At 39.7% G+C, this 60,948-nt stretch overlaps 4 protein-coding genes across 8 annotated transcripts in view; 1 reads left to right on the top strand and 3 right to left on the bottom strand.

The window, feature by feature from the left end:
* Positions 1 to 1,159: 1,159 nt before the first annotated feature.
* Positions 1,160 to 2,345, bottom strand: LOC105060015 (uncharacterized). Its single transcript, XM_010943567.4, has one exon. The coding sequence runs from the start codon at positions 2,026 to 2,028 to the stop codon at positions 1,333 to 1,335; it is 696 nt and encodes a 231-aa protein (XP_010941869.1). The 5' UTR covers positions 2,029 to 2,345; the 3' UTR covers positions 1,160 to 1,332.
* Positions 2,346 to 20,538: 18,193 nt separating this feature from the next.
* Positions 20,539 to 24,279, bottom strand: LOC105060016 (CCG-binding protein 1). Its single transcript, XM_010943568.4, has 3 exons — positions 23,978 to 24,279; positions 21,150 to 21,223; positions 20,539 to 21,058 (listed from the first exon to the last, which is right to left on the bottom strand). Exons 1-3 carry the CDS (start codon positions 24,207 to 24,209, stop codon positions 20,744 to 20,746), a joined length of 621 nt encoding a protein of 206 aa, XP_010941870.1. The 5' UTR covers positions 24,210 to 24,279; the 3' UTR covers positions 20,539 to 20,743.
* Positions 24,280 to 48,587: 24,308 nt separating this feature from the next.
* On the top strand, positions 48,588 to 52,961 carry LOC105060017 (uncharacterized). The gene has a single exon (XM_010943569.4). The coding sequence runs from the start codon at positions 49,471 to 49,473 to the stop codon at positions 52,303 to 52,305; it is 2,835 nt and encodes a 944-aa protein (XP_010941871.1). The 5' UTR covers positions 48,588 to 49,470; the 3' UTR covers positions 52,306 to 52,961.
* Positions 52,962 to 54,934: 1,973 nt separating this feature from the next.
* LOC105060018 (uncharacterized) overlaps positions 54,935 to 60,948 on the bottom strand; it is a 27,308-nt gene continuing 21,294 nt past the window's right edge. The window contains exons 7-10 of one of the 5 annotated variants that reach the window (XM_073259743.1): positions 59,767 to 60,179; positions 59,311 to 59,527; positions 57,223 to 57,343; positions 54,935 to 56,033 (exon numbers count right to left, since the gene is read on the bottom strand). In XM_073259743.1, coding sequence (XP_073115844.1) covers positions 57,242 to 57,343; positions 59,311 to 59,527; positions 59,767 to 60,179 — 732 coding nt within the window. In that variant the 3' untranslated portion in view covers positions 54,935 to 56,033; positions 57,223 to 57,241. Of the gene's footprint in view, positions 56,034 to 57,222; positions 57,414 to 57,477; positions 59,233 to 59,310; positions 59,528 to 59,766; positions 60,180 to 60,948 lie in introns of those variants that run through there. The other 4 variants (XM_010943570.4, XM_019855716.3, XM_029260449.2 and 1 more) reach the window with 4 other exon arrangements.

The following is a 60,948-nucleotide window of genomic DNA, read 5'->3' as shown; positions in this document are numbered from 1 at the left end:
AAGAGTGTCTCGTCGATCCTGTTGCAGTCGAATGTTGGGCTCTAATTTTTGCCATGGTGAATATTGTCTCTCTTCTCTCCCTTCTTGGCATGCCAATCTGTTGCGGCCAACTTTCCATCGCCTGTCGTCGGGAATGAACACCTGCAAGACAACGTCCGCACTGATCAGATTTGTGTCCGACGATGACCCTTCGATGTTTAAGTTAGAAAGGAAAGTTGGTGAACAGTAGCTGTCAATATTCAAAGTAGCAGAGTTCTCGCCAGCAGTGGCTTACCAGCCCTGTTTTCCTTATCCCTTTTATAGACGAGGTTCTTGTAACTGCCGGACGTGGTCCCATGTTTTATGGCGCTAAATTATCGGGCCATAATCACGTAGTGGGTTATTAATTTCTCAATTATGGCACCGTGATGTGCGGCCGGTAACCGTTCGTGACGGTTATGGCATATTGAGTAGATTAACCGACTGTATGTCGGTAGTAGGCACGACCGTCAGTTGATGATTCTGTTGTATCGTCAGTTACTGATAATAAGTCGGTAATATTTGTTCAATCGATTAATGAAGAGTCGGAGTCGTCAGTTCGGTCGATGCTCCGTCGAAATTGTGTGTTCGATCAATCGACTATATTCGGATCAGAGTCGATCAGTCGGAGTTATACATTCGATCAGTCGGCTATTGCCGAGTTGGAGTCGTGGAAATCAAAGTCGGGGTCGGTGGGTTTATCTCAATAACTATAATACAACATGAATACCAAATCATGCAGCTTTAGTCGTGATGATGGAGTTTGGATCATCCTTGATTAATATTCATCAACTGTTCCATATGATTCGAGATATAAGATCGATGCGAGAGACCCATTTTAAGAATTATTCAATGGTTTAACATAAGAAAAACTGAATAGGCTGCATGCAAGAAAACAAGCGAGCAAATATAAACAGTGCGTTGGTTAAATTCGGTGCTTTCGTTTTGTCTTTTTTATAGCTGGAGGCGGACCTTGAACTCCCCATGATAGATTCAGCTCCCACTTTAATTCTTGCTTCAGTTATTAGGTCTCACCAACTGCTTTATTACTGTGAACCAAATCATTCACCCTCTGTGGCTAAAACATTATTATTTCTCGCTTTCAAAGAAAAAGGCTAACTGTTAAAAAAAAAAAAAAAAGAAAGGCTTACTTAAAAGAATATGATTACGAAAAAGAACAGATAAGAGGAAGTGGGCTTCTATGTTGCAGTACACTGGAGGCACCGAGCAGACACAAACGTGGGCCATCCAAAAGCAAACACAGCAAAACTGGAAAGACCCCCCAATACCCGAAATATTCACGACGATGCCACTCTACCGCAGCTCCCCTCCGGCACCACCGCTCCCCTCGGCGGGTGCAATGGCGAGATCCGGCCACACCGCAGCAGGCGCCGGAGCAGCGAAGCAGTCCATTCCAGCGCTCCCCAACCGCCACGTGTCCCCGGCACCGACGACCCCCTCCTCGTCCAGCAGGGCGGTGGGCCACAGCAGCGTGGTCCCCAGCCCGAACCCCAGCTCCTCGATGGACGGCGATGCCGCCGGTCCGGAACCAAGCCCGAGACCGAGACCGAGCTCGAACCCGGTCCGGACCTCGAAGAACGGCTCGCCGAGCGCCAAGAACCCGGCCGAGACCGGGCTGGAAAGGAGCGAGCCGAAGGCGGATGGGGGCGAGGTGGAGGCCGGGAGGTCCAGCGAGGGGGTCGGTGGGGCCAGGGTAGGGATGGGGCGGAGGGGCCGGGCGGCGGCGGAGGTGGCGGCGGGGGAAGGGCGGAGGCGCTTGCGGGAGGAACCGCCGATGGGAACGTTGCGCAGGGAGCCGCCAAGTGTCCAGTAGCGGCGGCAGGAGCGGCAGAAGTGGCGGGGCTGGGAGGTGTTGTAGTTGTTGTAGTAGCAGAACTTGGTGTCCCGGGAGTCGCACCGGGGGCACCGCTCCCTCCCCCGTTCGGCCGCCGCCTCCTCCGCTGGTCGCTCCGCCTGCCGCCGGCGTCCGTCTCCCATTTCTGACGGCATTCTTTTTGATTCTTTTGAGGTGTTCTCTGGAAATGGTGCGAGGAGGAGAGGCTTGGGTTTGGGGTGTAAGGGGTTTGGATTTATATAGGGAGCGAGTCTCCTCTTGTTTTCCTCCGGGGGGATGGGGTGGGGGTAGAGAGATTCGACGTCGTTGTCGGGGATGTACGGAGGATGAAAAAGGCTGAGTTGATGCCGAGAGCTTTTCAGGGAATTCTTCCAGGGTTATCAGGTGATGCAGCGTTTCTTATGGCTTCAGAGTTATGGTTCTAATCAGGCACCTTCCATTCTTATTCTCTCTTTCGCGTGTGTTTAAATGTTGTTGAACTTGAGGATGAATAGGACACAACTATCACTGTATTCAAATTTTTGAATTTCACAAAGTGGATTGGGCTTGCCCTGTTTTTTTTTTCCCTCTAGAAGGATCATATGATCGGTGAAGTGTTTCATTTAGGTTAGTAGTGAGCATGGATCTCATACAGTGGGCAGTTTGTAGTGTAGAATGTTATATAGCATTTTCGATGACCATTATCAAAAAATAGATGGCTATTAAACAAGACAGCCTTCTACGCCATAATTACCGATCGATGATGATGGCTGCTCATCTTTTGATGGTGGCTATCAAGCATTGCATGGCACTCTACGTTGCTAACTATATATAGCGGAGGATTCTTTCATGTTAGTAATATTTAGGTTGAGTCAAATTAAAGACCAATCAGTTATATGTGGTTTATATTTTGATTAGATTTTAACTCTACCTGCAAAAGATATTCAATAAAACTCTTTTTTTTTTTTTCGTTGAATTGTACAATTGTAAATAATCAAATGCTACATCCATTACATGTTACTACAAATGCCATATTCATCGCACTATTATTCAAGACTTCCACCAATGCACCCTTTTATGCAATATTGCAATATGATATAACCATTTGGATTATATGTAAAGTAATTCATTCTTCCCTTAATGTTAGGTGTGATTTAACAATTTTATTGTCGAACAACTAAAATAATTTAGATAACTTTTCCTTAGAAATGAGCAAGATAAGCTCTGATATTGATTTTCTTTAGCTATGCTCCTTCCTTTGTGTAATATACTAGATTATGCTACGTACAATGTACATGATCATGGATATGTTTGTGAATTTTAAGAGTTTAAACTGCGAAATAACTCTGCAAAGAGCCAATAAACTTATGAAAGTTGGTTTTGAGAGTTTAAATTGCAAAGGAACCTTGTAGAGTTTTTCTAGTTCCCATAAATATATTTATGCTCAAATGATTTAATTTATCCAATTTATCAAATTTCTAAGCTAATTCGCATCATATATTAGAATTGAAGCTGGGTCATTAGCTGATCAAGTTATTGATTTTATTTACACATGAGAGAATCTATTCTAGCCATCATATTCTAAACAGAGAGTTTGCTTAAAAAATAGTCAGATGTTGCCCTTTTCATCTAGTGATGGACACCCTACCACTGTAATACCAACCTGATTAAGTGCTCGGGTCTTCGGTAAATCTAATCTCTGCACAAGAAGCTCTAGATATTTTGATGGTTGAGCAGGTAACGATGATTATATACCCAAGAAAAGGGCAGTGAAATTATTTCAAACACTTTGGCGCATGCAATTAAGAATCCAAAACACATTAATAAAACTAGCACGATGTTGTAAATGTTTAATGGTGTTCATTACAAATAGCTAACCTAATACGAGAGGCAGGCTGATACTATAAACTAAAATACAAACTGGAAATTTGAGTTCACACTTGATCAGAGGGCCCAAAAGTCAGATGTAGCATGATAAAACATGGAAGAGAGAGAATATATGGAAGATATATGTTTATTCTTTGTATCTTGCATTCATGTACATCAATTTACAACTTAATAACATAACTAATAAGAAAAATATATCTAGATTAATAAGAAAGTATCAATTGCATCTGAACTAGTACATGCAGCACTGTACAGCTGCAGGACTAGAAATCATCCTTGTTGGAGAGCTCGAATCAGCAGCCGAGGTGGGGCCTATGTCATGCGGGATCTAGCGGCCCAAACCTGTGTGGCTGTAGCTCGGCGACAGGACCCATGGACCCACCTCAGCTACAAATCGTTGACTGGGACGCAAGCATAGCTGAATGGTTGCTCCAAGATGGGGCTGCAGCCTCTGCCGCTCTTTTGGCTGCTAGCATCTGGAATTTTCTGACACCATAGATTGAGAGAAGCTCCGTATTAGATACGGGCATAGATGGTCGCATGCGGACGAAAGACATGGCTCTGCTCCGAGACAGCGTATCCAGCCTCATAGAGCTGGGCTACTCGAAGCGTACCAATACCGCATAGCCAAGACCGTTGATCAGAGGATCAGACGAAGGCTGGTGGGTCCGAGTAAGTTGTGTGGTCTCGGGCAGCAGCCAGTCTTGACTGCTGACGTGTCAGATATGGTCAGCAGACAGGATGCCTTCCCCAAGTCTTGTCAATCTCTGCTTCTGTCGGTCCATGTCCTGGTTTCTTTTTCTTGGTTGGCCATCACCTTTGCCAACCATGAACCAAGGAGCTTGAACTTGCCGTCTGTCTCTATGGTTCAAATTAACAACGGTAACTATAACGGTTTTGGAGAGTTGAATAAGTCTCTGATGATCTTTCTTAGGTGCGCATAAGAGAAAGGCTTCAACAATGATACATCTCTCAATAAAATTTGTCTTAGAACTTGTTATTCCTCGTTGCAAGGAGAAAAGAAAGCATCTATGCAATTCATATGGGTATTGGCGCGGGCTTATAGGCTAGTTGGGGGTTTGTAGGAGGACATATAATTAGTTGCAGACCTTCTGAATGGCCCACCTGGTTGTCCTGCATGGACAACCTCAGCAAGCAGTCTGACTTGTGGATATATTTGTAGCAAACTAATAGAAATACAAGATCAGAGTGTGCTATGACGAGTGGACAACCTCAGCAAGCAGTCTTACTTGTGGATATATTTGTAGCAAGATAATAGAAATACAAGACCAGAGTGTGCTATGACGAGTGTCACAGTGAAATGGAATTCTTATCTGTTTCTTAATTAGGTCAGTTGAGGCCAACTTAGCATGTCAAATGAGACAAGTAAACAGGAGAGAATATGCAGAAGTAACACAAATATCACAATTTCGGTTAACATATAACACTTGTATTGCATCTTTCACTGGCTGCCTGTACCATGTCAAGTGCTGCCAGTAATTAAGAGTGCCACTAGGCTTGCATGACATGATCTTGTAACATTGTAATGAATTTTTTATGTTACAATATTGGCAAACCAACCATCTACAATGCTACGCTTGGATGCTTGTAGGTTCGTTTTTACTTGCTTTATTATTCATGGTGTCTGGTGATGGGAACACCACAGCAATAATTGAGTTCGTTGGGGAATGCGGCGATGCCGACCGGCCGAGGGAATAGGATCCATTGCCCATAGGCTGGGTACGGCGCGGCGAGCAAGTGGCAGGGCCGCTGTTCCCTGATCACGGGTTTCTCGGTCCGGGCACCTCCGTACCAGACCCGGCTCGCTTTTCCCGAGGCTTCGTTTCTCTCACCGAAATCAGGGGCGGGATCGGATGCTTCCCCGCTGCGCCTGGCGCTGGCCGTCCGCAGCTAAACGCTTCTAAGGAGCTGGAATTATATCCTCAGCGGTATATCAAACTAATTATTTTTTATCATAAAAAAAAAAAAAAAGGAAGCTGGTGCTCCGTCTCCTCCTTTGGTGGAGAGAATTTAAAAAAAAAAAAAAATACAAAAGGGTACCAACAACTCTCTTCCTTAAGCTCGCTCTTTGAATGCAGACATGATCATGAATCGAGCCCTTCATCGATTGCAGGGTTCTAGAGAAATTTAGGTGAAAGATGAGGTTAGAATCGGTGGCAGGGCAGAAGCACTGGATGATCAGAGCCAGATTCAGTGAATGTATTTTTTGAAGATGATGGTGCAGAAAAAAGATAAAAACAGGGCATTTTAGTTTTTCTTTGTTTTTTTTTTCTAGATTTTTTTTTTTCTTCTTCTTCTGCCGTCGAGGACAGGCTGGGAGTCGTAGAGGCGCGGCTCAATTTTTCTCTCCATCAATGAGGAACGGTGGGGGCACAGAGGGGCGTAGGATGCTCAAGAGAGGGTCGAAGGATGCGGGTGGTGCTAGCTCTCCACTATTTACTTAGGAGAGGGGCGGCTTAGCAAGGACCCCATTCCCTCGACAGAGGGTGTAGGGCACTCATTTCCTCTCTTTTTTCTCTTACACACAGGTGTTCAAACGTTGGTCTGGTATACTGATTGTTGTGCTGGTACACTGGAGGTAGAGTATAATTTTTCCTTAGGAAGAGAAGTGGTAAGTTGTGGGGAATGGATACGTATCGGGTTTATAACATGCAATCTATTTGAGCCCCGGTCAAGAAAGGATATCGCGCCAATTATATAATGCCACGTGGACTTTTGGACACCTCAGGTGCACCCTCTGGCTCAGCCCTGCAATAGGAGTGTCTGAGCACCACCATCTCCACGATCATCTGATGCCCTTTGAGACGCCCCGGCTCCTTCACCCTACCGAACTCCAACGCCACCACCTCGCACTCTACCATGACCTCCCTCGCCCTCCACTATACCTCCCTCCCTCTCTGGAGCAAGGAGGAAGAACAGGAGGGCTCTCTGAGCTAGATTGTATTTGATGGATCTGCCCGTTAAGGATGGTGATGTTAGTAATGCAGCTCACCTTAGGCAGACAGGAGATCGCTGAGAATCTCGTGAAGGCTACCCATCCAGTTTTGGCCTTATCCTTGAAGAGCTAGTGGGATGCTAATCGGCATATCTGCGGCCCTTCTCTCATTGCTCCCTGTTGGGGGTATTTTGGCACTATTCGAATATGTGGGGTACCAGCCGAAGACGTGGAGAAAGACTTCGGAACCGTGCCAACTACTACTCATCAGCTCCTGCATCATTTGAATCTGACTGAGGCATTAATTATCTCTTTCTCTCTCTTATTTCATCTTCCTATGGGCATCACTACAGGACAAAAAAAACAGAGGACAGACAAAAAATGATGGGAAAGGGAGAGAGGGGGAGAGGATGCTCGAGCTCTCCCCCCGCATCTAGCTTCAACCTGTAAATTTCTGTGCTCTCCACACGCGACCAACCTCACCTCGGCTTCAGCTATACCGAAGTCAGATCTTGACGATCCAAAGTCAGATTGCCAAATCTCAAATGCTGACCCAAGGGATACCATGGCTCAGACTCCTCCTTCAAGGATCTTTAGCTAATCCTTACTCCTAATTATATGTCACCCTAGTAACTATGACAAAATATTTCAGAGAAAATTAATCCCCTTATGGTCCCACCAAACCATGGCACTGTATGGTGGGTCATGCCCCTCCGAAGTTGTCTGTAGACAAGCCCCAAGTTCTCTTTCGTGTACCCAGCTTCAGCCGGCACTGAGGCCATCTAGGCATAATTATCTATGCACCGAACCTGAATTGAACTTCCCCCTCCTTTCTCTTGTCCCATTTGTCAGTACATAATAAAAAGAGAGAGAGAGAGAAGGAGGGAGAAAAATGGGTAGCTCAAAAGAAGAGAAGTTGGCCCAAATAATCCACAACTTTATTGAATCAGATGTATCATCAATGCCCACTTCCATCCCATCCTTCCATTAGCATCAGAACAATACAGAAAGGAAGAGAGGAAAAGGTGAGGAGAGAGAAAAGGTGGCAGAGAGAAAAAAAGGAGAAAATGCACCCATGAATCCAGCCTCTGTTCGTGGATGACTGCCCCCCTATGCTCGTTTGATTCCCACCTCGGCCTATGGGCTTTGCGATGGCTTTGGCCTTCACACTGGCTATCGATTCCAACATCGACTTCTAACCTCTGGCCTAGATTGTTGGCCCCCAAGAGGCCTCATAATAGTCCTGTCACATCATCTCATTTAAAAAGGGCAATAGCCATTGATAAAGCTAAGTAAGCCCTATTCTCATCTCCTGATTGTCAACTCAAACAATTAACGAAGGTGGCTCCCACTTGCTATGAGATGACACCACTCTCTAGTCTTTGTATAATCAAAGGGTAAGACGTGATTTTCAAGAGCATCATGACGGATAAAAAGATCTTTTATGGCCTTTCATCTTTCCAAAGCTCTAGACACAGCTATAAAAAGATAAACAGAGAATCCCAAAAGGTACGCCTCATCTCCTCTTCAAAAATACTCGCTCTTTCTCTTTTGTTGCGAGAAATCTGATTTGAGCATCGAAAGGTCCCCACCGGAGATGGCTCCGATGGGGACTTTTTTTGCAGATCCGATCGCTATCGACTCGTCGGACTTCGTCATACTCCAGCACCTTCGATCCGGGATGAATTTCATCCGCAATACTCCCCCATCCAAGTCGCTCAGCCAATCCACCTTGATTCCTCTCAAAAACTTGGCCAATTAATTGCCAAAGATCAATTTAGAGAAGGAACAAGGGGAGGAGAGAGGGATTGGGAGTGAATCGAGAGAGAAAAGAGAGAAGAATTAAAGAGATGGAAAGATAGGAATTGATCGATTTTGAAGGGAATCAATTGAAATGCTCAAAGGGTGAGGTCAATGGGGAGGATTTGGCAATGATAGAGATGATCGGGGAGGGGGAGAGGAGGATAGAGACATGGCAGATAGTGAGGGATGTCATAACAAAGCAGAAGGTGGCGGTGTTGAAGTCCAGTAGGGTCAAAGAGAATCGTTGAGGGCACTAGATTAGTTAATTGGGATGGCGGTGCAGAAGTTGACGGTGTTGAAGTCCAGTAGGGTCAAGGAGAATCGTTGAGGGCGCTAGATTAGTTAATTGGGATGGCAGTGCTCGAACGCTTCAATTGCAAGGCTGAGTCTAAGCGTGACCTGAGGTGGCTAGAAGTTTGTGTGGCATCGTATGATTGGTCTCGTGTACTGCTGAGTTGGTATACTAGGTGTAGGATTTAATCTCTTAATCATGGCATGGTGATATGAATGCCATTTGTAACTAAGCTAAACTACTGTAGGGTTAGTGTGGACTATACGCACATAGTTATGAATGAATCTAGTAATTTTTATATTTTTATCTCATTGAGATATTAAATTATTTTTCTATTTTGATAAACACACGATATATTTGGCTATAGAATAAATGCAAAAGAGATGAGCAAATCTTAATATGATACAATTGAATAGAGATTTTATTTCATGACATAGGAATTTTTATATCTTTGCTTAGAAGGATAAGTGTATGAAATTATTTTTTATTTTTATCATTAAATTGTTCTTTCACTCTTTTTTATATGTTTAGAGATGTAGTAGAGCCAAAAACATGATTGGATAGGATAAGATCTCTGTTTCGTAAAATAAAAGCACTTGACATGCTAAATCATTATATCATATTTGCTTGAGACTTATCCCATTTGACTAAATAAGTTTATTTTATGGCTATTAAACTGTGTTTGGTAGGACATCCTCAAAATAATTTTGGAGGGTACCCCTCTTATTCTGCATAGCAAACATAACTTGAGGTACCAAATCATTAGTTGGTAAAAAAAAAAAAAGCTTGTCCCCAGTGTCCTTTGTTCTGGGCAAGATTTATGTGTATATTACATTCCATGATTTGCATTTGTTATGGAAAAGAATCTTGTGGTTATATTTAGTAATTTAAGTGAAATATTTATTTTTATTTATTTAGTTTCCTTTGAAAAAAGCAAGAAACGCAAGTTATAGATGATTCACTACTAGCAAATTATGTCATTTACCTTGCATAAGAAACAAAATTTTTCGTGCCATTTGCCAGTAATAAATCACAAAGCCTTTGCAAATCTAGAATCTGATACCATCTATAATGTTATGACCTTAGTGACTTAATGCATAGAAACTAAGAACGAGGAGCAAGATACCTACAAGATTACATGACTAAGAGAAATAAAAGCTAGAGATTTGACTGCAACTAAATGCATCAAAGATGAATATCTAAATATTTGATAGAAGATAAGCTCTAAAAGAGATTGAGAAGTTATTTGATAAGCTATTCAATAAAAATCATATTAACGATTTAGAATCCTTACTAGTTTCATTAATGATAGAAATATTAAGTATATACATAGGGTTAGACAATATGGGGTAAAAGAAGCCATGAAAAAAAGGAAAATAGAAAAGTCATGGGACATGATAAACTCCCTATGGAGGTTTGCAAGTGTCTAAATTACATCACAAGAACTCAGTTAACTTATTTATTTAGTAGGTTTTCTAAAACTAAGAAAATGCCTGCTTGATGGTGGAAAAGTATTATGGTACCGATTTAAAATAAAATGCAGTATTCAAAATTATTTTAACAAGTATGGTATTGAACTTATGGGCCATACTATAAAACTTTGAGAGAGAGTATAGAGCACAGATTGATGTTTGCCACAAAAATATTAGAGAATAAATTTGATTTTATACCAGAGGAAAATCGACTATGTGAGCTATTTTTAAAGCTTAATGGAGAATTATAGAGAAAAGAGAAAAGATTTGCATATAATTTTTTATTGATTTGTAGAAAGCATATGATAGAATTTCTAAATAAATTATATAGTGGGTATTAGAAAAGAGTTCCCTTTAGTTATATTAATATAATTGAGGACATATATAATGGAGTGGTTACTAATATGAGAAATACTGATAATAATACTAGAGAGTTTTCAATCATAATAGGTTTGCACAAGTCTTTAATTTTTTTGTACTAGTTTTAGATGAGCTTACTAGTAATATTCATGGCAATATTCTTTGATGCATACATTTTGCAGATATAGTCTTAGTGAATGAAACTAGGATTAGAGTTAATCATAAGTTGGAATTATAGATGAGTTCATTAGAATTTAAGAGTTTTAGGTTCGGTAAAACTAGGATGAAATATTTAAACTATATTTTTAAAAAAATTAGAAATAAAGATGAAAGTGCAGTGAAAATTGAGAATTATAAAATTCCTATAAGAGCGATCATTTTCAATATTTAAGGTCAATTATTCATAAGGAATAGGAGATTGAAGAAAATATTATCCATAGAATTAAAATAATATGGATAAAATATAGAAGTTCAACCAAAACTCTCTTACATTGGCAGGCCGAATTACTCTGGTAAATTCAATATTGAGAGCAATTCCGGTGTATTGGATGTCAGTTCTAAAAATTTTTAATTCTATCATCCACAATATCAACAAGATCTGCAAAGAATTTATCTGGAGAGATTGTCAAACTACTCAAGATCCTATAAGCAAACTAAAATACCTTGCTAGTTGGAATAGTATCAGCCAACCTAAAAAATATGATAGTCTTGTAATTATTGACATCAAAACAGTGAACGAAGTCCTCCTAACTAAATGGTGATGGAAGTTTTTCATAGAGTATGATAGACAATGGAGGAGCTTGATAAATCAAATTTACCAAGGAAGTCCCCTTTAGAACCAATGCAACATCTCCTTCAAGTTGCTTTCCCAGTATGGAAAGAAATACTAAAGGTCTTTAAATCTTCCAACAAAGCTCCTTCCCGATCATCGAGGATAGGAATCAGATTTTCTTTTGGTTCGATAACTAGATTGATGGAAACATCCCCTACAACCAGTTCCCTACATTATTCATGCTCAATACTAATAGAGACACAAGCTCAAGAGCTTTTCTCTCAAAGAACAATTTGTCAGCAAACTTCAGATCCCCAATGAATTCTTCGGCATTGGCAGAAATGCAATTATTATCCTCTCTCCTCAGCAAAATCACATTGATAGATAGCGTCGATTCAAGGGAATGGAGATGGACAGCAAGTGGAAAATTCTTTATTCGGAGTTTTTATCATCTTCTGAAGCATGATGGAATAGTCTCTCAAATTGGACTTATAGTCTGTAAGCTGCCTTTACCAAAAAAGATTAAAATCTTCATCTAATTGTGTTACCATAACAAGATCCTCACTACAAAAAACCTAAGGAAGAAAAGAGTTTAGGGACCAAAATCCTGTCCGCTGTGTAACAACCATTCAAAGTCAATTGATCACTTATTCACATCATGCATGTATTTGCTTAAACTTTGGGAGTCAATTTCTCATGGATGCAATCACGGTGACCTACCAGATAATTTCAAAGACCTCTAGGAGCCATGGAGATCAAATGGGATTAACAGAGATGAGAACCAAGCATGGGATTGCCTAACAACTATTTTCTGTTGGTGTATATAGAATTAATGCAACAAAAGAATTTTCGCATTCGAGGTTAAAGCTTTTTCAGAAGTCAGAAAAATAGTTATCTCTCTGCTAAAAGAATGGACAGCAGAAGTAAAAAATGAAAACATTAAGCAACTTTTCTGTAGACCTTACACAATATAAGGGCTTACAAACCTCTGTTCTAATGGGACTAGCTGGAGCACTCCTCTAAATCTATTTTCTGAGTGGGAAACAAATGCTGAAATACTATTCTTCATGACCAGATAGGGTTTCTCAATATGAAAAAGTACCATCATAGATTTTGATATGTTATCTGCCACTGTTTAATCCTGTAAATCGCCTTTCAGCCATAGCAGGTGGTAGCAGAAAACTCTTCTCCTACTTCTAAATCTTTATAATGAGCGAGGAATATCATCTAATGTCCTCCATTTGAACCTTTATATCGAGTGAGGATTATTGTCTAATGTTCCTTTTAGAGGTAAAAGAAGCAGGATTGGCCACCAGCGATCAGAGGCTCAACGCAAAGTATCGCATGAATGGTCGGAAGAAGTGCACAAGAGTTCCAACAGCTTTCATAGTATGATCTGTAAAGAACTCTTTGCAGGTCTGCAATAGGTCTGTACATATTCTTCGTAACAGGTCTGTAAATAATCCTTCTATCATAGGTCTTTCAAGTCATAATGGGGAGGGGTTTTTGTAATGGGCTTTGGTTCACAACACCATCTGATGAGACCACATTCTAGTGTGTGCGCCTCCATTCTTACAACTTACTATTACTATTTTAATTAATACATTAATTGCTGGTGGAAGCATCTTACTTCATTTTCTCAAATAAAAATATAGAAGTTCAACCAAAATGTTATATGATTACAAAATACTTGCCAAGTTGAATGAAAAATTTTATAAGATACTCACATGACCATCTATGCTTTATGGTATAAAATGTTGCATAGTTAGAAAATACATACATAAGATAAATGTGACCAAGATGAAAATATTGAGACAGATATATGGTGATACAAGAAAAGATAGAACAATAAATATAGTCGTTCATAAAATGATTGTAATAGCATTAATTGAGAATAAATTTTAAAAAAGATAACTTGAATGATTTGGCACAAGTTGGCTAAGGGATATGTCAATACAAAAGAGTAATTTGATACATATAAAAAGAAAGATGAGTAGATGTAAGCTGGAATCACATAAGATAAACTAAGAAGGGTGGATTTGATTTCGCTATATTTTTTATAAAGTATGACCTTAAGCAAAGCAGAATGGAGGAAAAAAATTGACCTCAACTAGTTCCAGATTAAGGTTTAGTTGGGATGAGTTAAGTTAACCCATTATATGAAATGGTTGGCTTTATTTAGCTCCAATATTACTAAATTAGGAAATTGTTGCATCGATTTATAATAAAATTATAGCCATTATATCTAGAGAATATTTAAATATTTTAAAAGTTGCTACAGCATGACACGCACAAAGGCTTATTAAAGCCACAAATGCTAATCTAGCAATTTAATAAACAACCAATTTTTCATTTATAGTAATAAATTTATGAGTTGCGCCAATCTCCTTGTGGTGCATATGATAGAACTTTTCATGTGTGTATGATAGGAGTTTTGCAGTCTTCCTCGAAACCTTTTGTACAGGTTTTATTTTTTTGGTTTTTTCATAGGCATGAAAGATTCATCGTCAGCTAGTTTCGAAGTCAAATAGCTGAATAACTATTATCATACTCATTTTTAATTGTTTAATAGAGTAATGTCATCTAGGCATTGGGTGGCATATATTTTGATAAGAAATTAAGATCTGATATTGGAATGGTCAAAAATTGGATAGTTTGCATAAGATGAAATATTGCATATATTTTCACTGCTTGAAGCAGAGGCTAAGAATTTTTAAATTACATGGATTTTCGACTATAAATAGTTTAGATATAGTAAATCATATATTTATCTTCAAATTTTGGTAAAAAAAATAGAACTCCACAAAAGTTGCACCAAATGTAACTTAAGTAATACTCCATTTGAACATTTTTTTTTCCAAGTTGACTTCTTATTGTTCTCTCCGATGCATGCACTGTCACGCCCTCCGAACTCAACACTTGAATCAGCCATATGATACGATCGCACGAACCTTAGAGCGATATCCTAAAAATCATATAAGACCTAAATAAATATAAATTTAAATAATTCTAAATAATCAAATAAATACCAAACATGTAAACAGAGTCGATCCTCCAAATCAAATAGTAAACTTATTCAATTACAATTATTCAAATATTCAATGATATCAGAAACTGAACTAGCTAAGATACTAAAAATTTTAATTCTCGAGCCTCTCACCCAACCCATCTGAACTAAGCATCCTGTGTCTTTGAAAAAAAATAAAAATAGAGATATGAACTTTTCCAGATCAGTAAGAATCACTATACATCTACACCAATAATCATAATATAAGTTAAAAATACCAATAATCAATAAAACATAATATCTCATACCAAATATCCAAAATAACTCAAATAATCATATCATTAAGTATCAAATATTTATCTAATCAAAAGAGATGTGTCATCATAAGTCAATAGATAAATCTTTTACTCATCATTAGTTTCATGTCTTGTTATCGTTTTTCTTATCATAATCACAGACTTATAAATCATTTTCTTTCCGACTTTGGACTAACCAAGATCATGCCTCAATCTCCATCTGATCCAAATGTCTTGCTTAAGTTATAAAGATTGTCCCAGACTTGAGCTCTTGACGGGCTGTCCTAGGATGAGCTCCTGACCGGCTATTCCACTTATGAAAGTTCGTGGAGACTGTCCCAAACATAAGCTCCTGACAAACTGTCTCAGACATGAGCTCTTGATCGACTGATCCACGTATAAACTCGTGATGGCGATCCCAGGCATAAGCTTTTGGCGGACTGCTCCATATGGCGAGACTAGTCCAAATCATATTTTTTCCATCCAACTTACATATTGATTTCATCATATCATTTCAAATTTATAACGTGGTTAGGATAAATATATCGTATCTATATAATCATATTCTCAATCATGATATGTTGGTGGATGTCTGGCTAGGACACCATTTTTCAGGATCTTTTCGATACCGCACAATGCAACAAGAAGAAAGAAGAAATAAAACAGAAACAATCAAATATGTGGATCAGCCAAAAAAGGGCTCACCTCCACGGGACATGCAAACTTTATTATGAGAAAAGAAAAAAATTATAAGAGGAGATCACACCCTCAACCCTCGTACACTCAATCTCTCCTTAACGAAAAACTCTCCCTCACAAAAGCTCTCTCCCTAGGAAGACCCCCTTGAACCCCTAAAGCGACCGTTGTCCGCTATCTAGAAGCCCTGCTCCTACTCCTCTCGAGCTGTATCACCTCTGTTCTCGGGTTTTCTGCCGAATAATGGGTTCTTCACCGATCAAAGCTGCACACAACCACTTTTGTTCATGGAACAGAGCCTTTTAAAGGCTTAAATCCATGAAACAATAGGAATAGGGACTCCTACGGCACCCAAAAAACTCTCAGAACTGTCGAATCGTGACCGATAGCTCCTTAAGCCACCAGATCGCGCACCGATCCACGGAATAATCCATGGACTATGGGAAATACTAAGAAACGGTGTCTGATCTACGATGGACCGTGAGAAACCGAGGAGAAATGGTCTCGCGGTCCACGCGCCCGCCTGTGCACCATTCGGTCCACCATGGACTGGGATATCACGTGCCTGCCCCCGCGCGTGTGCTTGGGCCTGGGCTGCACCCATGCGCGTAAGCTCGGGCCTGGGCCGCATCCCCGCACGAGCGCCCAGGCTTGGGATGCACTCCATGCACTGGGCCGCGATCTGTGGCCAGATCGTGTGCTGCCGCATGCGGCTGCACCACCGTCGCTCCATCGATCCTCTGTCGCTTCGGACTTCATGCCAACTTCAATCGAGCATATCTCGATCATCCGAACTCTGTTTGAGATGATCATAGGCTCGTTGGACTCCGTTCATCGTCGCATACCTCGTTGTAGGCTCAATGTAGACTGAATCTTGAGGTATCAAATCCTAACAATCTTCACCTCGACTCGATATTCGGCTTTTTCCTAACTCTGAAAGCTTCTGGATCTCCTTGTCCCCATGCCTTGGGGCAATCATCTGCTGATAATAGATGGGCAGACATGGGAGTCAAGCCAGACCGCTCGATCCCATCTCCATCGTATGCTGTTCTCCTCCTAACCTGAGATCTGCTCGGGATATCATTCTGTGGTAATAGGAATCTCACCTTGCGATATCACCTTTCATCCTCTCGAGTCTCACATCTCGTGCCCAATCCACCTCCACCTTGCTCTGGGCTCCTCCCGGCTCCTGAAGCTCCACCTCACACTGGACTCTCTACCAGGTAGTAATATCCTCTTATCCTCTTCTTCCCTTTCAAAATAATCCTATCGCCACGTAGCACCTCAGGATTTCTCTACCAGCTACCGTCCTGTAGCCTCTCAAAGTCAGTCTACTCAGTGAAATAAGATTCCATCTGAAATCAGATATGTATCAGATCTCCCCCAATCTCCTCACTGCACCATCATGTGTCCTCCAGCTGATCATCTCAATATCTCTGATCACATAGCTCGATCCATCTGATAGATAAACGGTGCCTTCACTGTTCTTCAGGGAGTCAAACTGCTCCTCTCTACAATATACATGATAGGTGCATGCAGAATCTAAAATCCACTGCTGGAAAGAAGTAAATACCTCATCAGATATCTCCAGGACATCTCCTTCTAAATCGCTACTGGCCGTCGCTGCAGTAGCCCTCATCTGATCTCTGAGTTGAAAGTAATCTCTGGCTAGATGCCCCAACTCGTCATACTAGTAACATCTGATCTTGCTCAAGTTCCTCATTCTGGACTTGGACCGCCCTCGTCGCGATCTCCTATCGCTGTCTACCACCTTCTGCTCCTCCAGAAACCACCAAAGCTGAGCTACAGCCGTTTGAAGTCAAAGCTGGATTCTCCCTCCTGAGAACTTTATTCTGGAGACTTACCACGATGACCTCGTCAATCTTGATGGTGCCTTTCTCCACTAGAAGAGCAGTCACCAAGGACTCATACGAAGGAGGGAGTGACACTAGCAAGACCAGCACCCTGGTTTTCTTCTCAACTTTTTCGCCAATGCTGAGGAGGTCTGTGAGAATTTTTTGGAAGTGGCTTGATGCTCCTATACGCTCTGTCCCCCAATCATCCGCAGCTAGTAGAACTACCTCCAGAGGAAGAGAGTGTTGGTGAGAGATTTTGTCATGTATAACTCTTCGAGCTTCGACCACAACACCATTGAAAAAGTCTCGCCAAGTACATGGATCACCACCTCATCTGCAGGTACAAGCGGATCATACTCACTGTCTGCATCTGGAGCCTCCTCCAATCCAGCACCTCCATGGTCGTTGGCTTCTCTTCGCACAAGAGAGCATCGATCAATCCTTGTTGGATGAGCACGTTCTTCACCCTTGTCTGTCACAAGGAGAAATTGCTCTTTTCATCAAATTTATTGATCTCCATCTTGATTGATCCTATCTTCTCCATCTTCAATCTTGCTCACCACCGCTGCAATCTGCATCTTGATACTGCCTCGCTCTGATACCACTTGTTGGTGGATGTCTGGCCAGAACACCACCTCTCAAGATCTTTTCGATACCGTGTGTCACAGCAGGAAGAAAGAAGAAATAAAATAGAAACAATCAAATACGTGGATCAGCCAAAAAAGGACTCGCCTCTATGGGGCATACAAATTTCACTATGAGAAAAGAGAAAAATTATAAGAGAAGATCACACCCTTAACTTTCGTACACCCAATCTCTCCCTCACAAAAAATTCTCCCTCATAAAAGCTCTCTCTCTAGGAAGACCCCCCTAAACATCTAAAGCGATCGCTGTCCACTGTCTAGAAGCCCTGCTCTTGCTCCTCTCGATGCCGTGTCGCCTCTGTTCTCGGGTTTTCTGCCGAACAATGGGTTCTTCGCCGATCAAAGCCGTGCACAACCACTTCTGTTCATGGAACAGAGCCTTTTAAAGGCTTAAATTCGTGAAACAATAGGAATAGGGACTCCTACAGCACCCAGAAAACTCCCAGAATCATCGGATCATGACTGGCAGCTCCTTAAGCCACTCGATCATGCATCGGTCCACGGAATAATCCATGGACAGCGGGAAACGCCGGGAAACAGCGTCCAATCTATGGTGGACTGCGAGAAATAGAGGAAAAATGGTCTCGCGGTCCACGTGCCCGCCTGTGCACTGCCCAATCCACCATGGATCGGGATATCACGCGCCTGCCCCCACGTGCGCGTGCGCGTGGGCTTGGGCCGCACCATGCATGTGCGCCTGGGCCTAGGCCGCACCCCCGAGCGAGCGTCTGGGCCTGGGATGCATTCTGCATGCTGGGCCATGCGCCACCATTGCTCCACCGGTCCTCCACTACTCCGGACTTCGTGCCAACTTCAATCGAGTATATCTTGATCATCCGAAATCTGTTTGAGGTGATCTTAGGCTTGTTGGACTCCGTTCGTCGTTGCGGACGTTGCTGTAGACTCAATGTGGATCGAATCTCGAGGTATCAAATCCTAACATGATACACATGTGTAGTTAATATATAATATATTCATGCTAAAAAATTATATCATGACTAATAGCATTTCAAACATAACAAATCCATCAACATTAATCCAACAGTCCAAAACAACGATACAATTTCAACAATAAAATAGTGTATGTATGTGTGTGTGTGTATATATATATGGTGATTATATACAGGGATTTTTACCTCAATCAGTGATAAATTGAACTCACTAAATTATATTCTAGATGTCAAAATCCTACTTGATGTCTTTCTGTCTGATGGATTGCTCTCATATATTTTTAAATTAATGTTACAAAATAAATCAAATTAGTTTTTTAGAATCCTCTATCAGAGTTCATCGAGTCCTACCCCCCATTTCAAAATTTTTTCCTTTTGAATTCTCCATAATCTATCTGAAGAGAATAAATAAATAAGTAATTAATTAAATAATTTATTTAATTATTATAAATCAAAGAAGAGAAAGAAGAATTCTTCTTCTTCTCTTCTTCTCTTCTAAAGCATGGGTTTTATCCTCCACTTCTACCTCTTCCACACCCAGCCATGGAAGACCGAGGGCCGGCCAGCAGCTCTCAGTGGTGGCGAAGCCGCAGCCCCAGCGATGGCTCTTGTTGGTGGTTGTTGCTGGCGGCAACTGGTGGAACAACAAAAAAAGGACTGCCTTGTTTTGAATAAAAATAGGTGGCTTGCCGTTACTCACCGGTAACGAGCGAGCAACTGAAAAATAAAAAAAAAAAAAAAAGAGGGAAGGGAGCTTACCTTGCTCGACGGCTAAAGAGAACTCCAGCAATCCTTTTTCCATCCACAACATATGGAGAATACCTTGAGAAATCCCTCTAGATTCTCGATGATCTCCCAATCAATCCATGGTGAGGGCCTAAGGGGAGGGGAAGAGGGCTTTATAGATGGGTTTCTAACCTAATAGGGACTCCTTTCTGCCTCGATCTTGATGGAATCGAAAGGAAAGAAGATTCGGATTAGGAGTCCTCTTCCTTCTTTAATCAGGGTCTTCTTCTTCCTTTCCATCATGAGTCTTTGGCCTCACTCATTTTAGACCGGGTCCAAAAGCCCACATTAACTGGACTATTACACGCACCATGAACTGGAGTCTTCTTTCTCTTTTAATCGAGTCTTCTTCTTTTTTCCGTTATGAATCTTTGGGCCCACTCATTTTAGATCGAGTCCAAGAGCCCAAATTAACTGGGCTGTTACACGCGCCTCATTCAAGAAAAACTTCTTGATCATTTTGAGGAATACTTTTGTACGTACTCATAATTCCATCAATCACGAACTACTTAACATTCTTTTTAACACCAGATCTTTTCAATTACGTAGAGACAAATGCTCTTTTGTTGTTTTGTGAAATAACAAATGCTTAACTAATAAAACAATCCTTAAAACCAATTTAAGAGCCAGGGTGGCCACATAGTGAACAATCTTCAATGTTCAAGATTTGCTTTGCAAATCCCACTAGACATTATCAGCAGGGACAGGAGGCCCAATAGACTCAAACACAGACACATATTCTAATTTGAACAGAAAAAACTTGATCAAACTTCCAAGTGCTATGGGTGATGATCACCAGAAAGTAACAACCAAGTATATCATTCATAATAATTCACTAGGTCGAGGACGGTACAAAACAAGACATTTTCATTCTAGATGCTGGACCAACCTGAATCCGCAGCTGTAGAGTTGCGCACCAAAATAAATTCATATTAGCCAGATAAGGTAGCCTTTATACAGAAAACAAAATATTACCTGGTTTTCTGAGCACTTCACATGAAAAATATATACTCACTACCTCTCTAGACCCACAAGGACCCCAACTTTAAGAGGCAAAAACATATACATGGACAAGTTTATATACAATGATTCAGTCACTAACACAAGGAACACTTCAATCGGTTTCATGATCTGGGGGTTGTGTATACCATGCAGGAAGTCTACCCCTCCTTCTAAGAAGCCTGGTGAAAGGAGAGTCCGGCATTCTAGCTTTTTCTTCTTCTTCCAGCTCTTCAGCGGTCTTGGGTAGTCCATCAGGCACAGGGAAAGGTCTTTCCCTTTGTGTCTCTGATTTTAATGATGTGGGATTTCGGACTTCTTTATCTTTCTTCTTCTGCATTGCTGTGATCCCATGTAAACAGTCGATTAGGGACTTCACTCCACCAGCTTGCCTCACCAGCTTCTCCACATCTTCTTTTGGCATCTCCTTCTGTAATCAACCCAGGAAAACAAAATAAATGAAGAGCCACGATGAGGTCACAATCACACAGAACATTCCACAACTTGGCAACTGAAGTTACCTCGAGATCTTTAAGTTCGAAGTAGGCCCTCCAACAGCTGTAGGACTCATCGCCTTCAAGTGTTGAGCAGTAATCTGAGGAGCAAAAGATAAACAATAATCGCTAAAATTGGGAAAATATTATTTTGTAATGAAACATGAAGAAGACAGGAGACTTTTAAGGAAAAAAAAATCCAAGGAATCCAGATACAAGAAAATTACTGTAATATTATTTAGTAAATGCTCAGCTAATTTATTGATTCCTTCGACCGCCAATGGTTTGTTTAACTGATCTCTTGTCAGAAGCCTTGGACCTAGCTTAGAATTCATACCAATGACTTCTCTATCCATAAGTTTGTATAGAAGCTTCACAAAAAATTATTTGCTCTGATTAGATCCAAAGTAGATCCGCTCGAGTATTAAACTGCCATGGTATCTTATGGTGTCGTACATGTAAATGTAGCAGAAGATATTAAAAATATGGTTAGCGTATAAATATACATTTTCAAAATTTGAATTTTATATTGTTCCATAGGATGCCTTTTGCGTTGTTTGGTGCATATATGGTGTTAGCCTATGTAAATATATACAATCTACACGTGCTTTCCAAGAAAAACACTCAGTTCAACTGTTGCTCAAGATTGATATAAAGGCATCTTATTGGTGTAACAATATATAAACGACATTCTGACATGGCTATGACATTTTAGGCTTCAAATTCTGATATTTATTATGATGCCATTTCCTCACTACGCCCTTCATATCCAGGTACTGACTCTGCATTTTCAAAAATATCCTAATGTCTGAGCTCAGTTATAGTTAACCAGAGGAAATGTAAGTTAAACAGGTCTACATCAATCTGCAGAGCACCCTGTGTAACTTGATTCCTAACAAACTATGGCAGCCAAAATTATGATCATCAGAAGCAAGCAATTGTGAAAAAATCCTCTTTTTTCTCTTTTTGAGGGAATAAATTAAAGGTCTGCTTTTATTCTAACATTCGGAGAGGTCTTAGGGTATATATAGCATGTGGATCACCTCTACATGTATCAGAGACACAGCTATGAATCAAAGAAATTAAGAACTGAGGAGGTGCTAGAGTAGTCTCTCACTCCTCATTATAGAACGTGACAAAAACACATGATGGCAATCCATGCGTCCAGATAGAAACCCACTCATATAGATCTGACCGAAACTTGAAATCTACTAAAAAGAGAAGTAAAGCCAAAAAAATGGTTCTGCAAGCTTCAATTTGCTTAGATCGAAGAGTAAATAATAACTATGCCGATGAAGCTTGCCTCATCAAGTTTAATCTTGCATGTTTTGAAGGTTCCAACTCCTTTTAAGTTTCTAATTTAACATTGAGCTGTTATCTGCTAATCTTCCAAGATTGAAAGGTGCCAGTTTCTGACTTTGAAAAGTAATCAACTTCTTGTTTTTTAGGCTTCCAACAAATTGATTCTTATTCAAAATACTGCTTCATGTGGTGTGATGGAAAAACTCCTTATTCTTTCGGTTCCATTTCTCTTAAAGAAAAAGGTAGTGTAGTTCCAGAGTTGTTTAAAAAGACTTCTCCACTTCCTCAGAAACCTCTATCATCTTGAGAAGCATGTTCATTGTTCAAAGACAAGGATTTTGAACTTAGTTCCACACCAACTTGTAATTCATGTAGTACAATGGTGTAATGTGATGCATACGTGCAGCCTACATGCATGATGCATTCATCACATTCCTAAATTTGTTTCCCCAGCTTGACTACTCTATTAGCTCAATTAGGAATGCAATTACATAACTGCGGATATGCCGTACATTACCGACGATGTATTCCACTTCTGGCTCGATTGTGCTAAACACATCTGGGTTAAAGTTTATCCGCTGCTAAAGAAAACATAGACAGCAATCTTGGAGCAACTAGAGCCTATCTAGCAAAGACATCTACAAGCATTGTATGATGCATGTCCAGATGGTGTGGAGTGCGCTCAAAGTCGAACTTAGGCGACATCTATACATCATGCAGTGTGCACTGTACGTCAATACTATTACAGCATCGGCATAGTTAATATATTGGATAAAAGAAGTGCAAGAGATGACAAAACTAACAGAACCCCCACCATTCTAATACCTAGAACATGATTTGTTTGTCGACAGCTCAACATAATGCAATATAATCTTTTTCTTTTTTACTCTTTCTATATGTCAACAATATCTGTCTATCTAATATCAATGTTGTACCAGCTTCATCAGAGTTCATAAATTGCACAATTGAAAAGTGTAAGAAAAGCAAAGTTAAATACAATTCATCGATCTCCTCCAATCTGAAACACCCTTGCAAAACTCTGTTCTTATTCACAATATCTCACTTTTTAGCGCTGCTTCTTGTCAGTCATTAAAGATCTCCATCCTTTAACTATCACTTTGTCCTGGAGAGAGTGCTAATTTTCCTAATCCTCTCTTTAAATTCTGATGCATCACCGTGATTTTTCCCTTTTTTTAATACTCTCTTTTATTCGCATAACTCTCTCTCTCTCTTTAAACTCCCTCCCTCCCTCCCTGTCTCATAACAGGGGAGGTTGACATCATAAGAAAATTGGGTTCCTTCTCATACATCTACAATTAATTTCTCATGCAAGATTGGAGGAAAAAAAATTATGATAGAGTGAAAAATAAAGAACACCAACATAGCTCTCAAATCATATCCCAGAACCAAAAAAAAAAACAAACAAAGTTGCATAACACACCATAATATATCTCAAATCATTAACTCAAAAACATAAAAGAAAAGAGGAGAACTGGAGAAGGGGAAAGGAGCAAAGGACTAAAATTTTAATCATAATATAAGCCGGGCAGTACCTGTGAGGTCGTTCTCGCATTTCTGCAAGAAAGAAGGCTCCTTGATCAGCCTGTCGATCCGGCTCCTGCTGAAGGGCTCGAGCTTGGGGATGGAGGCGTCGCTCCTCTGCGCGTTGCACCCCACGCTCGATCTCCGCGGCCGAGCCTGCGAAAGATCGACGGCGTCGGTCTCCACTAGAAATCTCGCAGCAAAAGAGGAAGATGGAACTCGGATAGCAACGGATCTCAGCATTTCTCTCTCCTTCCGCTCGCCCTCCCCCTTCTACCCCTTTTTCTGGTTTTGCGTAAGCAAGGCTTGGAACTATATACACGGATAGCGGGAACAGTGGGCTAAAACGGATAAGGACTGCGAGCGCACTTAGTTTTAAACGATATTCTTCGGGTCCAATACTAGTGCCGAAATCTGGGCCGTAGATTCGCGAAGAAGAAGGAAAGAAGGTGGGGACGAGGAAAACTGCTGGCGTTGCTATCGGTACGCTGTGGACGCCGTCAAGCGGATTAAACTATTCGGCGCCCGCAGGGAGGCATGATGATGCGCTGACAAATAACCGGCCTCGACGGTGACGCCAACAATGGGCGGATTGGATGGATTCATGGATGGTAAGGACGGTGGACCTGGTGTCCGTATAGAAAATTCTGTGCGCTGGGGTAGGAGGATGGTGTTGTCTTTTTCCTCCGACGGTACTGCTGATGACGCGCTAAACAGGATCCCGAAACCGACCCGAGATAAATCTAATAAAATATTAAATTTGATTTGAATATTAAAATTAGATCGAAAGTTTTAAATATAAATTTTTATATTTTTATATTAATATATTTTTTAAGAATAAGAATGTAGGCGACCTTTGCTCTGTAACATATTATCTGTTTCGGTCACGGCTGTATCTTTTAAAAGGTGTTTCGTGGAAAAGAGAAGGTTTCATTGGTTATATTTTCTTTTGATTTATATTCGATATAGAGTCACAAATATTTTTTTATTAATAAAAATATTTAATAATTTAAAAATAATATATATTTTTTTAATTTTAAATTTTAATACAAACGCCGCTAAGTATGGCTGTCTACTTCACTCTTTTCATTTTAGTTTCTAATAACTATTTGTTTCTTCTAAGTTTCCAGGCTTGCATGGGTTGCTCTTATCATAAAAGCTAGTGCATATGTCACAATCACTCATATTATAATGGGACCCATTGTCCCATTTATTAGTTGTGCTTATCACGAAGCTTGTCCGTAAGTCAAAATCATCATAATGGGTATCTAGCTTTTTATCTCAGCCGGTCCAACCACTTCCTTACTGAAATTATGCAGATGAAGGGACCGTAGGTTTTTATTTCAACTGCTGCAACCACCTTCGTACTGATATTATGCAGATAAAGCTGCCATTTGGGCATTCAAAACACTCTGCACCTTTAGAGAAGATAAGATCAATTTTATGGCATCAGCAATAACTAAGGGAGATGTTTGTTGGAAGCAGGAAGATACACTTCCATCTAAGCTTAATTATTTATTAATGATAGATGCTTATGGGTTTTATTTTATAAGGACCTGAATCTGTTTTTTTTTTCTTGGAATGTACCAAAGAAATCCATGAGCCTATGATATGGATTTATCTAAGCATATAGAACCCAAATATGCTTTTATTTTTGGAGCATGCACTCAATGATGGTCACTTTATCTTAATTAACATAAAATCATAAACTGACAAACCGATAATCTTTGAAACAGTTTAACATATAACTGGCTCATATTTTTTATTACTTTTTTATTTTTATAAATAAGTATTTTAGTTAATAAATCTTGAACTCAATGTCTGGTAATAGTTTCAAATTATTATATTTGTTGATATTTTAATATTTCAATCCTAACATATGTATCTCGAAAAATGTTGAAGCTATTCAGATTTTTTATATTTTGGCTGAGATAAATGCAAATCTTTATTCATCCTCCTCTCACAGCTGATATCTCATCTATAAAAATAAGTGAAATTCTTGATCCAAACTGATAGATGCCACTCAGAGGTAGAAGGAAGCTTTAATATAAAAAAATATCACAAGCATTATGCTGATGCAGAGCATAATCCTCTACATACCATCACAAGACACTCCATTTGTCACTTTGTTACAAGAGCATGGCTCCGATTTGCTTCAATGTCTCTGATGGCCTTCTCATGCAATCTCACGCTGAAGCAGATGGAGATAAGCAAGCAGAACATGGGAAACTGGAAGCCCTTGATGACCACCACCCAGTCTCCTGTCTCGGCCGGGACACTGAGGTTGTGAGTCATGGCTTTTTCTAAATTTTGGGAGTGAACAATGGCAGCAGGGGTGTGAATGATCTGTAGATGAGAAGATGGGAAGCAGCAAGGATTGGTTTTCCTACATTTCCTTACTAGTTATGACTTGCAAGTTGACTCTGTGATATGACTTGCAAGTTGTATGTGCATTGACATGTATTATATGCATGTGCATCCACATATATTGCATGTGCATGCATGAATATTTGAACTTACATTACATTTTATTCTTGACTTAATTGAACCATTATACTCCTGTGCTCTCCTAAATGCTAATAAGGACTATGTGCATTGACATGTATTACATGTGCACCATTACCAATATGTGCACCAAATTTGTCCATTCATTTGAGAATAGGGGCACAACAGTTCAGCAAAGTTCAAAACAGACTGTTAGCAATCAAACATGTCAAAAAGTGGAACCTGTTTCTGCAAAAATGAGCATAAAAATTTTTGCAGACACCCCTCGGAATTTGAGTGCTATTTTTTCTGTTTTGCTGCATATATAGTCGTGCTATATACGAGAGTTATTTCAGTAGGCTGAGTATGGACAAAATTTTGTTTACAGGCATTAAAATGGGTTTCAAGTTAATAGCACATCATGTTCAGACACAGAATCTCAATTTCCTTATGTTCCTTCCACACCTTTTTTGCCAACAAAAATATTTTTTCCAGCCCAAAAAATTTCTCTGACTTAAAGAACTTATTAAAGTTTGCAGTCCTACAATGGCAATGGAAAAAGCAGGCTGCGGAGCATAAATATACACTGGATTAGCAATTTTTTAGTGTGAATCTTTAGAGAGCTGGGGAAAAGAGAACAGAGGCAAATGAGCTTTGTAACACTGAGCCAAGCCAAGACTATTGATAGCAGACTGAGGAAGTGCTAAAGCAAGCCATTAAGATGCCTGCCTCTCTTTTCTTTTTCTCTGTTTTGGGCACTGGAGTTACTCAGGGACCAATGCTTTTATCAGAAATGCTTGGAGCCTAATACTTTTTTTGGCTCTCAGAGAGATAGAAGAAAAAAAGAAACGAACAAATAATCATGGTTCTAATTGTATGATCCTTTTAGTTCAGCAGCCGAATTAATCAGCTCAAGTTTTAGCCATTTGTAATCTTAGTGGAGTGCAAAGACTTTGTATCACAGTGCAATCTAAAGAAATTTTGGAATCTGTGACCCAATCCAGTGATATTTTCTCCTAGTTGTGTCAAATTAGTGCTAATTGGTGTGCAGAATGACACTTGCTATTCCAATTACTACTAGGTTCATTTCTTCTTTCATGACCTTTTATTATTGCACCCATGCAAATGCCCATGCTTGTGTCCTTCTGCACAGATATTTCTTTCTGATGATTTGATCACATGAACTATTTGTGTACGCGGATATCCTTAGCCCATGGTGTGGGGATGCCACCAATTAATAGGATCTGTGAATTGGCTTTGATTTGGTAATTAGCTCTTTTCTGTCTTTGTATGGCACCTAGCAATTTAAAATCATATTGTGGGAAAGGATTATGAAGGATGCATAAACATCATATGAAGAGATATAACCAAATTCTTGCATGCCATCTTTTGTAGCACTCAACAAGGGCCATGCATCTTTGGTCCTCATCCTATGCAAAAAATATCAGCGGTACCACTAATACATAATGATGCATTAATTTGCTAATTCTTTGGTTGCATCACAATGGAAATGGGAAACTCTGAAATGGAGTGTTAAGCTACAGGGCCTTAATTTCTTTCTCGAAACAAGACAGCTAGAACTTCTACAAAATTTTTTTTGACTGTTGCGGTCCGGTCAGTCAGGTTCATAAGATCGGACCAACTTCCAGAACGTGCTTATAGCCCGTGTCAGGCGTAAGACGGCTCCATCCACCTGTGAGGTATTGTCCGCTTTGGGCATCCCCATGGGGTCTCCGCATGACTTTATTCCTGTGGGCAGCTTTGTGGGCCAAAAGATGCCTCACAAAGGATTGGAGGATTTCGATATCTTATGAGGCGAGATGGCTTGATTGAACAATCGATGTAGGACTAAAGAATCTGCTCCCCTTCCACAATAGTGGCCCTCTCAATCAGGGGACCGAGCCTGTTAGAGAGAGATCTGTATGGGCCACAGTATTGTGGTCCAGTCAGTCAGGCTCATAAGGTCGGATCAGCTCTCAAAATGCACCCCGTAGCCCATGTCAGGCGTAAGGCAGCCCCATCCGCTTGTAAGGTATTGTCTACTTTGGACATCCCCATGGGGTCCCTGTTGGGAATAGTATCCCAAAGCCAATCGTCAGCCTGTTGACGGTAGTGCTCTTTCTTGTATTAGTATATGAATTATAAATAAATAAAAATTATTTTGATATTTTTCATCACAAATTGTTTCATCTTCTAATGAACTCCTGTGTTGTGGTGAAGTCCTTAGGACTATTTAGATTCGACAAAGGAGGATTTATCGTTTAGTCCTTAAATCTGTTCGCGACCAAATGATATGTTGTTATCAAGGATAACAACGTTTATCAAGCATAGGTCGTTGTGTGCCATATGGGTTGCTTGTCCTCTTAACCAAGGAATGTGGAGACACTGGTATGGCATACAGGTGAGATGTAAGGGTACATCTGCACTGAACGTGACCGACTCCGGAGCTATTTCTGCTGTCAAGATTTGCTCCGATGGGATATGGGTATAAATGTCCCTCCGACATGAGACCGCCACGGTGACTTGCAAGCAACTCACTGTACTTAAGCACTGGACTACCTGAATTTCTAATTCAGTGATGGAAGGCTGCTGGGTGTAGTTAAGTATTTGACTTGTCGGTGCGTGTGTCAAGATGGGATTGACCACTCCAGTTCAGGAGCTGTGTACAGTCGTGTTTCAATTTAGCAAAATCTTGACCAGGATAGTCCCAGTGAGGAGTCACAGAACTGTTTGAGTTGAGCACGATTCGGATAATCTAATCAGGGTTGACAGTTTAACCCTGAGTCGTCCTAAACACAGGGGTCAAAAGGATGAATTATACAATAACTATATTCACGTAGGTTCTGAGTGTTGCGATTGCGACTATTCGATCTATCCGAATATCGGGTACCATTGCTAGATGGTCACTTCGATTAGTACAGGAATTGGTTTCTGTGCTACCGGCTTAGGTTCGAACCTGCGGGGTCATACACATTAGAGATTCCTATCTGATCTAATGGTTGGTGAAGAGTCCTAATGCTCGTGAACTTTGAGTCCTATGTATCTAAAACTCTGTGATCGAGAATCAGGATTCTCTAATCATGAGTTTCACACATTTTGGGTACCGGGGTCAAGAGTCCCACCGGTTTGGAACTTTTCGATCAAGATTTCATATCGATGGACTTTGATGTCCGATTGCCCATCGGATTTGGACTCAGTATTTATGAGATATTTAATTAGTAATTTGATCGCTAATTAACTCAATTTGATTGAGTAATTATTTTTGGATCAAGTCCAATTGAATTGGATTCAGTTGGGTTTGACCCGATTAGGTTAAGTGTTGACCTAATCGCTAAGGTATTTTGATCACCGATTTGATCAGCGGTTAGGCTTAGTCAATTCTTGATTTGATTAAAATTTTATTAAGCCTAATTAAGTCTAATTGTGTTGGGTTTAACTTAGTCTAATTGTGCCTAACCTATTTTGATTAGGTTGGTTCAATTAGGTTGAAACCACCTTTTGAATTCTCTCCCTGCGCCACCTCACTCATCTGCGCCCATTTGAATTCACGAGAAACAACTTCTCATGAATTTTCTCTCACGAAGAAGCCTTCCATGCCCCTCCATTTGTGCGCCATTTGGGTGGATAAAGATGGTTGGTTGGCCATTCAAATTCAAATGAAGTTTGAATTTGAATGGGCAACTAATCCATGCACCACCTAGCCTTATCCATTTGTGCGCCATTTACTTTACACGAGAAAGAGTTTCTCGTGTAAACTCTCCATGCACAAGGGAGCCCACACCCTTCTCTTCTCACACCAAGAGTGGATAAGGATGGGTTGGTTAGCATTTGAATTCAAATTCGATTTGAATTCAAATGAGCAACCACCTATCTTTATCCTCTCACGCGTTTAAGACGCATCTTGTATTGTTTTAAAAGTGAGAAGAAGGTGGGGCGTGCGTACGATCTTATCTGAGAAAAAAAAGTGGCGTGAGGAAGCTTTCTGCATGATTTTGAAAAGTTTAAAAATTTCGAGAGGAAAGAAAAGAAAGAGAGTGGGCGCAGGCTTTTCTGAGAGTACCCTAGGGTTTCTGCCTAAGGTTCGGGAAGTGAGATAGTGAGCTACAAGTGTCGTGAGCCCACAGGATTTTAGGGAGAGCTTCATCAACCTCTTAAATACATCTGCTAACAATTTGGAGCATTCAAAGAGTCGATAGATCAAGATTGAAAGAGTTCGATCAACATCGGCCGTCAAAAGGGTTCTGCGACGAACTAGCATTCGTGAGGAGTCGATCAGATCAAGAGCTTCGTGTGGACGATCCGCAGAGGCCAGACATACTGTGTGGCTATGTTGCAATGATCAGATCTTCCCAACGGTGATCAAACCGTAGCGATCGACTATCTGCACGAAGGTAATGTGTTCTGAACACATAACAGTAAAATATTTACTGTAGAGAATTCAAAATTTCAAATTTAAATACATGCTATATATATCATATTTAGATCTTTATGTAAGATTAATATATGTTAATTAATTATATTAATTAATAATTTTTACTGTAAAATTATAATTTTAAAAAAGTTTTAAAATTATTGTTTTAGCCCTGTACTGAAATTCACTTCAAATAGTATTAGAGCAGGTTCTAAAATATGATATACATTTACATGCATAGATTAAGTAGTAATCTAAAAGTTTAAATTTAAAATTTAAATTTAAAATTTAAAATTCAAAATTTAAAATTTAAAATTTAAAATTCAAAATTCAAAAATTTGAAATTCAAAATTCAAAATTCAAAATTTATTTGAAATTTTAAATTTGAAATTCAAAATTTAAAATTCAAAATTTGAATTTCAAAATTTAAAATTTAAAATTTGAAATTTAAAATTTTGAATTTTGAAATTTAAAATTTGTTTGAAATTTAAAATTCAAAATTTGAAATTTAAAATTAAAAATTAAAAATTTAAATTTTAAAATCGATATATTTAGATATACTTGATCCAAGTAGTAAGTAGTCTAATTGGGTTGGTTGCCATGGTCGTCCGACCATAGGAGAAAAGTAAGATTTAAAGGCCCTCTCCTCCCATTCGATGGGGTTCTCCTATGGTGGTAGGGATGCCGATGCGATTATATCCCATGCAGATGAAGCAGCGAAAGGATTTAATTGTAAAGGTTCAATTGTAAAATTTATCATGAATGTGTTAGATTAGATCTAAAAGAATATTTATGATTTATTTTGATTGAGTTATTTTCTGTTATGTAATTAGCAATAGGATTGCTGTTTATGAAATGTGCTGATCCGTTTGTGAAATGAGTCAACACATTTGGTGAACAGAAAATAAAACCTTTCAAATTTGAAAATTATTTTCGAAATGCCAAATCCTGACCCATCAGCCCAAATACTTAATTAAAAGAATTAAGTGTTGTCTAGTTGGTCTAGAATTGTGAATTAAGACCTAAGACAATTGCATAAACTTGTGGGTCAATGGATTAGATGGATTAGATCCATAATTGGGTTAGACCTAAGATTAGCTTAAAGAAATGGACTAAATTAGAGTAATTGATCAAATATAATCAAAAGTTGAATTAGATTAGGTCAAGGACACTCTAGACTCAACTCCAATAGTTGTAGTTGAATGGGTCCATGTCTTTAACTAAACCAAGATGAACTTAATTCTTGGCTACGCGGTGGAACCCTATTTACTAAGTTGATCAAATTAAAACTAATGAACCGGTTCGTGTCTAAGGTAAGTTCGGCAGTCTGACAAGTGATTTTTAACTAGGAGCTACTCGCATTGATTCGATCTCTGATGAGTTAATGGCATATCCCTTCCACTGATCTCACTTACCTGGCCAACCTGGTGAGTTAGATTCTGATTAGATCACTTGGTGATTAGGGCTCACCCATATCATTAGGTAAATCAGTGTGACTGATTTAGGTGCTCCTAATGCCGGCTTTAATTAAATCTTTTTTAATCTGACTTGGTGAAGTCAGTGGGAGGATTGAAATTAGCTGGTTAATTTCTTCTCTTCTATCCTTTAATAAAATCCTCAAAAATTATTAGATCCCTAAAAATGATTAAGTTATAGTGATAACTAAGTCATAGCCTCCCATTAAGTGAGTGATAATGAGTCCATTAATTTAATAATCACTGGAGGCCCAAAGGCCTGGTGCTTATTGACTAATGAAATTATCATTCATAATATGATAATTTGGTTGAGTCTTTTTGATGGCGGTCAGGTTGGCCGACCAAAGTTGAGCTTGATCATTTATTGGTCTGATTCACCAAATCAAGTCATGTTAATGGTTGGACCTAACTAGATCTTTTCAGTGGAGGCCAAAGCCTACTGATTAGATTTTGGGGTAAAATTAATTACTAGAAGTTGTTTAGAGAAACAACTGGTTATGAACCTATCCATAGATGCACTTGGGTTGACCAGCCAAAGTTGGACTCGTGTGTAGTCTGTATGGATTCTAGTACCTACTAAGGAATTAAAGTAATTCCTCAAATTGGAGGTTGAGGCTACCAGTTCGTAAAAATATTGGAAGAAACTTTAGACTAAAGTCCAAGTATTTAGTATTAATAATTTATATACTAATAAAGATCTGATTTTTCTTTATGCAGCTATGGCCACTACCCTGTCGCTCCGGTCATTATTAGATAATGACAAGCTCATGGGATCTAATTTCGATAGCTGATATCGAAAATTAAAAATCATCTTTGAGCATGAGTGGATCCTTTATGTAGTAACAGATCCGGTACCTGAGGAGCCAACCCCAAATGCTAGAGGGACGGTTCAAGATACTTATCAGAAGTGGCTCAACGACCGCACCACCGTTCGGTGCATAATGCTGGCGGCAATGAATGATGAGTTCAGCTGCAAGTTCGAGAACGTCCAGCCGTAGGAGATGCTTCAAATGTTGAACGACTCCTTTGGCACGTCTGACGATGTTGAAAGGCACAAAACTAGTTGTGCCATTTTCAATGCTCGGATGAGGGATGGGACCTCAGTCACTGATCATGTACTGTATATGATCGAAATGATTGAGCGCCTAAGTAAACTGGGCTTTCCTTTGCACGAGCAGCACGGTAAGGATGCGATCCTTAATTCTTTGCCCAAGTCCTTCCTCCCCTTCCTTACTCATTTTCGGATGACAAAGCCTGCAGTGAACTACCACAGCTTGTTGGGGTTGCTGTAGAACTTTGAGAAGGACCACCAGCTCCATAAGGAGTCGGTGAATATTGTGGGAGGGTCTTCTTCTGGTCGTCGACCCTTTAAGAAAGTGAAGAAGAACAAGAAGAAGAAGAATAAGAAGGTGCAGCCGCATGCTGGGACGTCAGCACAGGGTCAGACCAAGAAGCGCAACCCCGACTTGAGCCAGGTGGAGTGCTTCTTTTGCAAGAAGCAGGGGCACTGGAAGAGAAACTGTCCTCTATACATTGTCTCTCTGGATCCGAACAGGCCGAAGAAGAAACAAGGTAATTATATGATAATACCTTGCAACTTTTCTATTTGTGATACTACTGCCTGAGTATTGGATACCGAAAGCTCTTATCATATCTGTAATTCGATGCAGGGTCTGCAGGTCAGTAGGAGATTTGATGAAGGCGAGAGGTTCCTGAACGTTGGAGATGGAAGCAAAGTTTCAGTTCTAGCTTTAGGAATCATGAACTTTGTAATCAATTCTCGTAATATAATTCTGAGTGAATGTCACTATTATCCAAATTTTTTATTAAATATTATTTCTGTAGGCCTTTTGGCCATGTACAGTTATGAATTTTTAATAAAAGAAAATGTTTGCAATATCATTTTAAATAGTGTTACAATGTTTGTTGGACAACTAAATAATAGAATTTACTTACTATCACAGCATGTTAATATGGTTCAAACCTCCGGTAAATATCCTAGAATAGATAATATGTCAGAAGTCTACCTTTGGCATTGTAGGCTAGGTCATATCAATAAGAACAGGATAAACAGATTGGCTCAAGAAAAAATTCTTGAAGTTGGTGATTGTGAATCACTTCTAACCTGTGAGTCCTGTCTTCTTGGGAAGATGACCAAATCACCTTTTACTAAAAAAGATGAGCGAGCCAGTGAACTCTTGGGTCTGATACATTCTGATGTATGTGGACCCATGAGCTCAAGTGTAAGAGGTGGATATTTCTACTTCATAACCTTCACAGACGATCTATCGAGGTATGGGTATGTCTACTTAATGAAGCATAAGTCGGAGTCGTTTGAAATGTTCAAACTATTCCGAAATGAGGTAGAAAAATAAACTGAAAAGTATATTAAAACTCTTCGATCTGATCGAGGAGGTGAATATCTTTTCAATGAGTTTCTGACATATCTTGGAGAGAATGGGATTCTCTCTCAGTGGACTCCTCCTGGAACACTACAGCATAATGGTGTGTCTGAAAGGAGAAATCGGATCTTGTTGGATATGGTTCGATCCATGATGGGATTTGCTGGTCTGCCAATCTCTCTCTGAGGATATGTGCTCGAATCGGCTTGTTACCTTCTAAATAGGGTTTCGAGTAAGTCTGTAACCAAAATGCCATATGAGATATGGATAGGACGTAAGCCAGTACTCTCGCACCTTAGGGTTTGGGGATATCCGGCTTATGTTAAATGTTTAATTACGGACAAGCTTGAACCTAGATCTGACAAGTGTTATTTCATAGGGTACCCAAAAGAGACCAAAGGATATTATTTCTACCTAGCTGATGAGCAAAAGGTGTTTGTCAGCCTTAAGACAATCTTTTTGAAAAAGAAGTTTCTTGGTGAAGGGACTGTTGCCTCTAAGGTCAAACTTGAGAAAGTTTGGCAGGTGAAAAAACCGATACAAGTTGCTGAACCTGAACCGGTTTGGTTAGATCAGATCCGGAGCCCATTGTTTTTGCACCCTTAAGGCGGTCTGGTAGAGTACCACGTCAACCGGATAGATACTATGATTTCTTGATCCGGGACGGTGATCCTGTCAAACTTGATGAAAATGATGAGGATCCGATCACCTACATGGATGCAATGCAGAGACCTAACTCTGAGAAATGGCTAGAGGCCATGAAATCCGAAATAGAGTCCATAAAGGTCAACGATGTGTGGACATTGGTTGACTCACCCAAAAGAGTAAAACCCATAGGGTGTAAGTGGGTCTTCAAGAGGAAGAGGGGCGCAGACGGAAAGGTGAAGATCTATAAAGCCCGTCTGGTTGCCAAGGGATATCGTCAACGTTATGGTATAGACTATGACGAAATATTTTCTTCTGTGGTAATGCTCAAATCCATTTGGATTATGCTTGCGATAGCTGCCCATCTGGACTATGAAATCTGGTAGATGGATGTGAAGACAGCTTTTCTAAATGGAGAGCTGGACGAAGAGGTGTATATGATATAACCTGAATGGTTCACATTCACAGATGAGTCTAAGGTGTGCAGATTGCAGAGGTCCATTTATGGACTTAAGCAGGCATCCCGGAGTTGGAACATACGTTCTGATAGGACGATCAAGATGCATGGCTTCGTTAAGAATGGAGAAGAGCTCTGCATTTATAAGTGGGCTAATGGTCCAGTAGTGGTATTTCTTGTATTGTATGTGGATGATATTCTCTTAATCGAGAATGATGTCCCTGCATTACAGGGAATAAAGATTTGACTGTCGTCACAGTTCTCCATGAAGGATCTGGGAGAAGCTTCCTACATCCTAGGGATGAGGATCTATAGGGATAGATCTAAAAGATTGCTTGGCTTATCCCAGTCCACGTACATTGATACTATACTGAAGAGGTTCAGCATGGAAAATTTCAAGAAAGGCTATCTACCGATAGGCCATGAAATTTCTCTCTCGAAGAGGGATTGTCCGACAACACCTCAAGAGAGAGAGCGTATGGATAGAATTTCATATGCTTCAGTAGTGGGATCTATCATATACGCCATGACATGTACACGACCAGATGTGGCATACTCACTAGGGGTAGTGAGTAGATACCAATCTGATCCAGGGGAGAGTCACTGGAAGGTTGTTAAAATCATCCTGCAGTATTTAAGAAATACTAAGGACCAATGGCTTGTTTATGGTGAATCGGACTTGAGACTTATGGAGTTTATAGACTCCAATTTTCAGTCTGATCATGATGATAGCAAGAGTGTGTCAGGATTTGCTTTTATCCTTAATGGTGGGACTGTCTGCTGGAAGAGTTCCAAGCAGTACATTATGGCTGATTCAGTTTGCGAGGCAGAGTATGACGCTGCATCAGATGCTGTCAAAGAAGCGGTGTGGCTGAGAAAATTCATCACCGAGCTCGGAGTAGCACCCTCCCTTATTGGTCCAGTTCTGCTCTACTATGATAACTCTGGAGCCATTGCTCAGGCGAAGGAACCGAAGGCACACCAACGGACGAAGCATATTCTGCGCCGCTACCATCTCATCCGAAAAATCATGGATAGAGGTGACGTCGACCTTCAGAAGATCGACGGAAAGGACAACCTGACCAACCCATTCACTAAAGCCATTGCGGTGAAGGAGTTCGACGACTTCAAGTCGAAGATGGGTATTAGATACTGTACCGATTAGCTTTAGGCCAAGTGAGAGATTGTTGGGAATAGTATCCCAAAACTAATCGTCAGCCTGTTAACGGTTGTGCTCTTTTTTGTATTAGTATATGAATTATAAATAAATAAAAATTATTTTGATATTTTTCATCATAAATTGTTTCATCTTCTAATGAACTCCTGTGTTGTGGTGAAGTCCTTAGGACTATTTAGACTCGACAAAGGAGGATTTGTCGTTTAGTCCTTAAACTTGTTCGCGACCAAATGATACGTTGTTATCAAGGACAACAACGTTTATCAAGCATAAGTCGTTGTGTACCATATGGGTTGGTTGTCCTCTTAACCAAGGAGTGTGGAGACACTGGTATGGCATACAGGTGAGATATAAGGGTACATCTGCACTGAATGTGACCGACTCTGGAGCTATTTCTACTGTCAAGATTTGCTCCAATGGGATATGGGTATAAATATCCCTCCGATCAGAGACCGCTATGGTGACTTGCAAGCAACTCACTGCACTTAGGTACTGGACTACCTGAATTTTTAATTCAGTGATGGAAGGCTGCTGGGTGTAGTCAAGTACTTGACTTGTCGGTACGTGTATCAAGATGGGATTGACCACTCCAGTTCTGGAGCTGTGTACAGTCGTGTTTCAATTTAGCAAAATCTTGGTCAGGGTAGTCCCAGTGAGGAGTCACAGGACTATTTGAGTTGAGCATGATTCGGATGATCTAATCAGGGTTGACAGTTTAACCCTGAGTCATCCTAAACACAGGGGTCAAAAGGATGAATTATATAATAACCATATTCACGTAGGTTCTGAGTGTTGCGATTGTAACTATTCGACCTATCTGGATGTCGGATACCATTGCTAGATGGTCACTTCGATTAGTACAGGAATTGGTTCCTGTGCTACCGGCTTAGGTTCGAACCTGCGGGGTCACACACATTAGAGGTTCCTATCTGATCTGATGGCTGGTGAAGAGTCCTAATGCTTGTGGACTTTGAGTCCTACGTGTCTGGAACTTTGTGATCGAGAATCAGGATTCTTTAATCACGAGTTCCACACATTTTGAGTATCGGGGTCAAGAGTCCCATTGGTTTGGGACTTTTCGATCAAGGTTTCATATCGATGGACTTTGATGTCCGATTGCCCATCGAATTTGGACTCAGTATTTATTTGAGGTTTAATTAATGATTTGATCGCTAATTAACTCAATTTGATTAAGTAATTATTTTTGGATCAAGTCCAATTGAATTGGATTCAGTTGGGTTTGACCCGATTAGGTTAAGTGTTGACCTAATCGCTAAGGTGTTTTGATCACTGATTTGATCAGTGGTTAGGCTTAGTCAATTCTTGATTTGATTAGGATTTTATTGAGCCTAATTAAGCCTAATTGTGTTGGGTTTAACTTAGTCTAATTGTGCCTAATCTATTTTGATTAGGTTGGTTCAATTAGGTTGAAACCACCTTTTGAATTCTCTCCCTGCGCCACCTCACTCATATGTGCCCATTTGAATTCACGAGAAACAACTTCTCATGAATTTTCTTTCACGAAGAAGCCTTCCATGCCCCTCCATTTGTGCGCCATTTGGGTGGATAAAGATGGTTGGTTGGCCATTCAAATTTAAATGAAGTTTGAATTTGAATGGGCAACTAATCCATGCGCCACCTAGCCTTATCCATTTGTACGCTATTTGCTTTACACGAGAAAGAGTTTCTCGTGTAAACTCTCCACGCACAAGGGAGCCCACACCCTTCTCTTCTCACGCCAAGAGTGGATAAGGATGGGTTGGTTAGCATTTGAATTCAAATTCGATTTGAATTCAAATGAGCAACCACCTATCTTTATCCTCTCATGCGTTTAAGACGCGTCTTGCATTGTTTTAAAAGTGAGAAGAAGGTGGGGCGTGCGTACGATCTTATCTGAGAAAGAAAAGTGGGCGTGAGGAAGCTTTCTGCATGATTTTGAAAAGTTCAAAAATTTTAAGAGGAAAGAAAAGAAAGAGAGTGGGCGTAGGCTTTTCTGAGAGTACCCGTTCTGCCTAGGGTTCGGGAAGTGAAAAAGTGAGCTACGAGTGTCGTGAGCCCACAAGATTTTAGGGAGAGCTTCATCAACCTCTCAAGTACATCTGCTGACTATTCAGAGTATTCGAGGAGTCGGCAGATCAAGATCGAAAGAGTTCGATCAATATCAGTCGTCGAAAGGGTTCTGCGACGAACTAGCATTCGTGAGGAGCCGATCAGATCGAGAGCTTCGTGTGGATGATCCGCAGAGGCCAGACACACTATGTGGCTGCATTGCAATGATCAGACTTTTTCGACGGTGATTAGACTATAGTGATCGACTACCTGCACGAAGGTAATGTGTTCTGAACATATAACAGTAAAATGTTTACTGTAGAGAATTCAAAATTTCAAATTTAAATGCATGCTATATATATCATATTTAGATCCTTATGTAGGATTAATACATATTAATTAATTAAATTAATTAATAATTTTTACTGTAAAATTATAATTTTAAAAAAATTTTAAAATTATCGTTTTACCCCTGCACTGAAATTCACTTCAGTCCCCGTATGGCTTTATCCCTATGGGCCGCTTTGCGGGCCAAAAGGCACCTTATAAAGGGTTGGAGGGCTTTGATGTTTTATAAGGCAAGGTAGCCTGACTGAACTGGTGATATGGGACTAAAGAGTCCACTCTCCCTCCACAATAGTAACCCCTCCAGTCCGAGAATCGAGCCTATTGGGAGGGGATCTGCATAGGCCACTAGTGTTGCAGTCCGGTCAGCCAAACTCATAAGGTCGGATCGGCTCCCAAGACACGCCGTAGCCCGTGTCAGGCATAAGGCGGCCCCATCCGCCTCTAAGGTATTGTTCACTTTGGGCGGCCCCGTGGGATCCCTGCACGGTTTGTCCCCGTGGGCTGCTTTGCGGGCCAAAAGGCGCCTCACAGAGGGCTGGAGGGTTTCGATGCTTTATAAAGTGAGGTAGCTTGACTGAACAGCCGATGTGGGACTAAAGAGTCTACTCTCCCTTCGTAACAGTGGCTCTCCAGTCAGGGGACCGAGCCTATTGGGAGGAAACCTGTATGGACCATCAGTGTTGCGGTCTTATCAGCCATGCTCATAAGGTTGGACCAGCTCCCGAGACATGTCCGTAGTCCGTGTTGGACGTAAGGTGGCCCCATCCGTCTGTGAGGTATTGTCCGTTTTGGACGTCCCCATGGGATCTCCGTAAGGCTTTATCCTCATGGGCCGCTTTGCGGGCCAAAAGATGCCTCACAAAGGGCTAGAGGGTTTCGATGCCTTATAAAATGAGGTGGCCTGACTAAATAGCTAATGTGGGACTAAAGTGTCCGCTCCCCCTCCGCAATATTGGCCAATGATCTTCAAAAATTGCGGACACATCGGCTTGGAAGCCCGCCAAGAATGACAATTTTACTGTTGAATCTTATCGTTAGTTTGTCAACAAAATTGGCCTTATGCATCCATTTTACAATTAAAGTAATCTGGAAGGCTGCTGTACAAGGGAAATGAAAAGTTTTTCTTTGGTGAGCCTTGAAAAATAGATTGTATTCTGGAGAATTACTTGCAAATTGGGGATGGAAAATCTTTACTGGATGTCCTTTGTGCGGTGCAAATTTTGAAATATATACTCACTTGTTCATTAAATGCCCCTTCACTAGAAGTGTTTAGCTAGAATTAAAGGTGTATCTTTAATTGAAAGGATGGCATCCAAATCTCCAAGCCCTTCGGACCCTTCGAGATGCAAGAAAATCCATGAATCATAGAGAAGAGCATGGAATCAACTTATTGCTGCACTGTGCTGGAATATTTGACTTGAGAGAAACTCGAGGATTATTATATATATATTAAAAAAAAGGACTTCAGCATGCACAGTCCTAAACAAGATCCTTCACACCTTCCATCTACAGGGAAATTTTTGCTGAGAAAAAACTGAGGATGGTCACAGAAGACTTGTAAGCATTCGATCTCCCTTGTTGCGACCAGCTCCATAGGGAAATGTGATGGAACCATTTGCTTTCATTCTCCTTCTCTCCGCCTTCTCATTCTTGAAAATACTCTTTTAAATTTCAATAAAAAAAGGCAAAGTGTCTCACTTCCTCCATATTTATATTATAAAAGGAGAAGATACTCTCCGCTCTTTTCCCCTGTCATGCACCAACCCATCACTTGAGAAAAAAAAATTACAAATCCTTATTTTCTTGATACTTCCTGCATCCAATATCCTCGGGTTCTAAAATTCTATCATTTAATGGGAATTATTTTTGTTTAATTTTTCTTCTTTAGTTAAAATTCTTATGGATCTAGAACTTCTTTTAATTAACTATTCTTTATAATTAAAATGGCCCATGAAAAACTATCATTCTAATAATATATTATTTTAAAATAGAAATATTTACTCATGCATTTTGTGTCAAAGAAGCATAACCATGCACCCAAAACAAGTACATATGCGCATCCCACATACTAGACTCTATGGTTATATGGTGCAGCATTACATGATGCTTGGGAAAAAAAAATCATGACGGACTCTATGGTTATATGGTGCAGCATTACATGATGCTTGGGAAAAAAAAACATTACGTAACCTTTATTTTGAATCATAGTAAATTCCATCTTGTTATGCATATCAGCTTATTAGACTTATTCTACGATATTTCTCCTCATTTTTCCTTTTGGTTGCCTGATAACTTGATTCATCTTAGAAGTAGCCATTTCACTTTTTCCTTTCCCCTTTTTCTTTATTTTTATTTTTCTATTTTATTGGACAAAAATGTTTATATTTTTCTTTCTTTGTTCATTTTAAAGGTTTTCTTTAAAAATAAGTTGATCAAACTCTTTTATAACCTGACTTCTTAGACGTCCAAGGTCATGATGTTGCCACATAAAAAGAAAGGGGACCTTTTTCTTTTTCTGGAGTGGAGGTGGCACCTTCCATGTATACATACGCAAATGCCATTTGTTTTAAAGATCAGAAATTTTTTGTGCACCGCGGGTGGTGCAGAACTCACGCACCACCCATGGTGATTGGCTCACGCGTGGGGTTGGAGCGTAGTAGCATGTAAGAAAAAAAAATTTTTTTTTTATCTTATACACGAGTCAATCACCGCGGACAGTGCCCGTGATTTTGCGCCGGTGCACAAAAAATTTTCCTTAAAGGCAAATAATCATCTTGAGAAGTTCTGCCAATCACCTTTACATGATACCAATATTAGACCAGGCAGCAAGGCCACTTTATTTTAATTTTTAAAGCCCAGATACCAAGGACCAAGGTCCAAGATCCTCAAGCATCTGCGCCAAATGCCAAAGCTGTCCTTCCCCTTTTCCTCCATATAACCACGATGCCCATTCCAAAAGACCATTGCACCTCTAATCAATTTATTCTCTCTTCTTTAACTGTGTTATTATGAGCATAACAGAGCTGTAGTCTGTAGAGATGCTCATCTGGATGCCAGCTTTTAGACTAAACATGCACTTGAACTGTATCAACATCATGGGAAAAAGAATAAAAGAGCTAGCAGGTGGAAAAGCACTCAAAGAAGCATGATGGAGAAGCATGATGGAATGGAAACTCCAACTCAATTGCACTCAGATGGGGTCTCAGCTCCACTTCCAGAGAAAGAGAAAGGTGATGCCTCTTGGTTGATTTGAAAAGCACCTTCCACTAAACACAGGCACCCATAAACAAAGAAACTCTCATATATGAGTAAGCCACAGTTTATATTGTTTCCTAGGTAAGATTGGAGGTCTCAATCAATAATGTCATCCTGTGTTTGGCATTGTATTATATCCTTGAAACACTCGAACATACCTGATGGTCTCTAATGAAACAAGATGCGAGAAACCCTAGAATTGTATTGGGACTCTAGCTAGAGGAATAGTTTCAGACAATTTTTCCTCCTCTTTCTTCAACACTTCTAACCTTACGCTTACGCCACCTTTTGCTTGGGAAACGAGGAACTGAAAAGAAAAATAAAAAGCCTTAGACTACACATTATAGATGGACATAAGCTATAAGCAAGCACATGAGGACAAAGAAGCCAAAAAAACAGTGAACTACCAAGATAAGGGAGAAGTCCCCCAGTGTGGAGACTGTTCTTCGGACATGCCCCCATTGAAAAACTAAGTCTACCCCCAAGTAGTAATTATTTTTGTTGTGGTGGCCTTGTGACCTGGAAAACGACAAATTGGCAGTTATCCAAATATTTTAGTATTGAAACTTCACAAGCTGCACACCTCACCATGCAAGAGAGGGGGAAAAAAAAAAGATCTGGTGATCTTTACTCAGCCACCAAAGAGATCTTACCTAATAATGTATAATGCTCTAAAGACAACAAAGGAGCCCGTAATGTGGAACTTTTTACCTTCCAAATCCACCAAAAGAGTCACAAATGGGATTGGATGATGATGTACTACACTATCCACCAGAGGGTGCAATTTCTGAAAGTAGCACTCTTCACACAAATCCCAATTGGGCATATCTCCACTCATATCATGTCATAATACAGTCTTCTTAAACCGGAAAAATTGAAAAATATTAAATATAAATAGTTTAGGTCTTTCATCAAAAAATAAATAGTTCAGGTCATGTCATGTGCTCAATTACTTGCTGGTTAATGGTAGATAAGGAGGAACCAGTAATAAGTTAAAAGAATGGATTATCCACTTACTACAGACACACATACATATGGACACACACACACATGCACACTGTCGAAAATGAATTATAACATGCTCTCCAGTCCCTTAAAAGCTTATGATTCTGGAGTCTCATGGCAGATTGAGGAGTCATTTTTATTCCACACCTTTATCATGTCTTCATTTTCACATGGACATAAAAAAAGAATCAAATTCTTTTGATGCAAATTCAATTTATATATAAAATGTTAGATAATTGATATTTTCTTACCAATTCCATTCAAGATTATATGCTATCTTACAGGAGAATATGCTCACCCTACAACTTGAAAGTGTTATTGCAAGGTAATGTGTTTCTGATGAATATTCATAATCGCGTGCATGCTAACTAAAGTTTTCAAATATGACCCATTATTTAAGGAAAAAAGGAACCATGAGAGATGTATTTCAGTCTTTGTATGAAAGAGAATATATTTTGGAAAGCAGCATAACAATTTTTGAGCTACAATGATTTGCTAAGATCAAGAATGCTGCTTACATTATTTGAACCCATATATAAGCCAAGAAGGCCACTTCTAAATATCATGTTAATGAATGATTGTAGTGCAAAAGACAAACTAAGATAAATATAGGCTTTTAGGGAGTTGACAAACCGGGTGGCTTCGAGTAAAATGAATATCAAAATTTGATTAATGAGACCTGCTGTATGACAATATCAACAAAAAATGCCCGTAGAATTTCTTTGCTAATCACTGGCTGACTAAATGTAGATTGTTGGAATCTCTATTAATATGACAAGCAGTGCTATTCTAACAAAGAAATCACTCCCAAAAATGTGACCTTGTTGTTGTGACTCTTATTCTTCATCCAGCAACTGTTACTTTTTCATTTGAGAGAAGGAATGGAAGGGTCACGCATCAGCTTTGTGACTATTTTGGATGAGGTTTTTGTGTTACCTTATCACTTCTCAATTAAATAGGCTTATCTCCTTGGAAAAGTATAGGCCAGCTAGTTGAGTGAAAAGAAGATAAATTTCTTCCTTTAAAATCACCTTCTATAAGGACATGGTTCTTATCTAGCACACTTTTTTCTCCACATTGTTTAACTTTACGATATCTTTGTTCAATAAGAATATATAAGAGAGATTTTTCACCATAACAAGGGAATACCTATAAATATGTGCAATAAGGTAATATAAAGAGATAGGGCAATGCATGCATGTTACCCTATATTTCCATTTGGGAGAAAAGGTGATAGCTTGGTTGCCACAAAATGCAGACAAGATTCAATTGTGGTTTGAATTGAAAGAAGATGGATATCATACCAAAAAGCTGCTAGTGGAGCTTGAGACGTGGGCCAATCATGGGACTATTGGTAACAAAATAATGATGGTGATACACTCGAGAGCATGATAACAGATCGATAGGCATTGAAGGCTGGAGCTTTATGCAGGATCTCACATAATATAGCTTTGTTTATGTCAAAAAACAAAAGCAGCATTGGTTGCAAGTGAAAAATGTGGAGAATACTCATCATGACTTAGCTTGTTTCTCTCTGGAATCCTTCTGGCGGAACATCTTTGTATGGCATATTTGTATCTTTATCTGACTAATAACCAACACAAGTCATCTTTATTATGCTACTAGATATAATGATTGTTCTACATACAAATTTTTTACCATCCCTTCTTATTCACTTTAAAATGGAACTGACTGTATATATTGGGCTTAGCAAGAAGTTATCACCAAATTACCTCTGCCTCCAAACCAGGCCTAAATAAATCATGGATGGCAAGCCATCCAAGTTGACACTCCTTGTTTTTACTAACCAACATGCTTGACCTGCAGCATGTCATGATCTGCATTTTAGAACTTGAACTGATCAACTTTCTTACTAGAATCATGTAGTAGTAACCAATTCTAACAATCCTAAAACCTTCACCTCATTTGCATTTAGAGACAACATGGGGAGAAATTATTGCCTACACTGCGTGCATGAGGGAGGCCGTGCATGCAGCCAATCACAATCATTGTTCCTACGATGGTGCACTAAGATGCATGCTTGATAAATGGAGCCATAGGAACCTGTGGCCATTATCGGCTGCATGCAGCCACACAGTGAAGGTAGCGTAGGCAATAATTTCCCCAACATAAGGGTGGAAGAAACATCCTCTTCCAAGATCACTGAGTGCTTTGAGATTGGGGTGCCTTGAGTATTTTTGGTATTAACTCGCGCATCATGATCCAAAAAAGGACTGCCCCAGCTGTATTTTGTTTCAAGTAGTAGGGCTAATTTTGTACATGTGAAAAGGAAAATTTAGGTCAAATATTTGTCACAGGGCTAAAGAGGGCTAGTTCCTTGGATGGGAGAATAACCTGGCCTTTCCAAAGTGTGCGCTGACCTACACTTCTCCAATCTCAAAATATCCTCACCAACAAGCTGACCAACATCTGACCATCCCGGCCCTCTTGTCTATAGCAAGACTAAGCTTGTCTTTTCTGGGAGAAAAGAATAAAACCGTGCCTGTTAGCTCATCAATACCGAAGGAAAGAGGGAGGGGAAAAAAATAAAGTGGGCATGATATAGTTGTGATGCAATTGATTGCAACGTATTCTGCAGTTGAAGCTGACTTATATGCTCTCATTATAATGTGATTTTGAGTAGTTGAACTGCATCATGATAGTGATTAATAAATGATCAAATGATGATGGAAAGGGAATGAGGCTCCCGTGTTAGCTTCCAATTTCTTGATGGTTGGGTAGTTTGATGCTAATTAATTCAACTAGAAATTTATATACTAGCACACGCATACAAGACCTTGGGTTAGAAATATTGAGAAAAAAAAAGATGGATATGAAAGGAAGGATGGATAAGGAAAAAGATAGATGAGCCTCTTGCATATTTGATAAATTATGGAATGATGGATGGAAATATTTTTTTTTTATTTGATAGGAGAAATGAAAAGAAGAATGAATACTATTTATATAATATTTTTAGTAAATTTCTATTTGATTAAAAAAAGATGAGAGACGGACCTTTTATCTTTTGTCACAAAATTAATTAGAGATAATTTTGTCAATATAAAAATTTATCTCTCATATACTCCATCAATTGTTTCTATTTAGGAGGATGTAAATTAAGGGGCTAGGATGGATAGGCAATCTTTTCTCTTCATTCATCTTTCATAATTTTTTTTTTAATCAAATGATAGATGAAAGTTATCCATCCTTCCAACCTCATACAGCCTTCCTTTTATGATCCCAAACAAACACATGACTACTTAAGCATGTCAAAGACAAGTATTAGCTTATCATATGTCAGTAATTGATCATACACATCCAACTTTGTGGTCTTGATTTCAGTTGCTTAATTTTATCACGAAGTCATCATGTGGCACAGACTTATTTGAGAAATAAACATCTGTATCCCATAAAGATTTATATTAATTGCATTTTGCTAATCGATCATCCCTGTCTGGCTTCCTTTTTTCTTGGTAAGATATTTTGCTAGACATCTCCATGTGGCGTGTAATGTTTCAAGATTATGTTCGACATGACCAATAGTCATTTTTCAGACCATAAGTTAAATAGAAAACAGTGTTATTGACTAATGATAATATATAGTAGAAAATCGTTCTCAGCCAAATATATAAAAGCAGGAACGTAACAAGAAGCAACCTAAAAAGTCAAGCTCACTTATTTCCGTTATAATAAGAATTTGGTCCACAAGGAGCTACCAGCATGAAGTCCTTTTCGCAGTGCTGGTTTCTTGGGTTCTGGTGTAGTGATGAGGAAATTTTCCTGGTGAATCTTCATATCATTGTCCAGTAAAAAAATGGCATGAGTATGGTTATGAATTCATGCCGCTGAAGGCTGGTGCGGCGTTGACCTCTGATTGAATCGTCTTTTTATCCATAAATGGTTGCCATGCCTACCAACTCTTGGTGTTTTAGGATTATACGACGTTTATGCTTCTGTACATCATCTGTCACCAAACATAAATTCTTCTCTTATATCATTTATTCCAAAATCATTAACAAATGTATATATCTATGATAAACATGTAGAGTTGAAATCGGATCAGATATTAATATATCCATATCTATATTTATTTTTTCGATGAATATTGGTATAAATATAGATGGTAGTTAGATGCAAATATGATATAAAACAAAGAATTTACTAAATAATAGATGAATCAAATTAATAATATGTTAATATAATTATTTATTTTTTAAAAAATTATGATTATGATATAATTATATAAAATTTTATAAGTAGAATAACAGTCAGAGGTGTCTATTAACATTGATGTTTATTTTTTTATTATATATATATATATTTATGTGTGTGTGGATATTAATTAGATATTTAAATTTGCATCCATGTTGGGATAGATTTGGAAATTAAAATGAATCTAGATGGATATTCATTTCTGAAACAAATTCTGCTATACTTTGTCATGGGATGTCTTTCCAACTCACGGTTTGCTCCAAATCAAAGGAACTCGATGGCTAAACCACAAACTGTTGGCACAAAAAGAGAAAATTGAGGAGTTGAAAGCCACGTGGCAAGGTCTGCAGAATAAAAAGCGAGATAAGCTCAAAACGCACGCCCATGACAGCGCATAGCTTATCAGTGGCTGTGGCCGGTGATTATTGACCTTGGCCCAACAACAAAAGGCGGCAAGAGAGCCCACCCCAAATACCATGCCACCCCACAAGTATTTAATTGGCTGTTTGATGACAGTGACGTGGCAGGGCCTTATTTAAAGGAAAATACAATATTTTATCTTGAGAAGTCAATGGCCATGCCCTTTTTTTTATAATTAATATCAGCTATTAATCGATTGACTAATTTGTTTTTTTTTTTTTAACTGTGAGTTAAACAGCAGGAGGAGGGGGGGAGGGGGGAGGGGAGAGAGAGAGAGAGAGAGAGAGAGAGTAGGTGGCGTTGGTGTAGGGCTAGGGGCTATAATGGGCGAGGGGAGGAGCAGGAGGAGATAATGAATGCAAACCAATGGAGTAATGGTGCGGAGGGGAAGGATGGCCTGCTTTTAATTTGTTGCAGGGAGAGGTTGGCGGAGAGAAGCCACAGAAAGGGTATAAAGGGGTTGGAGTCTGTTCATTTGGAGGGGTTTGTAGATCTGGGTGTCTGTTGGGGTGGGGGGGAAGATCTGTTCTTTTGGCTGCTCTGAAGGGCTTAAATTAGGGTTCCTGGGACTTGTTTTTGGACCCCTTTTATCGGATTGTCTTCTTTTTTTTTTTTGGCTTTGGATTCTGGAGTTCTTGTGGATCTCCAGTCTTTCTTCTTTGCTTTTGAGTGGGGTTCAGGTGTTTAGGGCTTCAGAAGCGTCTGGGTATTGATGTTTTAGAGTGAGTAGAAAAGGACAAAGGGTTTGTTTTGGAATCAAAATCTAATCTTGCTTCAGTTTTCTTCTTTTTCTCTTTTTCGTTTTGATAAAACTTCTTTTTCTCTTTCTCTTTTGCTTCTTTTCCTCTGAATGTGATTTTGATCCTCTCAAAGTTCTCATGTTCGGGGGTTTCGTCAATGGGAATCTCTGGTATTAGAGTTCGAATTTTTTTTTTTTTTTTTTTCAAACCCTAAAGTAAAAGTCCTCAAACCACGTTAGAAGTTCGGGAATGTTGTTGAATCTCTAGGGTTTTCTGCCCTCCCTTTACGCAACACCGTCCCCACCGATTCAAGCTTCGATTTTTGAACGAAAGCTCGGATTTTGACCCTCTCTGTGCTTGCTAGGGTTAGGGTTTGGATCCAAGTCTGATGGTCTTTTGAGGGTTTTCGAGGAGCTTGGCATACATGCATCTGTCTCTATGGAAACCGATATCCCACTGCGCCGCCCTGATCCTCGAGAAGAAGAACCGGTGGCGGGATGGATCCTCCGGCTCGTCGGAGGAGAGCAAGCGGCGGCCTTCGATGCTCCGGCAGCTGCAGGAGAGCAAGCTCCGGGAGGCACTCGAGGAGGCCTCCGAGGATGGCTCCCTTTTCAAGTCCCAGGACGTGGACGCCGAGCCCTTCGGCAACCCTGAGGAGGGCTCCATCGGCCGGTCGCGGTCCCTTGCCCGCCTTCATGCACAGCGGGAGTTCCTACGCGCCACCGCGCTCGCTGCCGAACGCACCTTCCACTCTGCTGATGCCATTCCCGATCTTGAAGAGGCTTTCTCCAAGTTCCTCACCATGTACCCCAAGTACCAGTCATCTGGCGAGATTGACAAGCTGAGGTCCGATGAGTACTCTCACCTTTCCGACGCCGGTGCCAAGGTATGCCTAGATTACTGTGGCTTTGGCCTCTTCTCTTACCTTCAGAGCTTTCAGAACTGGGAGTCCTCTGCTTTTAGTTTATCAGAGATCACTGCCAATTTGAGCAACCATGCTCTCTATGGTGGTGCCGAGAAAGGCACTGCCGAGCATGATATCAAGACCCGGATAATGGACTATCTGAACATTCCCGAGAATGAGTATGGTCTCGTCTTTACTGTCAGTAGAGGTTCTGCATTTAAATTGCTAGCAGAATCTTACCCATTTCACACAAACAAGAAGCTGCTGACAATGTTTGATCATGAGAGCCAGTCTGTGAATTGGATGGCTCAGAGTGCAAAGGAGAAGGGTGCAAAGATATACAATGCATGGTTCAAATGGCCGACGCTCAAAATCTGCTCCACGGAGTTGAGGAAGCAGATGTCGACCAAGAAGAGGAGGAAAAGGGATTCGGCTGTTGGTCTCTTTGTGTTCCCAGTTCAGTCTAGAGTTACTGGAGCTAAGTATTCTTATCAGTGGATGGCATTGGCACAGCAGAATAATTGGCATGTCTTGCTTGATGCTGGGTCTTTGGGTCCCAAGGACATGGATTCACTGGGGCTGTCCCTTTTCCGGCCGGATTTCATTATAACATCATTCTACCGTGTGTTTGGGTTTGACCCAACTGGTTTTGGATGCCTCCTTATCAAGAAGTCAGTGATGGGTAGCTTGCAGAACTCAAACGGTGGCACTGGATCGGGAATGGTGAGGATTGTTCCAGTGTTTCCCCAGTATCTGAGTGACTCTGTCGATGGTCTGGATGTACTGGATGGGCTTGAAGATGAGATAGTCAATGGAAATGATGAATCATTGCATTCTGATGCCTACCGACGATCACAATTGCCAGCTTTCTCTGGTGCATTTACATCAGCTCAAGTGAGAGATGTGTTCGAAAGTGAGATGGATCATGATAACAGCTCTGACAGAGATGGGGCAAGTACCATCTTTGAGGAGACAGAGAGCATTTCTGTTGGGGAGGTCATGAAAAGCCCAATTTTTAGTGAGGATGAGTCGTCAGAGAACTCCTTCTGGATTGATCTGGGTCAGAGCCCATATGGGTCAGACAATTCAGGGCAGTTGCACAAAGGGAAGTTGGGATCTCCATTACCACCTTCTTGGTTTGCTGGGAGGAAAAATCATAAGAAGGTCTCTCCAAAAGTGACATCCAATAAATCAAAGAGCCCACTTTATGATGATCATGTATTATCTTTTGATGCAGCTGTCCTATCAGTCTCACAGGAACTGGACCGTGTTAAGGAAGATCCTGAAGAGGAGCATCCAGAACAAGGCCGAAACAATGGAGATTTCCAGCATGTCAGTGAGATTCAGGAAGAGCCTGAAATCAAGGAAGCAGCAGGTACACGAGCTGTGAAGTTTTCCACTACTAATGGAATGAAAACCAGCAACTCAGCTTCTGTCTTTGGTTGCCACGGCGGTCATGAGAATGGTTCAACGTCTGAAATATGCCAAGAAGGCCATGTTGAGGCAAAAGAAAGTGCCATAAGAAGGGAAACAGAAGGTGAGTTTCGGCTATTGGGAAGGAGAGAAGGAAATAATAACAGATTTGCTGGAGGTAGATTTTTTGGTGTGGAAGAGAGTGAAAGGGTCATAAGCATGGGACGCAGGGTGTCCTTCAGCATGGAGGACAGCAAGCCTGCAGAAAGATTATATCACACTTCAGATGCTGGTGAAGCATCTACGCATGCACTAGGTGATGATGATGGCCTAAGTGATGATGATGAGGATGCTCAAGAGTGGGGCAGAAGGGAGCCTGAGATTATTTGCAGGCATCTTGACCATGGGAACATGATGGGTCTTAACAAAACCACTATTAGATTGCGCTATCTGATCAACTGGCTGGTTACCTCATTGCTGCAGTTGCGCTTTCCAGATTCAGGTGGGGGCACTGGTCTTCCTCTTGTCCAAATCTATGGTCCAAAAATTAAGTATGAAAGAGGTGCAGCTGTGGCATTCAATGTGAAGGATAGCAGCGGGTCACTGGTTAACCCAGAAATTGTTCAAAAGCTGGCTGAGAAGAATGGCATTTCTTTGGGCATTGGCTTCCTTAGTCATATAAGGATCATGGAAAGCCAGAAGCAGTCACATGGGGCAGTGGATTTTACTGATACTTCATTCTGCCAGCCTACATCAAATGGTCGCCATGACAGTAAGACCAAGAATGCTATTATCAGAGTGGAGGTTGTTACTGCTTCCCTTGGATTCCTCACAAACTTTGAAGATGTGTACAAGATGTGGGCTTTTGTGGCCAAATTTCTGGATCCAGCCTTTCTCGAAAGCGATAGACTATCCACAGTTGTGGAGGTAACAGAATCATAGCCAGCAGAATTTGGTCCGCAGATGCTGTCAAGCTTTGAGGGAGGCCTGCAGCCTCCTGTGCAGCTCGAACATACAAGAATAATCATGAATGAGGGTGGTGGTTTGGTTCGGGGGATGCAGGAAGCTAACAGAACCGAAGGAGTTGTTTAACTTTCATCTGCCTCTTTTGGATCCCATGGGAGTTTCCTCATCAGAAAGGGATGATAGCTTACAGTTCTGCAGGTAAATTTATTTATTCTTGGCCTGTTTCCTAGATATCTATGATGTTGTTTCATGTGGAGTTTGCGAAATATGTACCACCGAGTTATCAGTGGAGCATCTTTTCGGTCAAATGATGTTTGTAAAGCAGAAGTGAATGGGCAGGAAACAGTTCTGCTACATTGTAAGATACTCATTGCTCAGATAGGAAGACGAAGCAAGCAATTTTTACCCCTTCTTTTTCCATTCTCATGGGTTTGACTTCATGTCTGCAACTGGTGGTGTATCAAATGGTTTCAATATATCAGTTAGAGAGATCTTGAAAATTTGTTCTTTTTATATATTTGTTTGATTTTCCCTATGATTTATGTTGCTGTCCCTGTTAAGTCACACTTTTCTGTGGCTCTGTCTATCTAGGATTTCATATAGCATATTTACTAAGAAGATATTGGAGTGCAGTTGATTGGATTCTTTGAGTTGAATGACTTGTTTGGAGTCATGGCCATGAGAACTTAGAATAGTTGTTTTGCTGTCAGGGTAAATCTTCTGTTGGGAACCTTAATTTCGTTATTTTGTTTAATAGAATTGAAATTGGTTCATAGGATGATCAGATGGCTTATATTATCATTTTGTTGCATGTAACCTAGTGTGCTAAAGCACCCGTCTGCATGTGGTCAGTCCAGTTGGCGGATCCTGAGGTTATACTTTAAGAGTGGGAACTGTTTTCTTTTGTCAGGTTCTTTGTGGCTTAGAAAGAATCCACACATAAACCTCTGTTGAATTTATTTTTCTCAACCTTGATCTGTTTTAGGTCAAGGTATGCGATACATTCTAACAAGTGGCAATTGATTACCGAGATACGATTATAAGGCCATCACTGTTGTTATCCAACTTCTGGTTGCATATGAACTCATTTTTTTCATCCTTTAATCAGAGCATTCAAACTTCTCTTGAATTCAATAAAAGATTGCTCGCAATCCTGGCCCATCAATATCCATTTGCATTGGGGAATATCTTGTTTCTTTATTTATCAAGTACTTGTTTGAGTGGCACTATATTCAAAGTCACTTGTTCTTCCCCCTAGTGACATTATGAGGCTGAAAAACTTAGGAGCTATGCTCAAGTTAGTTTGTGCGTTAGCCCCGAAATGGATGGGAAATTTTGTAGAAGATTGTGATATTAGAAGGAAATTTGCTTTATATTGTTTGTCATAAGGAAAACTCAGTGAAAATTTTCAAATTATCTACTTGATTGACATCTTCATAGGTCCGGGCCCCTGGATCTAAATGGGTGCAGTTCTTGCTTATACATGAGATTCACTTTTCTAGCAGAGTTGTTTGCGTGGGGAGGAGTCACTCGTAATTTGAACTCTAGTGATAATGACAAGCAACAGAAAAAGGCAGATGAATGTGTATTGGAAACTTATGCTGGTTAGTTTGTTGTTGATTCATAATGTGTTTGTTGCTTAGAATTAAGTCGAAAGACTGGCATCAGCAAGGATCAAAATCGAAAGTACAAATACTTGATATTTAGCTAAATAATTCAAGTTCCCCTTTTTTGGTTTTTGGTGAAAGTAGGATGGCTTTTCCGACCATGTAATCTACACCAAGGAACAGGTGGGAGAACTAATTATAGGCATGTCCCTGACATGCAGAGCAGGTAAGCAATGATGGGTATTTTTTTACTTCCTTGGTCTTTTACATCTCATAGCTAATTACCCTGTCCCCATGCATTCAGAAATCCCACTCTAGTTTATTGACGTTTCCAAACTTTTCCGCTGCTCTTCCTGGATTGTTTAGGGATTGCTGTGGTCTGGTGAATGGGAGGTGGGTCTCGGTTTAGCAAAACAAACCTGTCATGATCCACTCGTCAACTCCCTATCATTCAAAGATGAAATGATGGACATGAGGACCAATGACCACAGAAACTAGTTGGTGGAGAGCACCTGTTAACATCAATACAGAAGTACTTACCAAACAGTTATAGGAGAACCACAGGTGCTCCTTTTTCTTCGTCAAATGGATTGGTACAGTGATGGTTGTGGCATTACATGAAAAGAAAAAACAAGTGGCCCTTTGACAAGAGGGGTATATAAAGGTGCAACACTTGCTGATGACTTCAGTGCTTTTAAAAGCAAACCTCTTGTTTTGTTCCGCCTTTTGACAATGCATGCGAACTCTATAAAAATAATGCGTGGACAGAACAGTTGCGTGGGTGGGTTAAAATACAAGGTAAGATTGGACAATAAAAAGGTACAGTAATTGCCCATCCCCATCATCATCTCAACTATGACATGCCACACTAACAAAGCATGGTAAAAAATTAAAAAGGATCTCAGTTCCCTGAACAAACCTGAGAAAGTCCAGAAGATATTTCATAATACGGAACAGGTGCCCTCAAATCACAAGTTTGTAACCACACAATCAAAATATAAATATAATATATAAATATATAATATAAAATGTGAACGACTATGGAGAACGAAACTATCATTCCGTCTTACATGACTGACCATTGCAAGTAAAGTCGAAAGTGCTTGTATGCTTAACAAGTTTTTGTCTGGATGGCAATTACATTGACCTTGGGCATCGACAAGGAAACAAACAAGAAAATTAGAGATACAATGGCCACAAACGGTATACACATTTGACCTTGAATTATTATTTAATAACCTATTGATGTTTTCTTTCTTTAAATAAAACATCAAGGGCCAAGCATACATTACATATATTTTACATAAAAAACCTGCGCCAGCCCTCTATAAACTAAGAAAACTGTATGCTGCCATAATTCAAGAAAATAACCCTGTTATGATTGTACATGAGAAACAGCATCACTGGGCAATTTATTTTTTTTGCGAAAAAAAAGCTTTAGTCACTACTCTATAAATAAATATATGATGCAGATTCAGTTAACTTCTCACATCAATTTCAACACTTCCTGCAGAAAGAGCCAATTGCCTTCATCCGACTAACTCAATTTAGTGACATATGGCAAGAAAAGGGCTCGATGATGATGACGACGACGGCGACGGCGATGACGAACCAATTACCTTCATAAGAGAAGGAAACTTTCCAAAGTCCAACTTCCAGATCGAATCATAAGTAGAGAAATAAATTCTTATCTTTTTCTATAACAATTTTGGGCTGAATAGAGCACCAAAATCAAGCCATCGATAAAAATAACTTAGCAGCAGAAGCACTGTTATTTGGGATTGCAATATGATACCCTTCAAAGGATGACTTTTCATGAAACACCAGCATCCCATAAGCTTCGGAAGTTTCAGCTCTCAAGAGATGCACGGGATGGCCCAACTTTTAGCTATGAGATGCATATAATGGCCCAGATTTTAGCTATCTGTTCCCATTTTGATAAGAAAAGCAGTCTCCAATGCCAATTCTTTGGACTCCAAATACTTGTTTTCCTCAACTACATCTGTTGTTAAATTTAGCAGTATCGGACGTTGTGGGTCATATATGGTGTGATCACGTACCTTTGCAACCCATTTAGCAGCTTCCCAAAAGCCAAACCTACCATATCAAAGAATAAATTTCTTTTGTTTGTGAGTGTGCATGTACACGAGTCTATTTGAGCATAACAACTGATTTGACAACACCTAACATTCAGAGGGAAGTAATTTTATCATTCAGATGCAATGCACATAGATGCCAAAAGGCAGGTCTGCTACTTTTTAACACACATGAAAAAGGAACAGTGTAAGATAAAATGCAAATAATATAGATATTGCATAATATATGCACCATAACTATCATCACTTCTACAACTGATTTGGAAGTATTTAGTTAGTATAACCATGTCGGTTTGTCTGCAGCCATGCTTTGCTTAGCTAGTAGATACCTACCAATAGGATTTAAAAACATTACAAAATATATGACGGACCATTTAAATTGAAATTCTACCTATATGGCTTGTACTCAAGATTCTACTGGTTATGCCTGTCGTGTATATTGCACTGATAGGAAAAACACTCAAATTCTATTGGAATTACCGTAGCCCAAATTATATAATGGCAGACAACCTCTAACAAGTTAGAACAATGAAAACATGTTTAGGGTGGGATGGCCTCGAAACAAGGAATTTTAAGTTGCAAATATCCCATCTAAGCCATGAATTACAAGCATTATTAAGAAATACAGATAATATTATTAGATGTAATTAACTATTAATATTGATAAATTTAATCAAAGTACTTTGTTAAAGTTCCATTATGATTCATGTATTCTTCTAGGCATTTACATAATAACATAGTAGCAAACAAAGATATAGAAGAATTATGCAAACCCTAATTCTTATACAATCTTGTACAAGCACTAATTGAACTAAAGATTGCTGGTTCCAATGCTTCCTTTAGCTCTTTAATGCCTATAACAAATCCAAAGTGCAGCTTTTTTGAAGAAAGTATAGTCATTTTAGGAACCATGTTGTATCATTCCTCTATTCAAGAGCACTTGACCAATCAAGGCAATACTCCATATGATGCAAGGTGGCCACATTCAATTATGTTGTTTCTGACATAAATGACCTTATAAAAGTATATTACCTAAGCATATGATGGTAAACTACAAAGTTTATTTTAGAATAAAACTGAACCTATGATTCGTGAAGTTTTTATACAGATGGATGGTGAAAAGAAGCATATTAATTCTGTTTTAAACAATAACCATAATACTCTCAACACAAATTTCAGATGAAACTTGCCTAGTAATGAAAGATGATGTCACCAATACAGATGGGTAAAGGGCATCCTTCTGAATATTATCATAAGGTGAATACTTCTTGATGGCGAGAAAATCCTCAAGCTCCACAGGGTAACCAAACTCTTCATAATCAACAGGAGTGAGAGGTAAAATAGGGTAAAGAAGTGTGTTGCAGACATCTAAAAAGGGAACCTGAGGGAAAATTACAGAATAAAGTTTTACAGAAATATACTACAAAGATGGGATCAGAGATACCAGAAAAAAGTATACATCAATATATGAGATAGAATGAAACAAAAAGTCAACTTTAAGAAAAAAAATAAAATATGAGGTATCATGCACATTTATTGTGTGCATAAATAGGTGCATATCTATGGTCTTTTCCTGTTAGAAGAAAATTTAGAGTATCTTATATAGTGCTAGAGTTGTCAATTGTCAACATGTATACAAGTGTTCTGTCACACCATATTGACACCTGACATGCATAAAAAATGTAATGCTATGCAGCTTTGTCAAGGGACCTCCACAGATGCACAAAGAACGGAAAAATAGATTTACTTTACTAACTCAGGATGTTTTCAGTGGCTTTACAATTATTGGCCGTGGTTGGTGATGCAATACTATAAATACAAATCAAATAAGACTAAGCTCCAATGGGTCCATGCTGCATATCAGGCAAAGCAGCAAGGGTTAATTAGTACAGTTTAGTATATCCAAAACTCTATAGCAACAAAAGTGGCTCAGAATATTGGTAAGCATATGCTCTTGAAGACATTGATCCACCAATAATATGCATTAGCTACCTACGAGATTTCATCGCTAAACACTGCAGTTTGTCCGTAGGTGTCCATGCAGTTAGGACACCTCTAAGGATAAGCATCAGGTCAAACTTCACTAACAAATGCAATTTGCAGCCCGCTACTAGTTTGCTTTTCAAAATGCTTGATTTAATGCATTGAGTTGAATACTTGAATGTCTAGAAAAACTGTTCATGACTTGATAAATGCTTTGAGACCTAACCTAAATCATGAATTTGGAATAATACTCGACTAAGCCATAAAAATTAAAAGCATGCATGCAGCAATTAACCTACAAACACCCTTGTCTACATGGGCATAGATGCAGAAAACTTTTTACATATGCGTACATACGTCTAGAAGAATCTCACTGCCTCTCTTCGTCTCTTCTTACCACTGTAAAGGAATTTTTTATTTTAGAAAAAGAATGTGTAAAGCTGGGAGCTCAATGCCTATATTTCTACCCCTAACAAAACTTGGATGGTCCAATTGCGGATAAATTCTAAGCCTCAGCTATAGTCTGTAATAGACTTTCTCTTTTTTGGGGTGGTCGGGTGTAGTATACTTCAAAGTGAAAGTAAAAGCAAGACAAATTGGAAAAAGAATCAGCTTCAACTGATATCATTCACTGACTGAAAGACAAAACCTTGTTTCACTTGTCCTTTTGATGGGTGAAGAAGGGCAGAGGATAGGGAGTTAACTCATGCAAGGCCAAAGGGCAGAATGACCTGAGGCTGTATGGCAGGGGCTAGGTTTGATGTCCAATTTGAAATAATGAATGGGTAAAAATATAATTATCAAAAATTACAATAATGTTAAAGAATGAGAGAAGTCAGCATCACAAATCTACAAGAAAAATGGGAGAGACCTTAATAATGATTGGATTTATCTTATCTAATCATCATATTTTGGGGAATTAACAACCAAGAGTGAAGATTATGGATGGGGTCATTCAATCCCATTGAATCTTCAGGATAATATACAAAAGAAAGATAATCAAACAGGAAAACATACTCCTCAATCTGACATGCGAAAATGGTGCACCGTCACATACCAAAAATTAGCTTCTTTCATTAAGTGACCAGAAATATGCAGACAAGCATTCCAAGTTCCAACATCTCTAAACTTCAAAAATGACAAGTTCCCCGAAAATTATCCAGCAAAAGGCTATCAAATAACATCACCGAAGATCATGAATTGTTTCGAACCAAATTCTGGACAATCATCAAGGCTAAGCATAAATTCCAAGGGAACAAGTTGAGATGGATTTCCGGATGTGACAGGGTGCATACCTTCAAAACTGCAGCTCGGAATAAATCTGGACGAGTATTAATTGCTGAGGCAACCAGAAGCCCACCAGCACTATATCCCCAAGCAGCAAGGCTGTTTTCTTTCACAATACCTTGGTTAACTAGAAACTCAGCACATGAAACAAAATCATTGATTGAGTTTTGCTTTTTAGTACGTCTGCCATCATGGTGCCACTTCTTACCACCTCCACCACCACCCCTGCAACCACATGATTTAATCCATGGACATCATGCAACAGTATATCTAATCTACTAGTTTAAAACTTGGACCTGGTTTTAAATAACAATGTCAAAAAACTTGGACACCTAGTTGTAGCCACCATGCAAACATGACATCCTCATGTCTTTAGCATTCATAGAATAACATTATGGCGGTTAGAGCAACTAAGAACAGATAATAGCAAAAAGAAATTCAGATGAGTGTAAAGGTAGACAAACCTGACATCAGCATATGCAATGATCCAACCACGGTCAAGAAGGCTTTTTAGTTCACTTCGCCAACGCTTGTCTAATAACTCACCATACGCACCATGTCCATGAAGTAAGCCTGGATTGCCCTCTTGCTTGTGCTTTCTTGAGTATACAACAGTCAAGGGGACTAAAACTCCATCATTTGAAGAAACATCATAGTATTCACAAGCATAAAACTCAGAAAGCTCATTCCACATATTATCCAGATCATTAACTTCATGTATGGTGCCAAAGCTCTGTGAGAATGAAGATTTGTTTATATTATTGGCAACAGAAGCTGTGCCATATAATGTTCTTGTTCGCTCATGCAGCATGTTCTGTTGCTGTACTATGCACCACTTCCCGTCTGATAAGTTATAATCAACAACAGCATCAGGCATCTGCAAATTTTGTTTTTTACAGATTACAATGAACTACAAAATAAAATAAACATGCATGTCAAATCCAGACCCTAACATAAAAATATCTTCATTATATCACCAATAGAGTATACTGGCGTAAGAAGCTTTGTGCAAAAAAGGAAAAAAAGGGGTGGGGGGGGGACATATCTTGCCATCATAAAGGACAACCACCTATAATGTGAAGAGTGAATGCCTTGAAAACTTGAAAGGAAAAAAAATAGTACAGGAATTTGATCTGAGTAGAGAAACCTGAATTCGGTGCTACCAAGCTAACAGATCAAGCTGGTGTTTCATGCAACAGAATAAGAAGGCTACTGCCACTGGAACATCTCCTGGTATGTTTAGAGGCACTACACTAGAACATTTCAATATATGACAGAAGTTGATGTACAGAGAATACCAGTTTCAACATACTCCCCCATTTTTTCCTCATTGCAGCTAGCCAAAGTCTTCCTTTGGGGCACAGCAATGAAGCTAAATGAATTGATTTCTAACATCACAGCTTTATAAAGAAAGATATAAGTCTCAAGCTTTTGACGTCCAACAAGCATATGAGAAAAAATGCAGGATCTCAAAACATAAAACATGACAAATCTGAGAAGCTAATTTCTGGGCATGTCTATTATGACATCAAAGCATATTTATTTAAAAAAAAAAACACAATCCGATTAAGTATAAAACAACAATATTTACCAGTTAATGCATCTCTACAATTTTAGTGAAGAAGTCTACAGGTCTGGACTTCATG

This window comes from Elaeis guineensis, chromosome 6 (assembly GCF_000442705.2).
Source record: "Elaeis guineensis isolate ETL-2024a chromosome 6, EG11, whole genome shotgun sequence".
NCBI lineage: Eukaryota > Viridiplantae > Streptophyta > Magnoliopsida > Arecales > Arecaceae > Elaeis > Elaeis guineensis.
Note: the sequence above shows the minus strand (reverse complement) of the source record. Positions and strands in the feature narration are given on the sequence as shown.

Excerpts from the sequence above, each read along its gene's own strand:
- LOC105060015 (XM_010943567.4), bottom strand. The coding sequence starts at position 2,028 with ATGCCGTCAGAAATGGGAGACGGACGCCGGCGGCAGGCGGAGCGACCA.
- LOC105060016 (XM_010943568.4), bottom strand. The coding sequence starts at position 24,209 with ATGCTGAGATCCGTTGCTATCCGAGTTCCATCTTCCTCTTTTGCTGCG. Across the intron at positions 21,224-23,977 it reads ATGCGAGAACGACCTCACAG|ATTACTGCTCAACACTTGAA; the intron begins GTACTGCCCGGC and ends TTTGCTCCTCAG. Across the intron at positions 21,059-21,149 it reads TCGAACTTAAAGATCTCGAG|AAGGAGATGCCAAAAGAAGA; the intron begins GTAACTTCAGTT and ends GGTTGATTACAG.
- LOC105060017 (XM_010943569.4), top strand. The coding sequence starts at position 49,471 with ATGCATCTGTCTCTATGGAAACCGATATCCCACTGCGCCGCCCTGATC.